General features: G+C 42.6%; 1 protein-coding gene and 1 long non-coding RNA gene across 3 annotated transcripts in view; both read left to right on the forward strand.

Moving 5' to 3' along the window:
• The window catches only part of RNGTT (RNA guanylyltransferase and 5'-phosphatase), a 343,044-nt gene extending 326,465 nt beyond the window's left edge, over positions 1-16,579 (forward strand). For both annotated transcript variants that reach the window (XM_032275278.1, XM_032275279.1), the window contains 2 exons: positions 12,468-12,591; positions 13,972-16,579. In XM_032275278.1, the coding sequence (XP_032131169.1) occupies positions 12,468-12,591; positions 13,972-14,135 (288 nt within the window). In that variant the 3' untranslated portion in view covers positions 14,136-16,579. The remainder of the gene's footprint in view (positions 1-12,467; positions 12,592-13,971) is intronic.
• A 13,791-nt stretch (positions 16,580-30,370) lies between these two features.
• LOC116549603 lies at positions 30,371-44,041 on the forward strand. Its single transcript, XR_004267959.1, has 3 exons — positions 30,371-30,455; positions 39,732-39,736; positions 44,018-44,041. It is a non-coding gene; the product is annotated as an uncharacterized LOC116549603 (long non-coding RNA).
• The last annotated feature ends 28,048 nt before the right edge of the window (positions 44,042-72,089 follow it).

The raw sequence follows: 72,089 nt of genomic DNA on the forward strand, positions 1-72,089 counted from the left end.
AAATAAACAAGGCTATGTCATTTAGTGCTTTGTAATGGGAAGCCACTGACAAGGATGATGTGATTGAAATTACTTTTTTTTAACTGACCTGCTTCTTAAGTTTCTTTTTTTATTTTGATTCACCTTCTACATATAGTAATTCCACTCCTTTTGGTGTATGAGTTTAGACAAGTGCATAGTGGCATAGAGCCACTACTAGTAGTTTTGTCACCACTCACCACCACCACCATTAAAAAGCCCCACATGACACTCCTTTGTAATAAATTGCTTTCTCTACTTCTAAATCCGAATCTCCTTTCTGTTTCTATAATTTTGCCTTTTCCAGTATGTCATGTAAATGGAGTCACATACTTTATAGCTTCTAAAGTCAAGTTTCTTCAGTTCAGCTCAATGCATTTGGAATTAATCCATATTATTCTATTTATCAGTAGTTTACTAATAATTCTTATTCTTGAGTAGTATTTCCTTATATGACAATACTACAGTTTGTTTATCTATTCAGTATTTGAAGGGCATTTAAATTGTTTCCAGTTTGGGATGGTTACAAATAAATATACTATAAACATTTTTATTCAAGTTTCTGTGTGAACAAATGTTTTCATTTCTCTTGGGTAAAATACCTAGGAGTGAAATTGCTGGCTCTTATGGTAAGTGTATGTTTGACTTTATAAAGAAACTGCCAAACTGTTTTCTAACATGGTTATACCATTTTACATTTCCACTAGCAATATACAAGAGTTCAGTTGCCTTACGTTGTTGCCAACACTTTGATATTGTCAATGTATTTTACTTTAGACATTCTAATAGGTATATATAGTATCTAATGTGATTTTAATTTGAATTTTCATAGTTATTAAAATAATTTTGAACATACAGTATTTTTATGTGCTTATTTGTCATCTATATAGCTGCTTTGCTTTGATAAAGTGTTGAAATTGTTTGCCCATTTTTTTAATTGAATTGTTTGTTTTTTATTCAGTTTTAAGGTTTTTTAAAATGTGTTATGGTACAAGTCCTTTGTCAGATATGTGATTTGCAGATATTTTATTCTAATCTATGCCTTGTCTTTTCATTCTCTTAACAATATATTTAGAGAGCATAAGTTTTAAATTTTGATACCTTTTATCAGTTTTTCATTTTATGAATCGTATTTTTGGTGTCATTTCTAAGAAATCTTGCCCAACCCTAGGTCACAAAGATTTTCTTTTATGTTTTCTTTTAGAAGTTTTATAATTTTCAGTTCTATATTTAGGTGTACTTTACAGCTTAATTTTGGTGTAATGTGAATAGCATAGGTTGAGGTACGTATTTTGTGCATGAATATCCAATTGTTCTGGTACCATTTATTGAAAAGACTATCATTTCTTTATTGCATTGCCTTTGTGCCTTGGTCAAATATCAATTGACCTTATATTTGCGGATTTTTTTTTTTGTGAGCTCTCTATTCCATTTCACTGATCTATGTGTCTCTCTGCTTACCAATCAATACCACACTGTCTTGATAACTATAGCTTTATACTAATTCTTGAGATCAAATTAGTATCACTTCTTCAGATTTGTTCTTTTACAAATTTTTTTCTAGTTTTTTTGGCTTTCTGTATAAATCAGGTTGTTGATATCCACTAAAAAATCCTGTTGGGATTTTGCTTGTGATTATGTTAAATCTATAGATCATTTTGGGAAGAACTGACATCTTAACAATGTTGAATCTTTCAATCCATGAACATGGTATATATCTCTCTTTTTTTAGATTTTCCTTGATTTATTTCTTTCATCAGTATTTTGTAGTTGTCAACATATACATCCTACAATATTATTTTTAGGTTTATACCTATTTCATGTTTTTTAGTTGTGTTATTGTAAATTATACTTTTTAAATTTTAAGTTTCCAACTGTTCATTGTTGGTATATAGATATTCAATTGGTTTTAGTATTCTGCATCCATTTACGTATCTATTTAACATCCTTGGATTCTGCAACCTTGTTAAACTTACTTATTAGTTCTAGGAGCCTCTTTGTAGATCCTTCTATGTAAGTAATCATGTTGTCTGTGAATAAAGACAGTCTTATTTCTTCCTTTTCAACCTGTAGGTCTTTTATTTGTTTTACTTCTAAGCAAGAGAATGACTTGATTAACATTTTTCAAAAATAAATGTGGCTTCAGTATAAGGATTTGATAGGATGGGGAAATAAAAAAAGAGAACAGTTTGGAAGCTGTCACAAGAATCTGAGACACTGTGATACGTTGGACTGTGATGATGACAGTAAGAGAAGAAACAAATATACTCAGATTATGTTTTGGATGTAGAATTAATGGGCCTGGATAATGAATTGAATATTAGGGAAAAGAAGAGGAAGAGATCAGGAGGACACCAAGATCTCTGTCACAAGGAATTGGGTGGATAGAGTTGCCATTTATTGCAATGGAGAAGACGAGAGAAGAAACAGATTTAGAAGCAGGTGAAAAGTTGAGTTTTGAAAAAATATAAATAAAATATAAGAAGAAGAGCTTGGGAATGAATTGGATCTATGTGGGACCCCATTCAAAGGCTTGTAGAGACATTATTTTCTTTCCATTGGCTTGTAGCTTTAGCATCCAAGATCATAAGACCTTTTTTACCTCAGGATTTTGAACACGTTGTTAATCACTGCCTTAAGTGTGTGTGTCTCCCCTCCGCTTGACACTCCCACTTACTTCCCTTCTCTTTCTACTGCCTTCCCTCCCTCCTTTCTTTCCGTCTTTAGGCTGGGGTCTTATCATCCTGTAGGTCTTAGCTTAAATATCATCTCCTCAGACCATACCTAAAGCCAAATGTCTTTCTTTGTGCATTAGTCTCTGTTGCACAATATTTTCTTTATAGGCATTATCATTTTGTAAACATTTTGTAATTGTTTTCTTGTTTGTTGTCTGCCTTTGACACTAGACTACATTCCAAAGATCAGAGACTGTGTCTACCTTGTTTACTGTTGTGTCACCAGTCCACAGCACCTTACTGGGCACATGGTTGATCAGTATTTGTCAAGTGAGAGGAATAATGGTTCTAGAGCCCAGGAAACATGGCAAGAAAGAACCTTTGGGAGTTGTTCACATGCAGATGGTATTTAAAACTGTAGAGGTAAATAAGATTGCTAGAGAAAGAAAAGAACCCAGTACTAGCCCCTAGGGACTTCTCACCTTTAAAAGAGAAGAAATTAGCAAAGAAACCTGAGAAAGAATAGCAAAGGATAGAGGGAGGAAAAGCAGATTTTGTTTCCTAGGAGCCTAGAAAAGAGAAGTGTTTTTAAAGAGGAATAATTTAAATGTGTAAGACAATGCTGAGGGGTCAAATAAGATGAGTCCATTTGATTTAGCAACATAGAGGTCATTGATGAACCCAGCAAGAGTTTTGCTGGAGTGGAAAAAGTAGAAGCCACATGGGAGTAGATGAAAGAATGATAGTCATCATATAAATACAAACTAGATGGATACTTGACTGTAAATTTTGTGTATGAATATCCACACAATATTTGCCATCCATCAAAGCTATCTTTTGGGTTAGTTCTGTATATCAGCTAACACTCATATGCCTGTGTAGGTGTGTTTAATAATTGAGTATATTTTATAAACTTGGTGTTTAACTGAAATATTTACTTTCATTTTGATTTGTCAAGACAAAATTACAACAAATTTAAAGATCTTAATTCACTTTAATTTGCAATTCTAGAATCGGACAACATTGTATTCCACAAAATAGAATAAGTGTTCTGATGAGCTGAGCAAGGGAGGTTGGTTTTATAAACAGGAACAGGCTGTAGAAAGCAGAAACAAATGACAAAAAGTAGATTGGTCATTTAAAGTCACTTTCCTTTTGAGGTGGGAACAGGGAAACACAATAACAGAAAAATAACTGGTTAACATCAGGTTATTTTAGTCTACTTTTTCTGGGATAAGGATTAAAACAGAGGGAACTTTATTGCCATGCTGACAAACTGGCCGGTTTCAGAATGTTGGCTGTTATCTCCTTCTGATTTCTCAGGTCCAGTAACAACTAAGTTTCAGTTTGGTGCTATGGAGCTTCAGTATAGTGACTCCATTTTGCTTTTTAATCTGGTCTGTTGGGGCTTAGTATAGGAGCTTAGTCCAAACTAATGGCCTCATGTACTTTTTAACAGATTGTAGTGATGGAATAGATGCCACCTTAGACACCGAGAAATAAGAATAGATGCCACCTTAGTCACCCAGAAACAGAGTGCAAATGCATAATGTTCATTCATGTGTTAAAGGGAGGATACTTAAGTCTTAAAACCTCTTGTTTTGTTTTGTTTTGTTTGGGGGAAGGAAGAGTAGGAAGGAGAAAGGAAAGCAGAGAAAAACTTAATGATAATACTAGCCTCCTTTACTTAACCAGTTATTAACAGTACCAGCTGGTTGATAAACTGAGGCTCATGATTCTGGAATTTAAGGAAACGTCTTTCCTGAGGATCTCCTCTACTGTAAACTGGTACAACCAATGAAGAGTACATAGTTTATTGATCTAGGTCAGATGAAATTAACTTGATAGAAATTCTGTTCTATACTATGATCTGGTTTCTGCACCTCCAGCAAAGTTCTTCATACTCTGTTTGGTTTCCACTAAGTGCTAGACATAATCTGTGTATAGGTTTTAGAGACTAGGATCAGAAAGGATAAATGAAAAGGACTTAGGCCAGAGGTTAGCAAATGTGCTTAGTTAATGTTGCCTCATGCACAGCACCTCTAAGCCAAAAGAAATAAACAATTCCATTTATTAAGCAGACAGATCCAAACAACTAAGTGTTTTTGTTTAAACAACTTAGCATGTGTTAAAGGCCATACAACTTCTCATATCTTAGAATCAGATTGGATACCACCAACCACATGTCCTGTTCCACATTAATTTTTTTTGCACAATATATGGCTTTAATCAAAATGACTAACCAAGACTCAGCTTTGCAAAGACATAATGTCATCTAAAGGAATTCTGTATTAAACTGTGAACTCACTTCAACTAGTAATTTTCATGGTGTCCAACCCCTGTCACTGTCTTTCCCTAAAAATGTAAAATAATCCATAATGCCCTTGTGAACTGCTATAGCTCTCTGGGTGCCTCGTTGCAGTTTGCAAGCTGTGGACTCAGAGCATTATTCCCAGACTTTTTGTTTCCCATTTAAATATTTATTTCTTATATTTTGTGCCTCTACATTAAAATCAAACCTGATGTTTATAATCATTGGTGAAACATAGTTTATTTTAGGATTTTTTTGTTTCAAAAAAGTATGAAAGTTAAACATATGTAATGTTGAAAGTTTGGAAAATACAGCAACACACAGACAAGAAAATAAAAGTCACTTCTAATTCCACCATCCACCAACCACTACTAACATGTTTTTGTATATCTGTCAAGTTATTTTCTATGAAATAATAACTGACTAACTGATTTTATGGGATGGTAGAAATCTGTAGTTTAGTGTAAATTTCATGCCCTTTAGTTGTGACTTGTCTATAATGATTTGGGATAAGTAAATAAGGTAAGAGTTATAGCTGTTCCTTTCCTAAGTAACTGCTTTCATTAGTTGCGTATCTGACTGAAGGGCATGAAAACCCCACCATGCTTGAGGGAGAAACTTCCTGCTGCTGTGTTTCTGACCTAGCAAATGCAACACATGCTATTTACTCAGTGGTTCCTCATTAGGGAGGCACAAACACCAACAGATTTTAGTACAGGAACTTTTCTTGAAGTACTAGTCTAACGTATGTTTGAAAAAGGTAACATGACAAGTATTTTACTTCTTTTAATAGGCAGATGCACTTTCTTAAAGTAATAATAGGTCACAGCCCTGCTAAAGGTAGTAGTTCTAGAAGCCTGTTTATCTAATAATTCAGACTTAAGCTATTCATATTGTTACGACACCACATAGAAAACTTTTATAATTCCATCTTATTTCTGATGTATTTGTTTTTTCTCTGCCTTCATAAAACCTGAAGTTATTTACATGAAAATGAGATTTTTGTTTGAGTTCATTTATTCAAGATATGTTTTAAAAATCCACCTTCTGTCACACTATAGAAGGAGATTTTGAATCATCAAAAAGTAGAATTATAACTTCAGAAAAGAAAAAAATGGCCAATTTAGTTTAACTCTATGTACACAATTTTAGAGTCTCATATATTCATCCCCTACCTTTCTTTCCTTCTTTCTCCCTCTGTTCTTTTTCTCTGACTTTAAATTCTGACCAAAATAAGTTGTGGCTGGACTTTCTTAGCATAGCCTGGACTGTTTATGTGTAACTATGTTATTTAAAAAAATCCCCCATAGACTGGGTGCAGTGGCTCACCCATGTAATCTCAGCACTTTGAGAGGCCAAGGCAGGAAGATTGCTTGAGCCCAGGAGTTTGAGACCAGCCTAAACAACATAGGGATACCTCATCTCTACAAAAAAAAATTAAAATATTAGCCAGGCAAGGTAGTGCACAGCTGTGGTCTGAAATACTTGGGAGCCTTAGGTGGGATGGCTTGAGCCCAGGAAGTCGAGCCTGCAGTGAGCTGTGATTGCACCACTGTGCTCCAGCCTGGTTGACAGAGTGAGACCTTGTCTCAGAAAAAAATGTATATATTTGGTAGGGGGCCCCATGGAGAAAAAGTGGAAGCAAGGTAAAAAGACATGGGAGCCACCTGAGAGTTCCCAGTGGCCAAAACTAGAACAATTTGAGCAACAAAATGAGTGATGAGTATTTTATTATAAACCAAAGAATAAAGTAAATATCCATGAGTCCATACTGATACAGATAAGCAATTAAATGAATAAATAGGGGAGAAGGGACAAATATTTCTTACAGAAGAACTCTAGATAATAGATGTAGAGGGAATGGAGAATACAAAAAATTCCCTTAGAACACCACAGGAATAATTGCTCAGGCAAGATTTACAGGTGAATGCCAAAATTAGTAAGTGAAACTTTGTGAAACAGGATATTTGTATAGTGTCAGAGTATTTCCCCCAATAAATTTATAATTTCTGTTGTGTTTGTAATAAATGTCCATAAATTTTTTGCTACCCTTCCTTCCAGAAAGTAGAGCTTAATTTTCTTCTTCTTGAGCAGGATTGAGCATAGTGATTCCCAACTAATTAATAGAGTAGGAAAAGAAAGAAAAAATTGTAACTTTACAGTAAAGAAACCTGGTGCATATCATCCTAATCAGCTGATCAGGGTTAACACCACCAGTAATAAATCGTGCTGAAATCATATGCCCCCAAATGTGATGCAGTGAGAAGGGCATTTCTCCATTATAGCATTCTTTCCCCAAATCCACAACCTCAGTCCAACCAAAAGCAAACATCAGAAAATCCCAAATTGAGGAACCAGAATATCTGACTTGTACCCTTCAAAAGTATCAAAGAAAATGTAAGAAACTGTCACAGGTTGAAAGAGAGTATGGACAAGTGGCAACTAAATGCAGCGTGCTTTCTTGGGCTGGATCTTGGAGTCTGAATAAAGACTATAGTTTAGCTAATTGTGGTGTACCAATGTTACTTTCTAATAGTGTTGATAAATGTTCCATGATAGGCAGAATATAAACATTAGAGGAAGCTGGGTGAAGACAGTACTGGTTGAGCATTGCAAATTCAAAGATCCAAAATCTGAAATACTCCAAAATTCGAAACTGCTTGAGTACCAGCATGATACTCAGAGGAAGTTCTCATTTCAGATTTCAGATTTTTGGATCTGAGGTGCTCAGCCAGGAAGTATAATGCAAATATTCCAGAAATCACCTGCTCTCCCTTCCCACCCTCCCCCACACAAAAAACCTGAAATTCAAAACATTTCTGGTCCCAAGCACTTTGGATAAGGGATATTCAACTCGTATGTAAATGCTGTACTATCTTTACAACTCTTCTGTCAACCTAAAATTATATCAAAATTAAAAGTTAAGAATGAAAAAAGACTCCCGGGTGTCTTTGTCAGTCTAAGTATATTTGGTATTTTAAAGTGTCTTCAGAGAGAATTAGTTCAGAGAAATCACCCTTCCCCAAGCCTTTGTGCAGTTTCTCTCTCAAAGGAAGATGAGTTCTCGATAATAAAACTGAACTCTACAGAGCAGGGGACAGTACATTTTAGAGGCTTAGCCCCACTACTAGAAATATAGATGCATCTTTGCCTACTTGTAGAGGTCGGTTCAGCCACCTACTACTAATTGTGTGCCTTTTGTTACTTAAATTACAAAAAATGTATTGTGTAAAAAAGTGGCAGAGTAGATCAACTGTGATTCTACCACCCCTGTTTTGTGCCCTTCATTCCAGATACTATCTTTGAGCTGCTAATTTAAAATCTTCAGAAGTACTAGATCCAGTTTCATCTGATAGTTTCTTAACCCCAGATCATTGATAGATTCAAATAGTATAAAAGTGTGGTGTGCAATAAGATGGATACATGTAACAATTTTTTTCAACATAAAATATACTGTGTGTTGCTCTATTTTTTTTTTTTTTCAGAAACCTCATTAATTCAATGTAATTTGGGGTATAGATGTGAAATCCTGATTTATAAATATTTTATTCTTTTTTACTTTCAAGGTCTCGTTAACTCAAATTAGAGTAGCAGTTGATTAAAAGACCTAATGGGATTCTGTTTTAGTAAATAATAATATGTAATTGGTTGAGGAGGATTATTGTCATAGTAACAAATTAGATACTAGAATTAAACTCCTCTCCTGTATACCGGTCATTCTTTTGATCTGACCATTAGTGGAAACTGTTTTTGGTTTGTGTAGATGTGGGAGATATTACTTTTATTAGTTAAATGTATTTTACCACCTAACCAAATGAGTAGCTTGTAGTGTGTCTGTCTTGGGACTAAAAGTTGTGTGATCAGTGAAGAATGATGTATTGTTCTGAAATATGGAAATACATTGAAACATGGAAATATAGAAATACATTTAGGTTAGTGGTGGTGGGTATGTGCATTTTCTGGAAAGCGTGCATTTTCTGGAAAGCTGTTTTCCAGATTTTTAATGGCCGAGGAGATACAGGTAGTTAATAATACTTCTTAATTGCTGTAGTCAGATTGAGCAACATATAGTTTATAGCAATTCTGAAACTGAGAACACAAAAATGGTAAGCTATATGATAAAGACCACAATTACTAGTCAGCAAAAATACAGACTACACATTGTTGACTAGCAAGCCATTCTTGTAAAATGCATATGATAAATTTTTCTTGACAGCTGCAAAGCGAACCTTTCTATGTCATCATGGTTGCTTTAGTAAGTTTACTTGTAAGGTTTTTTTTTTTTTTTTTTAATAGTGTTTCTTGCTAAAAGAAATAAAAAAGATACAAATAAATGGAAAGACATTTTGTGCTTGTGGAAAACTTAATGTTATTAAAATATCTATACTACCAAAATGCATTCAGCCCCTATCAAAATCCCAATGGTATTTTTTTGCAAAAATAATAAAAACTATCTTAAAATTTATACAGAATCTTAATAGACCCGAAAGAGCCGAAACAATCTTGAGAAAGAACAAAGTTGGAGGCCTCACACTTCCTGATTCCAAAACATACTTCAAGGCAACTAATTTAGATGGCATACCTAATTACTGGCATAAAGATAGAGATACAGACCAATGAGCACAATAGAGAGCCCAGAAATAAATCATTGCATATATGGCCAAATGATTTGCCACAAGGGTGCCAAGACTACACAATGGGAAGGGATGATATCTTCAACTAATAGTGTTGGGAAAACGATATCCACATGCAAAAGAATGAAGTTGAACCCCTACCTTACACCATATATAAAAGTTAACACAAAAATAGATGAAGGATCTAAACATAAGACCTAAAACTATTAAACTTGTAGAAGATAACATAGGAGAAATCTTAGGACATTGGATTAGGCAACAGTTTCTTGTGTGCAACACCAAAATCACAGGCAACAAAGTTAAAAAATAGACAAAGAGGACTACATCAAACTTAAAAACTTAAGAACATCAAAGGAATCAATCAACTGTGAAAAGGCAGCCTACGGAATGGGAGAAAATAATTGCAAATCATACATCTGATAAGAGGTTAATGTCCAGAATATATAAGGAACTCCTACGGTTCAACGACAGTAAACAACCTAATTAAAAAAAGGGCAAAGGTCTTGAATAGAAATTTCTCTGAAGAAAGTATACAACAAATAAGCACATGGAAAGATACTCAGTCATTAGGGAAATACAAATCAAAACCACAGTGAGATAGCACCTGACACCATCAGGATGGCCACTATGAAAAGAACAAAAAATTAAATTACAGCACAGTAAACAATGGGAGTAAAAATTTTTTTAAAAACAAAAACAAAGAAGTGTCAAGGATGCAAAGTTGGAACCCTTGCATACTGTTAGTGAGAATGTAAATTGATGTAGCCATTCTGGAAAACAAAGTTGTCCTTAAAAGATTAAAAATAAAATTATGATATGATCCAGTCATGCTACCTCTGGATATATATCCAAAAGAATTTAAAACCGGATCTTGAAGAGATATTTTCACACCCACATTTATTGCAGCATTATCCAAAATAGCCAAGAGGTGGAAGCAGCCCACATGTCCATTGACAGATGAATGACTAAAGAAAATGTGTATGCATACAGTGGAATATTATTCTGCCTTTAAAAAGAAAGAATTTCTGTCACATGCTACAGCATGAATGAACTTTAAGGACATTATGCTAAGTGAAATAAGCCAGTCACAAAAGGACAGATAGTGTGTGATTTTGTTAACACTCATATGAAGTATCTAAAGCAGTCAAAATCACAGAAACAGAAAGTATAAAGGCAGTTATCAGGGTCTGAGTGGAGGGAAGGAGTGGGTAATTAGTGTTTAGGGAGTATAGTATTTCAGTGTTGCAAGAAGGAAAAGTTCTAGACATCTGTTGCAAAATATGTGGATACACTTAGCACTGCTGAATACTTAAAAATGGTTAAGATGGAAATTTTAACTTTTTAACCACAAATTTTAAAAAGCAATGTTTCGTTGCCTAATTTTATATTCAGTTAACAATTTTACTGATTGTGTCCTATGTCCCAGGCACTTTCAGTTATTATTCTTGCAGTGATCCAGTAAATTAGGAACTCGTTCCCCATTTTAAAAAGTAGAAAATAGAGACTGAAAGGTTTAGAAACTTACTTCTGTTAGACCCTACATGTGGTATAGCAAAATTGGTTACCTAACTGAATGAGTTGTCCAGTACTTGTGTATAGACAGTGTTTCCAAAACAAAAGAAAGTAGGTCCCTAGAAAGCAAGGCAAGAGAATTGAGACTAAAATAATGAATATTTGAGAATAAATTTAGCAAATTTGCTACTTCGAATATCACTTTTTTGGGCATATCTAGTTCTAAAACCACTGAATGTATTGGACCTGTTGGAATTGTTGAAAATGCAGATGGTACAATCAAATGTAATACTCATTAAGGGAAGGGAATACAGTTTGAAAGTTTTTATGAAGACATGTACTGCCTAATCTGTGAATTGAAAGCATCTTTTAAAAATTTACTTCCCTTCATATTCCTAGGTGGTAGTGAATATGTGGGTAGAAGAATGAGAATGTTTCAGATAATGCTAATGAAGTTAAATGATTGCAATCTACCATATTGTGAGGAAAAGTTGTTAGCTGTGAAAGATGAGGACAGAATTAAAATATTACCATGACTGGCATTTGATTTGAAAACTGCAAAGATAAGCTTAGGTTCCTATTTATGAAAACCATTCTCACAGCCCAGTGAAATATCTTTTAAAAGGTTCTATAGTTACCATGGATACTTGTTAGCTTTGATAGAGTATCCATATTCAGTCATCTGAGGTGAAGAAGCCAGAAAACCCATGAACTAATGTCACAAGTAGCTTCATCCCTAAATTTGTACTAGTTTGGGGATGGAAAGGGTAAATTGCCTGAAGATTAGGTTTTTGGTTAATTGTCACTGCTCGAAAAGCAAAATATTTAGGATGCACATTGCCTGAATTTGGATATACTGGTATTCACTTTTTATATGTAATTTTTTCACTTAACTAATACAGGGCATTTCTTCGATTTTAACATAGGAGTTTAGATGGTTAGACCTTCCTGAAAGTTGATGAAACCTAGGCAGTATACTCAATTTCTGAAAACCATAGAGACATAGCCAATATTGAAGACATTAGTCCCCATAGTAACATATTTGCATTTGGCCCAGAGTGGCTGGTTTCTGCCTAGCTTCTTTTAATTGCTATATATTGACAGCCATTTTCACAACTATTTATACAATGTCGGATAAGTGAGCATGTGTACAAGGGAGTGCACACCGTATCTTAAGCTTGATTAGATGCTTCAGATGACAAAGAGCTCTGCATGAAGAGTTACTGAGGTATTTTTATCATTCCTAATGTGTCTGTCACATAGTAGAAGTAAAAAGCCTTTCATTTAAATATTTTCCTCAATTCTCTTTCAAAACAGGTGACGAAAGAGCTGAAACAGTATGATAACAAAATTATAGAATGCAAATTTGAGAACAACAGCTGGGTTTTCATGAGACAGAGAACAGACAAAAGTTTTCCCAACGCATACAACACTGCCATGGGTGAGTATGACAGCTTACCAGTGCTTATTGCATTAAAAAAAAATTAAGATGTTAGACCCAAAGTGTGCTGCCGTTGTTGTTTTGCTTAATGGGGCACAGTCATCTGGACTTCGTCTTTGTTTGATGGGAAGGATATGTCAAGCCTGTATTCTGTTTGGCTCCAGTTGGAAGGTTCTCCTCTCTAAACTGGGAGTCTTATGCCCATGCACCCAAAAGAGAAGTTTAAAGGGCAGGATAGTGGGCTGTATACAACTTGAATTTATTGAACAACAACAACAGAAACCATGATCATTTCAGATCTATTCAAAACTATAAAAACCATTGTTTGCCAGATGGTAAAAGACAAAATTAGCAGGGGAAAATGTAATTCCAGTTCTTAAAATAGCTTTATAAACAATGGAGAACAAAGTAAATGAAAACCATTTAAAAAGACAAAATCTGCTGTGCTGTTCTTCAGAGTGTTCTTAGGGTACACTATGAATGCTTGGGGAATTCAGAATAGTAAGTTTCTTTCATGGGGAACAACACAAATTCATTGGAGTTTATAAGGTGGACCACCGCCAGTAGCAGTTGTTGCTCTGGAGTGCATTCTCAGTGGAGCTGAAAAAAGGTAAAAACCAACGAAACAGATTAATCAAACTGTACTTTTAGAACGTGCGGTTGATGAGGGGGGAGGAGGACGATGAGGATGTAAGCTAATGAGAAAATACAGAAATGGCCAGTTTCAGCTTTGCAGTTTTGAAGTTACTGTTGTACATTTAGTTCCCATTGGAACAAGTATCCATGTTCAGACAAGATGAGTTAATTTCAAGAGTAGGGATGATTAAGCCAGTGTCTTTTCTTCCAAGACCAAATAGGTAAATAAAATTAAAAGGACTGGCACTAAATTTTGATAACAGAAGATAAAATAATACGGTCGCCAGCTACAATGAAGCCACCTGTTCAATAGGAATGGTAGCTGATGCCATGTTTTATGTTTTGCAGAGTGAACTTCTTTCTGAAAGAAAGATTGAAGGACTGTAGTGCACGTTTTCTGTAGAAGTTTTAGTTGACTGCAGACTATGGTGCAGTGTGTTGTGTTAGATTCATATCCCATAAAAACTGGTTTGGGAGGGATAGAAAACATGGGGAAGACATGCTTACAGCCCACATATTTAAAATTTTGGTTTAAAATTAATACTGCAGTAAAGAACAGCCACTAGACAAGTGCATATTTTGGGTGCAGGGAGGGAGGAGATCATTTAATCTGAAGCCTGTCACTCAAATCGGTAAAATGGAAGTATTTAGCATATTGGGATGAAAACCTTTCTCATGAGCTTGTGGTGAGTCAGCTGCCTTAATTAACCCTCATGTGAGACACGTGTCTCCCTTTGTCCACAGCTGTGTGCAATAGCATCTCAAACCCTGTCACCAAGGAGATGCTGTTTGAGTTCATCGACAGATGTGCTGCAGCTTCTCAAGGACAGAAGCGAAAGCATCATCTGGACCCTGACACGGAGCTCATGCCACCACCACCGCCCAAAAGGCCACGCCCTTCACCCTAAGACCTGCCTGTGACTTCAGGGTTAAGAGGAAAGATGAATGAGGAAAGTTGTTGTTAACCATTTTTGTAGCCAGAGAAATTGAAAAACGAGTGTGGCTTGATGTATATACATTTGAATTTTTTTTTAAGAAAAGAGAAAGGTATTGTAGCCAGCCTGTAAATACTTGATGCATTCGTTTCCTCAGTGCTGCAATACATCATAGACTTAAACATTTTATTTATCTGACAAACTCAGCCTTACCTTGTGGAATCTGAAGATTGAAATATCCAAAGGTTTAAACAAGATTGAAATCAATGAAAAAGAGGCCTTGTTTATATATGGGCAACTTCACATTTAATTTATAAAGTTAACAATCTGGAAACTGTGGGCCCATAAAACAGTATTTTTTAGAAGTTGTGTTACAACTATAGCAGATTTTCCTTTTAAAAAATGTAGGCAATGGCATTAAACATTCTTGCTATCATTTACCATGGATTTCCTGCATTTCTGAGATTCCTGTATTCAAAAACAAATGACAAGGTTGTTAAGCATTGTACTATATTAAACAACTTGGTCTGGTTTATATCATTTTAATACGTTTTTTGGAAATGTAAAAGTAAAAAAGTAAAGCTCCATTTTTGTGAATTGCATTGTTTCTGAAGGAAGTATTTTGAGTGTTTTCATCTGTTTTTATTGTTTCGACTATGATATCAGATACCCAGTGTGTCCGTTCCGGCAGTGGTTTTGAGTTACTTCATGGAACTTGGACATATACCACCAGGTCCCTTATGTGTTGTTCTCCTGGGAGACTTTTCTTGTTTAAAATGCCAGGGCTACTTCCACTTTACTGCGGTGGTATCAGCACATTGTAAATTACATAAAAACACACAACTCACTGTGATCTATGGGAGTGACATCAAATACAAACGGTGTTGTGTTACCTCCCTCGAACAAAACAGCAAAGGGAATGCCAGCTGACTCCTTTGATTAGAAGGTAATGTCATGGAATAGAATGCTGTCACTAGAAAATGCTCTCTCACTGCTACATAAATGCAGAGGCAAAGTGTAGACATCTGTAGGAACTAAATATCAAGGAAATCAAGACATTTATTTTCAAAACCAGAATTCTATCTACATTCTATTCTGCGGATGTTATTTCTGTTATACATCTGAATTTTAAAATGTTTACTGATAGATAATGGATTTAAAGGACGGCTGATTGATCGTCTGCCTTTGTTGAGAAAGTGTGTTCTAATTGGTTTGTGAAAGAACTCTGAGAATTAGCTAAATGGAGGCTAATGTATTTATTTTTAGAGGTACAGGTTTTAAGTAAATGTATTTAAAACAATTTTCATGATCTGAATTGTATATGTATGCATATATGTGTAAGTATATGCAAGTGTATATTCTTTTACTAATTCAGTCAGACATGAAATCCAACTGAATTACCTGGTAGACTGAATATCTGACAGGATTTCTATATGGACATAGCACAGATTAACCAAAAATGTATTTATATTCACCTGAGTTTTAATGTTTTTAAACAAAGTTTTCTCCTGCAGTGCTTTTCTATATGAAATAGTTGAATCATGCTTGGGCTTTTTCTTCGTTGTTCCCAAGTCATGTAATGTACAGTGAATTTATCCGAAACGCCATTGTAATGTTTTTTACTAGAGTGCTTTTGCACATTTGGGCGCTAAAGGAATTAAAACAACTGATGCCACAATGACTATTGAAAGAGGGAAAGTTCTCAAGGTTCCATAGTGTCTTTTAAAAAATGGATTTTAAAAAATGCCTATGCAACTCCAAATAGTCTGATGCCTGCTGCCCCAGGACAAGTTACTCTCCCCACGGTATGCTGCTTTCCTCCGAGCCTGTGGAAAGGCAGAGCCCTTTTGCAGATATGAAAGCAAGCTTTTGCCAATGATCTTTAATGGAGTTAAAATGTTTATGGTAATTGTAACCTTTCAAATGAGTACACGAAAAGAGCATCTCACTTTTAATACACCCAGATATTTTCTTCATGTCTTTGTGTATTTTAGCAGGACTTAATTTTCTTAATTTATTCTTTCCTTCCAATTATAGTGACATATAGTAGTTGGCCTTATAAGTAGATCCCATTTAGCCCCTGAACATAATACCATCTGCAGTATTATAAAAAGTCATTTAGAAGGTCGGGGGGATACTTTAGAGGCAGGATTTTGGACATTGTAACGAAACGTGTTTCTTCTCAGCTCACTTCAATAACTTTTTTCTGAGAAGTTTTTCAGACAAGAATAAGACAACTTTGCTTTCTTCAGTTATCACATGTAAAAGCTTTTGCTTTTTGTTAGGAAAAGGTGTGGATGACTCTACTGTGTGGATGGTTACATTTGCTTTCCGTGAAATGCTCAGAAAATGTCAGGACATTCCTTCTCCAGTTGTGTGTCAGTGCATAATGTAATAAAACTACTGATTTAAATTAGCATAAGTGTATCTACTTTGTTTTACTGGTGATACTCTTGTGTCCCTTCCATTGCTGGCATCACATCCCACTGCTGTCAGCCACACCCAGTGTAATCCATCTGGCTTTGTAGAGATTAGCATAAAGACTTGGAAAGCCTCTATTTTTCTTTCTGTGAAACAGAAATGTGATTGACACGGGGGAGTGTAGTTTGAACCTTTTCTTGTTGAAGTGGAGAGGAATGGGGGAAAGCACATCTTTATATGATGTTTATATTATTTCTGTTCATCTAATCTTAGCAGTCTACTGTATGAGTAGATATTCTGTTATTTTTAATGCATTTAATTTTTTTTTAGAATACTCAGCAATAGCAATAATTATTCTGAAATGATGAAGTCATGAACTGCCACATTTTTTTAGTTGACTCTGCATTTTAGTAGTATGGAATTTGCCATCTTTAAATGTTTAAATGATACCACCATTTTGAACTCTGCATATAGTTCTTCCTGGCCCAAAAAAAAAAAACGTTGGAAGCTAAGAAGAAAATACTCCCAAGTGGGAGAACTCATGTGGTGGAGAAAACTCTGGACTAGACTCACGCAAGTCCAGGCTCTGCCTCCTGTTGGCTCTGATGTGTCTAGATCCTCCCACACACACACCCCCATCCACCCCTGCCACTTTTTCCATCCATAAAGTGGCAAATCCCATCTGTCACACTGGGCCAGATGAAGAAGAGCCTTTCCAGGTCTATCCATGATTCCTGTGTTGAAGCCAGTACTTTGTAAATCTCCCGTATTCACCAGAATAGCAGTACCATTATTGAATATTCACCAAGTGCCAAGACTGTCCTAAATGTAACCACTCTATGCAGGTAGGTACTGTTACCAACCCCACTTTCAGATAAGGAACTTGAGACTAAGTTGTGAGCTGAGATCCGGACACAGGTCTTTTTACTTCAGTACCTCAATTTTTGCACAGTACTCTCCCAAAGGCTTAGTTATGTACAGTCCCTTTGTGTAAGACTGATTTCATGCCAGGGGTCCCAAACTATTTAAGACATTTTTTGGGTGCTAACGGGGTAACAGGCTTCAAGCACTTCTTTCTAATAAAAAAGGAGGTGAAGTTGGGAGCAGAAAAGTAAATACATTTTAAGGCCTTATTTAATTATTTATTTAACAATATTTAAATGTGAGTGACTAAGCAGCCGTGAAGGGGAAGTTTAATGTTCTCATTAAGATGCTAAATTCTAAAGAGGTAATTAGGAAGAAATAAGTGATTAAATTACACACTGTTCTAACATTTTCCTGATTGTCGCATAGTTAACTGTCAACTCTGCGGCTTTGGCAGGTCATTGTCAGCCTTGGTTAATGCAGCTTGCCCCTCCCCTCACCTGACTGATGTCACATGTGTCAGCAAGGTGGTAGTGGAGCGGACTCCCAGCAGGGGCCACCCAGTCTCCAGATTTCACATTTCCAAAATTCAGTGTATGGATCTGGTGTTGCCAAATACTTTGCCATGTCAGGGTAGTAAAAAATTATCAGCTGGGCTCGGTGGCTCACGCCTGTAATCCCAACACTTTCGGAAGCTGAGGCAGGCAGATCACGAGGTCAGAAGTTCGAGGCCAGCCTGGCCAATATGGTGAAACCCTGTCTCTATTTAAAACACAAAAATCAGCCGGACGTAGTGGCACGCACCTGTAGTCCCAGCTATTCGGGAGGGTGAGGCAGGAGAATCGCTGGAACCCGGGAGGCGGAGGTTGTGGTGAGCCGAGATAGCGTCATGCACTCCAGCCTGGACGAAAGAGCGAGACTCCATCTCAAAAAAATATATGTATCTTTTATCTATCCTATCTTTTCAGTATCAGTGTTTTGCTAACTTCTTAAAATGTAGCACTTAGCTTCCCACAGAAAAGAACTGCTTTGATTAAATTCTTAAAAACAGACTGAAGGTAAAAAAAATAATAATTAAAAAAAATCTTGCCATCATTTAATAAAACTAAGGAACTCTTAACACAGAAAAGGAGGTAGGACATATTTTAGAAGACAAGCCTTTATATAGAACAAAATTGTTTTATGAAAGAGTCACTCCATTGTACTTTGCTTAAGACTTGGAAACATTTCCTCCTATATTTCCTCCCAAACTGGTGAAAACTTTTCCATGAACTGGTGTTGGGAATCAGTGCATATGTGGGATTCCAGCTGGGGCTTGGAAGTAGGAAGGGGACATGGAAAGCAGCAGCAGCTCTTGGTTTCAAAACTAAAGATCATTTGCATAACCAGAGCTGTCCATAGTAAATTACTTCACGGTGGTTGATTCTGGGGGTCGATTACATTCTGAGATAAGGTAAGATAAGGTGTCCAGATGAAAAGTGCAATTACCTGAATGCTTATACATACTCAAATAGAATGAAACCTTCACTAGCTTGAGGTGCAGAAGTAAGCAAAGCAAAACACGACAGAAAATCAGCACTTGCCTTTGACAACAAATCAGATCAACAGGAAGTCACTAGTTTCCACAGCTTCGAACTGCTGCACAGTCTGGTTTTCCTTTAGATCGCTGCCACCAGAGTGATCAAACTCCAACCTGCTCCTGTCATCTCCGCCCAGGAAGACTCCCTGGCACATGACAGAAAAGGCCCTTTGTGGCCTGGCCTCAGCCTGCCTGTCCGGGTCTGTGCTGCCTGTGGGACAGGGGTGTGACTCCTTGCTTCTCTCAGAACTCCATGCCCCTAAGCCCAGGAACCTTTGCACAGGGTGCTGCTGCTGCTGCTGCCAGAAAGCCCAGCCTCCCCTCATCTCAGGATCAAGGAAGCTTGTTCTCATAGCCTCCTAAATCTCACTATCATGGTAGCCTTCCTTGGTGTCCTCTCAAGACAAGGAGCTGTTGACATAGCAGGGGGACTGTGTCATCTGAGTCCCATAGCACAGAGCTTGGCAGTAGTCGGCACCCGGAGGTAATTAGGGCAGGAGGTGCTAATGCTCTTTTGCGCAATTTTCCCCCTCAGTTTAGCCATGTATGGACATAATTTCTTGTCACTCTAGACCTCTCACCATAACAGAAGCACTGATAACATTTGTTTCTTAAGAATTTCTTCCAGAAGCCATCTCTGATGTACCTTGTATTTAATTCTGATTAGAAGTATCTTTTCTGTTCCTGCCTTTTGCACTGACAATGAGCGCTTCTGACAGAGCCTTCTCAGCAGGAAAGATCTTTAAAAAGTGCCCTGGTCTCCTTGCTGTGATACCCTCTGAGGGAAGTGTGAGGGGAAGAACGTTTTTAATCGTCTTATTTTTCTAGTGGTTTCACTGAACTTGCAGTATCTTAAACTAGAAGGCTCCATCTCCCTACCTACTCCTTCTTACCTAATTTCTGAGATATCCAAAGAGAAGAGAAATCTTTTGGTAACTGCTGAGTCTTTTCAGTTAGTTTTAAAAATAATTTTCAGTCCGTGATCCCTTAGTATGAATTCGTGCTTCTAGCCTTGTCTTTGAAGTGGGAAAGGTAAGTGAAGGATACTCTTGTTGCTACTACTGAATGCTATTTTCCAGGATCTAAAGGAATAAGAAACTTTATAGTTTCTGTAGTTCTGCTTTCCTTCTGAAAGCCATCAGGGGAACATTGTGTAGGTTTGACCTGGAGTATAAACACATAGTGTGCTCTGATATATTTTAAAGATAAGGCCTACAGAGACTCCGATAGAACACCACCACAACAAAAGCTCTCCTATAAAAAAAGATTCTCGAAAATGTGACATGCAGATAAAAACTGCACACCAAGAGACATCACCTACAATGGGGATGACGGAAGAGGTGGAAGGGATGGCTGCGTGGGTGCCTGGGGCAGGGGAGATGTGGACAGTGACTGGGGCAGAGTTACGTGGAGGGGTTTGTCTAGAGCTGCGTGAAGGAGAGTAGAAGGAAACAGCTGTATTCACTCTGTCCTAAATACCAAACCAACCACCTGCCCTTGCCCCTTGGTATCCCTCCAGATGCTGACCCGTTTCTCTCTTCCCGTTTTCTGCAAAATTCTCTGAAGGAATTGATTGCACTTGGTCACTCCCTCTGCTTCCCTCCCAGGCTCTCTGGAACCCACGGCCCATAGGAGATCTTGTCCCTCCCACCAGCACAAGGTCGGATCCACTCTCCTAATGCTCCTAATGAACCTCTCAGCAATATTTTTCTCTCCCTCTTTTTTTTTTTTCTCTTTATAATGGAAAATTTCAAACATACACAAAAGTAAACAGTAAAATAAACTCCCATTTACAGACTCAGCAATGTTCAACCTATGACACAGTTCTTTCTCTATACACTGGGCAGTCTATGCACATATACACACGATTGTTTTAAAATAAGTCATAAACTACTTTGGTGAGCCCTGTTTGCACTTGGCTTGCAGACCACTGTAGTCTCTCAGTTTTCTTTCCTTCAATCTACAGGCTGTTTGAGTCTCCCTTGCTGAACCCTCGCCACCTTCCCCATCTCTATGAGCAGTGGCCCAGGTTCCATCCATTGACCTTGCACTAAGTGAACTCTGCTAATCTCTGAACACAAATACTGTCCAGACGCAGACAATTTCCAAATATATTTCTAGCCTGGATCTCTCTCTTCAATGCTAGACTCAAATTCCGACTGACAACTTGACGTCTTCACTTGCATGTCTGATAGTCATCTTAAACTCAACACACCAAAAACGGAACTTCCCTCCTCCAACAGACTTCCTTCTCTTCCCACAGTCTCCTTATAAAGCTTAGTTAATGGCAGTTGTATTTTTCCAGTTGCTTCTGAATCATCCTTGACTCTTTTCTTGACATTCAATCCATCAGCAAGCGTTGTCAGCACTACCTTCAAAATATAACCAGAATTTGACAGCTCCTCCATCTCTCCGGCGCCTCTCATCTCATCCCTTCCCTAGACCGTTGCACTAGCCTCCTAACTGGTATCCCAGCTTCCACTCTTGTCTCTCCATCCCCCCATCTATTCTCCACACAGCCGTCACTGTGATATGTTTCAGAACTTTTCACTCTACTATGCAGAACGATGTCAGGGCAGTAAAAAACAAATTAGCAGCTGTGCACGGTGGCTCACGCCTGTAATCCCAGCACTTTGGGAAGCCCAGGTAGGTGGATCATGAGGTCAGGAGTTCGAGACCAGCCTGGCCAATACAGTGAAACCCCGTCTCTACTTAAAATACAAAAATTAGCCAGGCATGGTGGCATGTGCCTGTAGTCCCAGCTACTTGGTAGGCTGAGGCAGGAGAATAGCTGGAACCCGGGAGGTGGAGGTCATAGTGAGCCAAAATCGCGTCACTGCACTCCAGCCTGGGTGAAAGAGCATGACTCCGTCTCAAAAAAAAAAAAAATATTGCCATCATTAATAAAACTAAGAAACTCAACACACAAAAAGGAGGTAGGACATATTTTAGAAGACAAGCCTTTATATAGAACAAATTTTGTTTTATGAAAGAGTCACTCCATTGTACTTTGCTTAAGACTTGGAAATATTTCCTCCTATATTTCCTCCCAAACTGGTGAAAACTTTTCCATGAACTGGTGTTGGGAATCAGTGCATATGTGGGATTCCAGCTGGGGCTTGGAAGTAGGAAGGGGACATGGAAAGCAGCAGCAGCTCTTGGTTTCAAAACTAAAGATCATTTGCATAACCAGAGCTGTCCATAGTAAATTACTTCACGGTGGTTGATTCTGGGGGTTGATTACATTCTGAGATAAGGTGAGATAAGGTGTCCAGATGAAAAGTGCAATTACCTGAATGCTTATACATACCCAAATAGAATGAAACCTTCACTAGCTTGAGGTGCTTTCCACCCCATTCACAATAAAATCCTCAATGCATGCCACAGCCCGCAAGCCTGACCCCCGTGCTGCTTTTTGATCTCATTATCTTATTCTCCTCGTTCACTCTGCTCATCCCCACTGGCTCCTTTGCTGCTTCTCCAGCTTGCCAAGCTAGTTCCAACTGAATTTTCTTTTTCCTCTACCTAGAATGCTCTTCCCTCAGGTATCTGTAAAGCTTACTGTCTTAATTAAAGTCTCTGGACAAATACCACTTCATGTAAAAGAACTTCCTACCATCCTGTCTAAAATTACCACTCCCATTACCATCTATCCTCTTAATCCTATTTCATTTTTCTACAAGCATTTATGATCTGACATACATGTTTACTTGTTTGCCCATTGTCTGACTTTCTAGAATGTAAGTTTCATGTGAACTGAGAATTTGATTTCACTCATTGCCGTATTTCCAGCACCTAGGTCAGTCTGGCGTAAAGCATAGGGATTCAATAAATATTTCTACAGCCTATGAAGTAGACCTACATAGACAGACTGGGAATAGATTATGAAGGCCTTTGACATCTGGCAAAGAAGTTACGTTAAACATCATCAATAGGGAGCCATCGAAAGCTTTTAAACAAAGGAGTTTTCTTTATGAGAGTAATCTAGTAATAATCTGTCTGAGGTGGGAGAAGGAAGAAAAGCACAGGTGATGAGACACTTAGGAGGCTGTTGTCATCAGATGAGAGGTAGAAAACCTAGAATAGGGGGGCATCTACAGAAATGGAAGAGATGGATGTGATAGGCATTCAGGAGGGAGGCTTATCAAGATTCAGCAATCAAAGCTACCTTCCAGAGTTTGAGCCCAGGGAGGGAACTGGTAGTGCTCTTAACATAAATGGGAGTACGAAGGAAGAGCTGATTTGGGGCTGGAAGGAATAAAGGGCTTCGGAGCGTGATGAACTAGAGATGCCGTCAGGAGCGTCAGCTGGAACTGTCAAGGGGAGAATTTAGAACTGGAGCTTAGGCAGTCAGACTGCTGGCGAGATTTCAAATCTGTCCACACAACAACAATGGTAAAAGCAGTCAGTAGGCGGTATGAAGTAAAAAGAGGGCCAGGGACCCCCACATCTGTGGGTATAAGAAAAAAATAGCCAGCAAAGAAAGTAAGGCGTCCGGAAAGTAAGGAAAATAAAGTCAAGAAGTAAGAAGACATTCAGGAAGATGCAGGCCCACAGAGCTAAAAGACAAAAGCTTTTTGATTGTGGAGGCAGAAAATCGTTCTGACTACTCCAGGGAAGTCCTAGAGAGCCAAGGAGTGAGAAAAGGGCCTCAAATTTGGTTTCTAGGTGACCTGCAGAAGCTTGATGGGGATGGCCAAAGTCGAGTGTTGATGAAAAGAGTCAAACTCTGTAAAATATCTGTAGAGCTCTATTCTGAGCCTAACATGAGTGGCTACGGCCCGTGACACAGCCCTCAGGAGGTCCTGAGAACATGGGCCCGAGGTGGTCTGGCTACAGCTTGGTTTTATATATTTTAGGGAGGCATGAGACATCAATCAAATACATTTAAGAAATACATTGGTTTGGTTCAGAAAGGTGGGACAACTCAAAGCGGGGGGCTTCCAGGCTATAGGTCAAGTTAAACGTTTTCTGTTTGACGATTGAGTTTATCTGAAGACCTGGGATCAGTAGAAAGGAAACGTTCAGTTTAAGATAGAGGATTGTGGAGACCAAGTTTTATTGTGCAGAGGCAGCTCTCAGCAGGCTTCAGAGAAGGAGCAGGTAATAAAATGTTTCTTTTCAGACCTAAAAGGGTGCCTGGTTCTTAGTTATCTCTTAGATCTGGAAGGGAAGGAAGGAAAATGGGGGAAAAGCGATTCTCTATAGAATGTGGATTTTTCCCGCAAGAGACATTGCAGGGCAATTTCAAAGTATAGCAAGGAAGTGAATTTTGGGGTTAAATATTTTGATTTTTTTTCCCATGTCCCATAATGTTATGCCAGAGTCAGACTGGAAAGTAAGTATATAGAGTCAAATAAAACCCATCTGATGAGAATGTACGGTTTGAAGGGCATGACTCCCTAGATCCCTTAGATAGGAATTTGGGCAAGATAAAAAAAAAAAAATCAGAGGTTAGTCCTCACAAGAACAATGAGAAAACAGGAGGAAATAGAGGTGATGGGGTTTGGAGTTAAATCTATGTCAACAGATGAATTAATACTCCCAAGGGTAGTGGTTCCACACCTGGAGTTTCCCAACCACTGTCTCCAGACACCCTGCCATGTTGCCAGGGAGTTGTAGATGTTGATTCTCTCAATCCACAGGGGTGGCCAGGGTTTCTTTGCCTACAGCCAAGGGATGCCTCTGGCCTCCCTAAGGGGAGTACCCCTGGGACCCTGGAGGCAAAAGCACAATGACCAACATCAGATACACAAGGCATACACTCGTTCTCCACCATGGAGACAGGGCGAGGCCAGCCTCAAGCAAGGCATGACACTGCCCATTCTGGACAAGGGACTCGGAGCTGGTGGGCACATGGCCTAGGATGTGGCTGACCAGAAGAGGGCCTCTGGGAGTCTGCTAAGGGCCCTAGAGGGTGGCCTTCACCTGTGACTGACCATTTTGGCCTCATTCATTTGGGGGACTGGGAGCCTGAACAATGTGCGCACATGCTGCACATCCGGGCCTCATCATTATTTGGAAATAACTGATGTAAAATAATCTCATTGGATTGGAATTCCATTTGTGTTATCATGAGACATGTCAATGAGAAATCACAAGAAATTTGTAGAAATGAGAAGAAGTTGATTCTTTAAGTATAATTTCAACCATTGACATTTTTGAAAGGTTGCAAAAACTAGTTTTAATTTTTTTGTCAGCAACATGTGCAAAGTTTCTCATTGATAGTAACTATTAAGAATTTGAGACTGCCATTCAAATGTTTTGATGAGGATTTGAGGATGGCCATTTCAAGCATTAAGCCTGATGCTTCCAAAGGCATGTTCATGGACACAAGTTCAGGTTTCTTATTAACATTCTGAAAAGGTTTTGTTTCAGAGTTTCCTACAAAGCCGTAACTTCTCTGGGACTTTGTGTTTTACTTTGTCTTATTACAATTGTATAAAGAAAACGTAATGGACCTTTTCCCCCAACACTAGCATAGACGCCCTAATTCTGTAGTTTACCCCAGGCTGCCATTCATATAGTATTGTTTTCTATGTTTGCCATAGTATGAAAAGGACTAAGCCGCATTGTTCTGATGGCTCAGGATTGAAGAATGGCAAAGTGGGAAGAGAAGAAGGTTGAGAAGGAACTTTACCCCAGACTGGGTAAGAAATCAAGTCAGAAAGGGCTGATAGCAGGGTTCGTGGGAAGGAGAAAGAGAACCAGATCCTGAGATCAGAAAGTAGAGCTGGCCCCAAAAAGGTAAGAGAGAGTGGGGGCTGAGAATGGCAGGGCGCTTGTCTTAGTCCATTTTCTGTTGCTTATGGCAGAACACTGGAAACTGGGTAATTTGTGAGGAAAAGGAATTTGTTTCTTATCGTTCTAGAGGCTGAGAAATCCAAGGTCAGGGGGCTGCATCGAATGCGTGCCTTCTCGCCGGTAGGACTCTTTGAAGTCTATCACGTGGTGAGGGGGCTGAGTGTGCCAATGTGCTGGCTCAGGTCTCTCTTCCTTTTTCATAAAGCCACCAGTCTCCTTCTCATAACCCATTAATCCATTAACACATTCATCCTTGGATGAATTGATCCATTCATAAAGGCAGAGCCCTCATGATTCAGCTGCATCTTAAAGGCCCCACCTCTCAATACTGCCGCACTGGGGATTAAATTTCAACATGAATTTTGGAGAGGACGAACAACCAAACCATGGCAGCACCATTTTCCATCCCTCTTTAGCTTGACTTTCCTTTGCGGCCTTACCCTAGATATCAGGACTTTTTTGTTACACGTGCCAGAAAAACAAGCTCACCTACTCTAGGTAACTGAATAGTTTGGAAGGCAGGCATAGCTTCAGGCATGACTTGATTCAGGAAGTGTCCACCTCTTAACTCCTAGTGTTACTGGTTTTCTTCTTGGGCTTTGTAGGCTATTCATGGGACAGGGGAAAACTAACAAACAGGAGGCTAGATGGATGGATGGAGGAAGTATGGGGAGGAGGAAACTACTCCTTTGACTCTGATCACCTCCTGGGATCGGAATGAAGAAAAGCATGAGATTGGGTTTAAACTGGAAATAGCCTTCAAGAGCATCTGGTCTCCTTTACAAGTGAGCAGAGTGAAACCTGGAAATGGCAGGTAACTGTGGCAAGGTCACACAGCTGGTCTTCAAACTTTCTGATTTCCAGTTCATTTGGCATTACTCTCTTTGGAAATAAGGATGAGGATGAAAACAAGTGTCTTCAATTAGGCAGTCAGTCTGCCCTTCGAGAAAGCCCATGTGTAGTCTGGAAACGACTGCCCTTTACCTTTTTCTCATCCTGGAGTTTGGGCAACCAGGGACACTCCAATCCCTGCGGGAATGCTGGCACACAGTCACATCTCCAGGGCTTAGGAGTTTATCCCAGGTGAAGCAAAGACCCCAGGAAGCACTGATGTGTGCTCAAGAGTTGTGTAACCCAAAAGTGCACATCTACTTAGAAAAGTTTGATTTTGATTGCCAAAGAAGGCAAAACATCTTAAAATGAAGTTGAGCTATCTTTGGGTAGGATGCAAATCCGCCCATGAGTATATCACATCAGAAACGATGTGTGATTTCTTCCAGTCCCTCAACCCAAAAAAGACGAACAGATTTAACTGATGTGTTCTAAAAATAAATAAATAAATAAAATCTGCTTTGAGCTCAAAACCAAGTATAGAAGTTTCTGGGTTTTGAGAGGAGGGGTGTGGGGAGGAGTGGTGGAGGGATAGTGAGGTAAAGGATGATGGGGAAAATTGTTTTTTCAGTGTAAAAACCAAGTTATAACAGTGCTACTGCTTTAGCTATGAACATTTCTGCTTGGGAATAACAAGATGACTAAAGGTCACAGAAACAAGGTTGGCTTGGAAAAAACTTATGAATGGTGGTTATAAATTTAAATCATCACCCATATGGCTGAGATTTCTTCCTCAGAGTTGAAAACCATGGTGAAAGTCTCAACACTCCTTTATACTTGCGTTTTCCATAACAAAACAAGTTAAACCCACCCGTGACCCAACCCCACAGGACTCAGATTTGGAGGCCTAGCATCTGCCTTCGTGAGGAACCGTATCCAGATGCAAACCTAGTTGGCTTGGCCCCAGTTGTTCCCAAGCTCCTCCCCAGCCTGCCTCCCGCCTCCCAGTGCCTTGGGTGGAGGAGGTGTCCCTGTGGTCCACCCCACACAGTCATGTACTCTGCTGGCTGGAAATGGCATCAGCTCCCTTCTTTTCTGAGGCACGTCTGAGCTTGCATTTATTATATAACAGCATTTTCTGGATTGATGCAAAATGTCCTTCACAGGTCACCCAGTATTAAAATAGGCAACTTATTAAATTTATTTTGTTGTGTAAGTACCCCTCTACCCTCCACCACTACGCTTTGGAGTGAATGTTGATTCTTTTAGTTCTCTTTGTCTTTTTCAGAAAAAAAGAATGTGCTACTGTGGTGCAGAAAATCAATGGTAATTTTTCAGGCTATTTAGGATTATTCACATGACCAGCTAAGCCTGATGCTGATAGAAAAAGACAATTTTGTTGCAGAGGAAATCTTCAAGTTTGAAACATCACCACTGGTGTGTCTCTGTGACTTCTCTTCATAGAACTTGAATATTTATCCCACAACACGAAATGGGTCAATCCTGGTAGTGTTCATTTGATCCTAATACTTGCTGGGGATTGTGATGTGTGTAAGCCGAATTCCCTATCAATGGGGCCCTCAGAAGCTTATAAATGTGAATGTGCATCGGGGCCAAGGGGAGGGCAATGGGGATGGATAGCAAAATATATTGCATAGATGAGTAATAACTGATACAAGGCAGAAAAGTCGTGGGATGTGAAGGCTATACATTGCTATGGGGTTTCAAAAGAAACGGAGATGGTCTTTGGTTGGCTTTAGGAAATCTCTTTTGGAAGAAGGGCCATCATCATGGGAGGTTTATAGTAAACAAACCACATCCAAGCCCACATGGCCCCTCTGGGAAGTAGGCATCACAATTCCTATGGCACAAGGGAGTCGTCTGGAGTGCAGAGAGTTTAAGTGATTGGCCCAAGGTCACATGACCAGGAAAGGGGGTGCTTAAAGGCATGGGCCCAGAGACAATTCTACAAGTCCAGGGCCAGGTGTAGCACTCAGCAGGCCTTACACAGATAGAAGACCCAGCTCTTCTAGAACTTACTGCAAGGTTGAGAAGATGAGAGGCCCAGTGTGAAAACCCTGATGAATGATTTGCAGCAACTTGTAAGCAGAAAAAATGTTGATTCTTGTCTGCTAGCAGCTCTAGTGTTCCGTCCTCTGAGAGGCCTGAGTGCTTCTCATGCTAAGCCAATGCCTTATCCCAAATACCAATGCTAAACAGATGGGTGAGTCCTGTCCTATCTGTTTGTACCATAAAGTCTCAGGGCTGGGTAGCTATCAGACAGGGACTCACTCCCAGGACCCTTCTCTTCCACCCCTGACCTGCCCATCATTACACCTGTGGGTAGCGGGTGTTCTTAGGGCCTTGCTAACCCAGATAGTGCCTTTGTGAGCATTAGTGAAAACCACCTTCTCTAGGCAGATGCAACAGCAAGATTGCAGAGCTTGCTAAGCCAAGAGTGAGCTGGCTCTCACCCCCTCCTCCATCCTCAGCAGGGCACAAACTGCACATCACTGGGGTATGCCTGGTCGTCCCTTTCAGCTCTTCCTGGAGAGAACCAGTACGCTGCCAAGCAGCTTGCTCTGCCTCTAGAGAAATGTTCCCCCAAAACTCAGTGCTTACATGATCCCAGCTGAAAATGTGGATTGGATAGTGAATGCTAAAACATCTAGGTCTAGTGACCACTCCTGACAGTGCATTTGGAGTACTGGGGAGGAAAAGGTGGCAACCAAATAGATGGAAAATGAGCCTCACTCCTGGAGTCTTATTTCAACTGCAAGGTAACATATGCTTCAGCAGCACAAAATTATAGCCCAGCTAGTCGGCAATAAATCACACCAGCTGAGAGAACATACGCAAAACTCGTTACTAACATTGTCACTAAACACACCTTGGACAAACGCGCTGGGATAAAAGATCAGGAGCAGACGAGACACTCAAGAATATATCAGTGATGTACTCCAACTCAGACAATCTCTTGAAGCAGTCCAGATTGCAATTGACACACATTCTCCAGTTTCTTCCAGCCTTCCCCAACAGAGACCATCTTGCTCCTTCATACCACAGGTATATCTTGCTTAATAAAGCAGAGATGTTCCTGCTAAGTTGTTGTAAATAACTTGAATTTTGGTTAAAACTGATCATTTACAAGGTATTTGGGGATAACAACAATAATTTGCACATCACAGTGCAGAATCTTCTCCTTGGAGGAAGTTCTTTGTCATCGCCTAACACAGGATGCTAAACTGGAGGTTATAAGCGAGCTCCAAAGCTCCTTGCTTTTAAGGGAAATTGTAGACAAAACTTCTTTGTCTGGAATGAGGGTCCAGAACTTCTGCCTAATGAATACTCAAAAGGTTCTACAATCCAAAAAGTTTCAGAACCCAGAAGCAAATTTTGTGGACAAGTTTGGAGTTAGAATGTTGGTGCACACGTTTTCCTGGAAGGACAGGACTATTTCTTACATTGACAATGGCTGTCAACTAAGTTTTTGGTCAGGAGATTTCTTATTCTTGGCACCTGGCAAGTTACCAAATCTTTCTGGGTGTGTTTGTAAAGACAACAGAGAAAGAATGCCAGACACAAAGCCACCCTGGCCTCCTGTTTCCAAATGGAATGGCCAACCTACATTCATGACATGTGGGGGTTCAGTCAGGATGATGGGAGAGATTGCATAATTGTAATAGTCACAAACCTTCTTGGAAGGCTGGAAGATTTTTGCAAAAGCCTTGGGAAGGAGGTTATGGTTGAAGGCAGCCTAATCCCCTTTCCTTGTGAAAATAACATAGAGTAGAGTTTATCTAAATAAGTTGTTTACTCACATGGTCCTAAAACTAACCTTTAACCATTTGCAGGACAGATGGGTCTCTTAGCGGAAGGGCGACCGGGTTTATTACCCACAAATGGTGTTTGCTTTAGGCCTCAGAACCTGGCCTTTAATCATTATCTATAAGTGTGTTGACTCAGAGCCTTTGTTATTAAATCTATACTGAATAAATGCCCTGAGTGCCAGCTGGTGAAGGCTGGTGGCTGCTAACTGTCTCTGCAGCATCTGTGGCCATGGACCCCTAGCCCTCTCTTTCACTGTATTTGGTATTTGAGTGCATTTGTTCATCCGTCACTGGGTCAGGGCCTGTGGGTTGAATCCAAACGAGGACATAAGGCTGCACCACTCAGAGCCTGCACTTCTGTCAGTATGAAGTCACATGTAGCTTTCCTGGTTTGGGTGCCTCCTGTCCGTGTTATGTCCTGGGTTTCCTAGAACGGCACGGTCCAGGGTTGGGCTGTGCTGAGGACTCTGTTTCAGGCTCTGGCTGCACTGTCCACTTCAGCCCATTCTCTGAATTTGGAGTCACAAGGCCCAGGCCCTTTTTCTCCTTCCTTTTTGCTTTTTCCATGCAAAGAATAGCATCTTCAAGAATGCTGAAGGTTTCCCCTGTTGTCAGCATCTGTGCTGGGATTTGTCATTAAGTGCTGGTGGGCTGCTGGATTTTGACATCACATTGGATCCTAAAAGACAATTAACTGAGTAAAAATTGTTGAGGCTAATAGTGTTAGAAAATGTCAACTGGAGAGTGGGGAAAGATGATTATTGTTTCTCTGCCTTCTGGGCCAAGTGCTTGTTCATGAGGTTTGCCCAACAAGTCGCTATTCCAGGGGCCAGGAAGCATGAGGGAGGGGGTCAAGGCTCCAGGACCTTCCAAGGATTACTGAGCTCCAATCCTAGCCCCTCTGAAATGAGAAGCTGAGGCTCATATGTTTTTCTAGATTCTTAGAGGTGAGTCAGGGGTCTAGGACTGGGCTGTAAGATCCAGCTGTGAAGGCTGGTTTAATTCATGAATGGTGATCACACAGCATATCGCTCTGTCATGCACTTTGAGTATTTTCATTGCAGGTCCTTCCTCTCCTTTCCAAAAGAGACAGGGTGTGGCCCTGACATGCTGGCCATGTCTGCAGAGTGATCTGTAGGTAAGTGATTCGTCCTCTCCACCCTGGCTTCTGCATGAAGTAAATGCTGCCCAGGAAACATAACTAATGTTTCAATTATCCAAAAACTCAGAGAGCAAACTTGCCTAAGCCAACCAGGCTCTACTGGTGTCTTTTAAACAACCCCACGACATAAAGCATTTTCCTTGCCAACACACATGGGACACTGGTTTATTTTTGATGATTTTAGAGATTTAAAAATGTCAAATAGATTCTGGCTGTAAATGTCCCCACAGTGATTTTGTCATTTTGTAGAGAAAAGAAAGCAAGCTTCAACACCACCCCTTTCAGAATCGTCCAAGCTGTGCGCCCCAGCCCCTCCTTTCACAACCCCTTCCTACCACACCCCCATCCTATTCATATTCTGATCTTCGACACACTTGAAAAGATGTTATTTCAAATGTTCCTACCAAAGAGAAAATTTTTCTCGTGTTTTTAGAGTCTGCCGTCAAAGGACTTAATCTGCATTGGGGGCCGGCGGCTGCAGATGTGGGTGCTGGAGGCGAGAGAATCATACACAATGCGGTGGAGCTGGAGGGGCCTCGGCTTCCTGGGTCTGGCCCCCTGCCCACACTGCAGAAACCACTGAGTTTTGGTCAGAAGATTCCTTATTCTTGGCACCTGGCAAGTTGCCAAACCTTTTTGGGTGTATTTGTTGGGAGCCAGTTGGTTCAAGGTGACATAGAGATGGGAAGGTCCCAGACCTCCTGACTCCCAGTGCAGGGCGGCTACCTCGTCCTTCAGAGTGCTTTTTGCTTAGCTGGGGGCAACAATAAAACTAGACACAGCAATGGATTCAGGCTTCCTGATTTGGAATTCACAGTCAATTGATCAAGATTAGGACAAAAGGTTACCCTTGCATGCAGTCGGTAAGAGTCGGTTTGCCCAGCAAATTAATCAAATAAGAATTGATGGAGAAGTTTTAAAAATAATCTGAGAAGGCTAACTCTGGTATTCTCTTGACAAATATTTGTTGATGGTCTATTGTGTGTCTGTTGAAGAGGTAGCAATGCACATCCCTGCTCTTAAGCAGTGAAACAGACACGTCAACAGGCCCACTCTGAATGAGTGCTTAAATGCTACACGAGGAGAAGCACAGGTGCTAAGTGAGTGGGCTGGAAGGGTCCTCATGGCAGACTTGGGCCATCGTGGATCTTGGACTTTTTCCCAGTGGAAGCCATGTTGAAACTGAGAGCTGAAAGATTTAAAGTGAAGACGTGGTTTGGAAAAACCACACTAGCTGCAACCTAGGAAATGGATGGGACTGCCAAGAGAGAAGGTGGAGAGACCATGGGAAGGCCACCACAGCTCTCCTGGGAAGAGTGCTATGACCTGATTTAGGGAGGTGACAGTGGGTGGAAGAAACCCCAACAGCCTCAGAAATGGATGGGATTTGGGAGGAGAGGGAGAGAGTGAGAGCAAGGTATGTGAGGAGGGGCAGGCTTCTGTGTGAGGTGACTGCACAGAGGGGGTATACTCACTGACGAGGGGACCCTGCTAGAGAGGGTGGCACAAGAGGGAAAGACAGGTCACGGCTGAGGATTGGGTTTCTTAGAAGAGGCTCCAAGTATAGGGAGGGAACAGAACTTGAGTTCAGTTGTAGATATGTTCTAGGTGCATCTGGAACACAGAGGGGAGAGGCCCAACAGGCAGGCAGATGGGTACCTGGGTGAGAGCGCAGAGGAGAATGCAGGCTGGAGGTGAGGTCTGGGGGTCCTCGGGTGGCTGCAGACTTGAGTGGGGATTACAGGCTTTCCCAAGCACTTGAGCAGCATCCTTAGCAATCAAGAATTTGGTGCTAATTACAGATAACAGCAGGCCTCATTTGCATATTAACAACTAAAGGGACTAATTACAAATTAGCTTTATCTATTCATTAAAATAAGCCCAGGAGGCCTTTTTACTTGGAAAGGCTTTGATAGCATTTAGTTAAATTACTGTGTGTGCACCTGGAAGTAATAACAGCTGCATTTCCTGTATGCCATTGTATAAATCAGACAGGCAAAAGAGAGGCTTTAGTGGATTTAAAACCAAGAGGATTTGATTTTGCAACCTCAGAAAACCGATGCATGCATGTGGGTAAGAGTAGTTTTCAGGGTAATTAAAAGGAAAGTCTAAAATTGTTCTAGTTTTGTTTTAAGTTTTGTATAGCTCCTTCTACCTGAGGAAGCAGGGTTCCCAAATGTTCTCCTCAAGGGTCTTTGAAGGCAGAGGGCTTCCAGGCTCAGAGCAGAGGCTTGCAGTGCTTGATGGCATAGAAGGAGATTTGGAGCTCAGATGGAGAGGTCAGAAATGAAGCAGTGATAGTTACATGGAAAAACCGAACAAAGCGACAATTACAAACTCCCAGAAAAACAAAAAGTTAACAAGAAGAAAGCCCTGTTCCAGTATGTGAGGGGGCGTGGCTGTGCTGCACACACTAAGCTAACCACTGATGTCGCTGAAAGTGGTGACATAAGTATTTCAAAAATAAACGGCATGGTTTTCCACAATAAATCTAAAACTGAAAAAGCGCAAAAGCACCCCAAATACACTGTTCACAGATATAAAGGTGAATAACTGAAGATGTTGTCTTTGAGGAAGAATTAGGAGGCAGACAGGTGGGGCAAGAATGGCAGTCTTCTATTATATGCCTTCTGGTTATGTTTGACTTCTTAAACCAATGCACACACGCTATTTAATTTAAAAAAATACAGCCTCTGAAGACATGTTCTTTTGGCTTCAATTGTTAAGTAAAAGCATGAACAAATAATGGTGCCTCGAGTCTACTAACTCACCAAAGCAGAAAGGAATCAGCTGCATGTGTGACCTTCCAAGACCACACATCCCCCAGGCATGTGTTGCCAGGACAAGGGAAGTGTTGGCTGATCTAAGTTACAGTCCTGCTGTGGCACTTCCCATGACCTACCTGAGGAAATGCACATCCTTCAGGGCCTCTGAGATACAGCCCCAGCCAACCTCTCCACTTCTTTTTTTAAACTACTGTCACCCAGTGACACTCTGTTACCCAGGCTGGAATGCAGTCATGCAATCATGGCTCATTGCAGACTTGACCTCCAGGTCTCAAGCAATTCTTCTGCCTCAACCCTCTAAAGCGCTGGGATGACAGATGTGAACCACTGTGCTCAACCACCTCTCTACTTCATAACGTCCCCTCCTCACACTTGCAGCTCCTGCCACCCTAAGCAGATTGCAGCACTGAAGTACACACACACACACACACACACACACACACACACACACACACACACACAGAGTATTAGTCTGTTCTCATGGTGCTATAAAGAACTGCTCAAGACTGGGTAATTTATAAAGAAAAGAGGTTTAGTTGACTCACAGTTCTGCAGGGCTGGGGAGGCCTCAGGAAACTTACAATCATGGCAGAAGGGGAAGCAAACACTTCCTTCTTCACATGGCAGCAGGAAGGAGAAGTGCAGAGTGAAGTGGGGAGAAGCCCCTTTTAAAACCATCAGATCTCATGAGAACTCACTATTATGAGAGCAGCATAGCGGGATCCACCTCATGACTCAGTCATCCCCTCCTGGTTCCTCCCAGGACACATGGGGAATATGGGAACCACAACTCAAGATGAGATTAGGGTGGGGACACAGCCAAACCAAATCACACACACACCCCATGGCAGTCATGGACTCCTCCCACCACCCCCATGACCTGGCTGACTCCTGGCTTCTGGTCACTTCCCCTCTGTGTCCTAGTCCAGACCCTTCCTTCTCCAGAGAGCCTTTCCTGGCCCCTCGAGTGGCGTGCCTGTGGGCTCCCAGCGAGCCCTGTGCTTACCCGCTGCATTATCTGTGGTCCTTCTCTCTCCCTCATGAGACCCTTAGAACGGGAACTGTGCCCACTACAGATTGCACAGTTGAGTACGATTACTCTGGAAAGTGGCTGAAGATCCTTCTTGCTTCTTCCCGCCTTTCCTCCTTCCAGTCCCCATTCACTAACAAGACCCTTGTCTTTACCAACACCACACTCAGCCTCTGTCTCTTCCTTGCCCTACAGAAAAGAGACAAAATCCAACTCTTATGATGGAAGGAGGGAGGCTCAGACAAGTCTCGAAAAGGATAGGGAGAAAGGACTGGAATGTTGGGTTTTTCATGTTTGTTCAAGCCCAGATGCCAACCTCCAGCGCAGAGAGGAGCGTGCATTCCCAGTGCTGTGTGGCCCCTCATTAAGGACTCCCTGTGGGCTCCCCGAGCCAAAGGCACTCAATCCTTCCAGGAAGCCCAAGGCTTACATCTCCCTGATCCGGTGTCTCCAGACCCCCTAGCTCGGATTTTGCTTCCTGAGGGATAAGGCCCAGAGATGAGCTCTGTCCTGCCTTCTCCCAGACCTCAGCTGGACCCAGCCCTGCTGTGCTTCAGAAAAGCTTTGTTCTCCTTGCCTCCTGGCCACACTGACCAAGCAAGCACGCACTGTAGAGTCTCATACCTCTTAGGCACCAAGAACACCCGGCCAGCCCAACATCCCAACAGGAATCCAGCAGAGAGAGGAAAGGGAAAACTCGGCATCAGTTAGAGGCTCCAGGAGAAGGGCCTCAGGCAGCATGAGCCCTGTAGTGGTGGCAATAAGCATCAGAATGACCGCACAGAATTTCTGTTTGTTTTGGTTTTTGGTTTATTTTTTATTTATTTTTTTGAGAGAGTCTGTCACCCAGGCTGGAGTGCAGTGCCATCTCAGCTCAGTGCAACCTCTACCTCTCAGGCTTAAGGGATCCTCCCACCCCAGCCTCCTGAGTAGCTGAGACTACAGACACATGCCACCACACCTGGCTAATTTTTATATTTCTAAAGACAAGTTTTCACCATGTTGACCAGGCTGGTATGAACTCCTGAGCTCAAGTGATCCTCCTGCCTCGGTCTCCCAAAGTGCTGGGATTACAGGCGTGAGCACCGTGCCTGGCCGGCAAACAGCTTTCCAACCCTGATTGTCAGGCAGGTACTGTGTGTTTTACACACATGACCCACCAGCTCCATCAGCAATCCTGGCAGGCGGATCTGTCTTCGCTGGCGCTTAGTGGAGGTGGAACCCGAGCCTTGGAGTGGGGAACTCGCTTTCCCGGTTACCCCAAAATGGCTGAGTGAGAGGAGGTCCCACCCTAGGTCTGCCTGTCCTCAGAGAGTCTGAACTTTTAACTTTATTATTATGCTGTTATGAACCAGGTTGGCAAAGGAGGGAAGATGTGGAGAAAAGAGGTGAGAGAATTTCTTTTTAAGTTTAAGGGAAGCTGAGCACATTTTGAGAACCAAGTTGTAAGGAAAATCTAGCTCTTGAGTGGGATGTGGCCTCCACCCCCCATTCCTCCCAAACCCACAACCAGTGGCCCAGATACTTCAGGGGTTCTGAGATCACTTTTTCTTCCTCAGTACCAAAAGTTGAGCCAAGTGTAAACAAGCAAACACTTTAAATAATGCTCCTTGAGGTGAGTCCTTAATCAGCATCTCACCCAGACTTTCTAAAGCCTCTGCAGGAGCACATAGATCTTCTCAGTGTCTGCGGCTCTGACAAGCAATAAGCTCACACCATCCAGGCTGATGGCTCCGGGTGCCTTTGGCAGTTAGTAATTTCAGATGCGGTGGGAGGGAGTTCTCAGTGAAAGAATCACACTTTCAATCCAAAATTAAAGCTCAATTTGGTCTAATTGTCCTTGATTTTATCAGTAGCATGAAATGGCTGATTCCATATGCAAAAATAAATAAATAGTTGTGCAGCTTTGAAATCCCTTCTTATCCCTGGGGACAGAGCCCGTCAAGTTCTGTGTTATTTTCAGCCACCAAACAGTGCTGATCTTTCTCTACCCTTTTCTATTTTCTCTCCCTTCTCTGCACTTCCCCCAGCCCTTTCCAAAAAAAGAAAAGCATAGTGTGTCTCTGTGTGTCTATCTCCTCTGTCTGTGGCTTGTATAATTTTAGAATGGAAGTTCCTTAAGAGCAAGAATAGTTCCTTCATGAGGCGATGACGCCCAGAAATCTGGAAATGCCTGCTTAAATGGTAAATCAGAATAAAGAAAATAATACAAGTGGCTGTTTATTTCTCTCACAGCAATTTCTTTGCAAAACCCCGCAATAGAGACCACACTTAGGCCTAGAATGAAGAGGCTGAGAGGCTGTCCTGGGGCTCTGGTGGGAGCCTCCTTTCCAAGAATAACCATAAATTTACCCTCAAGCAGCGAGGAAGCTGCCCATCTCTAGTCACCAGAAGACCTGAGTCCTGGCTTGCCTGTGCCTTCAGTTAGCTGTGTCGTTTGGAGCAACTCCCTTCACCTCTCTGGCACTCAGGCTCCCGATCAGGAAAGTGAAGAGCTGTGGTACAGTCTGAGGTGCCTTCCAGTGGTGGCTGTAGTAACCTCTGGGAGGGAGGAAGGGTGACAGTGACCCAGAGGAGACGGTGGAAGAGGCACAATGTGGGCAGTGGCGGGGGATGGAGAAGCTGCAGAATTTGAGCTCAATTTGGGGGGTGGAGTCAACAGGGCCTGTGACCCAGTGAGTTTGGGACGAGGAGACAGGAGTCCATAAGAGATGTTGGATTCTGCCTGGAGGACCCAAGAGTGTGTGTGTGGGTGACATAGATCAGGATGGCCGTCAGAGAAGGTGTCAGAAATTTTCCATCTGTGCTAGTTGTAAAATATGTTCACAAATTCTGTAACGCTGTTCCCATTAAGCGGTGGACTCTAATTCTCTTCTTGACTATACATGGCCTTGATTTGGTCTTGAGCTTCTGACGAGTACAGAGCCACAGAAATAACGCTGTGTGACTTTATAAAGACTAGCTTGTGAAGACAATACAGCTTCTGCGTGGCTCCTTCTTGGGAGCTTGCCCTCGGAACCCAGCTGCCATGCTGTGAGGAAGCCATAGCCACAGGTGGGTGCCCCAGTTGAGGTGCCATCACACAGCCACAGACGCCAGGGAGAAAGCCCGTGGGGCAGCTCCGGCCACAGCCACTGTCTGACTGCAGCATCTTGAGCAATGTTGAGCCAGAGCTACCTAGTTGGGCTGAGTCAACAGCCAGGACCACGAGAAACGGCAGCAGTGCCTGGCTGCTTGTTTGGTGGTTTCCCAAATGCTTACAGACCATGGGACATGTGGGTAGGGGCCCCATCCTTCTGGCTCCTGGCCAGAAGCACACAGTACATTCAGAAGTGTTGAGAGCAGAAAGTTTGAAGAAGTGAGTGTTTACAGGGGCAGGGGCAGGGTTAAGAGAACCAAAGAGGAATGGTAAATGCCTGGAAATCAATAGGAGGGGCCATTCCTGCCCCTAGGCCTGAAGGGACAATGCAGGGGGCAGGCAGGACAGTGTGACTGGGAGCCTGGCTGAGGGATCTGGGGAAAATGAGGGCCTGCCAGAATCAGCAGAATCCCTCAGACCGTGAGGGAGTGAGAAGGAAGGACCATAACCCCCACCCTGTCTCCTCTCCGCCACCCAGCCCCTCTGACGTCTCCCATTGGCTGACCCCAGCGGGATGCCAGAAGGCAAGGGAGGCCGTAATGCAGTCTGTAGAGACCAGCCTCCCAGAGCAGCATGAATACACTTGGCAACAGCTATAGAAGACAGCACAAATGAATAGAGTGAAAAGAGAGTGAAAGGTGGAAAGGTGGGAAATGAAGCCTTTCAGGGCAAGTGAAGCAGAGGTGCCCCCAGGTGAGCAGGAGCAGGTAAGATTGCACAGGCGGGAGAAGAACCAGATAGGAAAGGCCTGCAGCGTGTAGAGCCAGCAAGGGAAGAATTTCAAATGGAAGCAAGCCAGTACTGCCACATTGACTTGGGAGGCGCTGACATTTGCAGGCAGCTCGGCCTCTCCTGGGCTTTGCAAGACAGAAACCTGGGGAGGAGACCAGGTGGAAAGATGCCGCAGCAGGCGGGTCCGTCCCTCACAGTGACTGCCCCTCACAGTGACTGCCGTGTAAACCGGCCTTGCCCAGCCTCGATGCTCAGCTCCTCCAGGTCCGGGACAGTACGTGCTTCTTGTGTCCTTGCATCCTGCACGCAGGGGCTCGGGTGCCACCCGAGGACTGCTAGGACCGTGGCCCTGTGGGAAGTGTGAAATGGAGGTGACAGACCCCCAATGAAGCCACGGTGGGTAAGTTGGGAAGCAGGGGCAGCCCCTGGTCCCAGCCCACGTTGGCTGGAAGAATCCTGACAGCATGCATCTTGCTCCCACTGGTATCCTGGAGGGCAGAACCAGCCGGCTCCTGGCAGGCAGCACTGTGTTCCTGTGAGCCCTGACCTGGAGCCCTTGAGTCCTGGTGCACAGAGCAAGCTGGGGAAGTGGCCATTGGATGAAGCCCTGTGACATGGACAGGGGTGACCGTAGGGAGGGTGGCTGCTGAAAAGTTCAATATGGGGCTCACGCTTGGGGACCTGGGAGGTCTTTCTCTGACTTACGGTGTGTTAACATCTTCTCAGAAAGAGATGAAAGAGGATGCTATGGACATGCGGGTGCAGATCAGATCGTGGGGAGAGTGTCTGCCTCTCCGCACATAAGGGCATTAGGCGGCCCCAGGACTCAGACCCTGAGGGGAGCAGGAGGGTCGGGGAGGACTTTCTGCAATGGCAGCAATGTTTTCCTGTGTGTCGAATGTTGTAGCCACTAGCCACAGGCAGCCGTGGAGCAGCTGAGAAGTGGCTAGTGCGGCTGAAATACTGAATTTAAAGTACTGTGTCATTTTAATGACTTCCCACTTAAATGTATAGAACCACTTGTGGCTGAGGCTATTGTGGTACTAGACAGTGCAGGCAGAGGCTGAGCTGCTTAGAAGGGCGCGGAGAAGGACCCTGCTCTGGACATTGAGGAAGATAGTAACTCACCACCCTTTAAATAAAATGCCTGGACTGTTAGGAAGCTTGGGCAGCATCTGGCTGCAGCGCTTTACTTAACAGAGGAGGACGCAGGGGCTCCGCATGCCCCCGGGATGTGCTTGGGAAGATGGGGGTCGGGGGCAGCAGCAGAAGCTAGGGAGGCTTTTCCTGTTCCCCAAGATCTAGCAGACATAGTGTGAAGCAGAGCAACATCACAGCATAAAGTTGGGGACGGATGAGAAGAGGAAGGAAGAGGACACAGACTTGTGGGATCTCCCCAAGAGATCCCGGCTAGACTCAGTGGTTTAGTCCTCAAGGGGACGCCTGCCCACCTCACCTGCCAGCTCAGAGCTGGGACATGTGACAGGGATGGAGCATTCCCTGGAGGGAGTCTGGGGAGGAGCTGGTCCACCTCTGCAGAATCCTTGGTGTGCTAGGAGGGTCGCCCGACGATGCCTGCAGCCCTGCGGTCCAGCCCTTTCCCTGCGTGGCTCCCTCGGGGCTCTTGCTGCTCATGCCTCGAGAACCAAGGACCTCAAGTTTAGGGCCTTGAAGCAGGTCCCAGACCTCAGCGAGACTGGTGCTTTTGGACAGGCAGCTGGGAAGGGCGGGTGCTCTGCCTGGCACACTGTTTTGACACTGGTGTTCCCATTCCTTCTGGGACCGAGAGATAGTAATGCGCCAGCAAACACAGATTTTTTTTTCTTTCTATCCTGATGAATCACTTTTTAAATAAGAATAGGACCTTGGTAGCTGGTTGATCCTGTCCTTAAAACTGAATCGCTCCAGGTCTTGGTGCTCGATGAGGGCCTCTTCCTATTCCTGTTGACCGTTCTTGGGAGAGACGGTGTGCTTTCATTAGCCAAGCCAGAGACACAGATGTCAGTGTGGACGACAGCACTCCAAGTCCTGCTCCAAGTCCTCACTTCTGCACTTGTCAGTCAGGGCCAGATCCAGGAAGAAGCTGGGCTCTCCTATGGGACACTAAGGACAGCAAGGCTGAGGTCTGGGACCTGCTTCAAGGCCCTAAACTTGAGGTCCTTGGTTCCCCACCGCCACTCAGGCCACTCAGCAGACAAGGGCTTCAAGAAGCCCCGGAGCAGCCTACTTCTGCTCCCTTGCAGTCACCCACCCACCCACCCATTCAGTCTCTTTTTAGGAAGCTTTTGTGGGCACGTGGTTGAGAGGGAGAAGCCTAGCTTCCGCGTAAGTGATGGCATTGCTATGCGGTAGGTGTGTGGATGAAGGAAAACCCAATGCTGCAGAGTGGTGTCGAGGAGGTGAGTGATGGAGGGGGGCTCTGAGCCAGCATCCCCAGGAGGGATCTAGGGCCGGGGCAGCTTCCCTTTGAGGTGGGCCGGTCATTACTGTCGGAAAAACCTCAGCTGCACTTTAAGAGGGAATCTGATTTCACGGAGGGTGCCACCGGGAACATGGACAGCAAGAACCACAGGGATATCTACTGAACTTGGGGTTGATTTTGAGTAGTAATTCTCCAGAGTTCCACGTTAATGCCTTCACCTTCAGTGATGTGACCAGCAAACGCCACGCAGGTGCATGCAGTCCTTCTGTACGCAGCTGCACTTCCTTCACTGATGAGGGTGCTGTCCTTTACACAGCATGCCAGTTCCGACCGTCTTTTTCAGGGAATCAGGCCATGAAGAGATCATGAGAATGAAGAGGGGATGGGAAGAGGCATCAGGAATGCACATGAGGAGCAGGAACACCTCCTCAGTGACTGAAAGAAAAAAGTGCCCACGTTTCTTTGCACCGATTTTGCATTCCTCTTGGATTCGGCTCAGCATCGGCCATGTTCTGCCCTTCTACCTAAGTGAGTTTTACTGTCAGTGGCCAGGGTAGGAAGCCCTCTTAGGGAGCAGGCAGAGAGGTGACACAGTCCCCCTGGGTCATACAAACATGGAGCCCGAAGAACGAGTGAAGCTGGTGGATGTTCTCTGCCTGGTGCTCGCCCAGACCTAGCTCTGTCTCTCACCGGGAGCCGAGGCTGGCTTTCACACTCCTGAAAAAGTTCATTGGTTTTCTCACGTTCTGTTCCCTGAGCAGCCAGGCAGTGTGTCGTTTTAAATAACGACACTGTACAAATGGCAGTTCAGTCTCAAAGGAAATGCCTCGCCTAAGAAATAATCTCTCCATGCCAATTGTGGGATAATCGTTTTCCCACCAAAAACACTAGGAAAATGTTGGCTTTTAAGACACATAAACAGCAGAAATGCGAATTCACCGGCTAATGCCAGTGGAGAGGAAAGAAAGCAGCTTTCCTCGGGATGGCAAGCTGAGGACACCCAACTTCTGCCTCACATTTTCCCAGCACCGTTTCCCACAGCTGCTGAGGAAGGGCTCCTTGTGCTTTTCAGAGGTGCTGGCATCGTCAACACCATCTTGCAGGTGATGTTCCTGAGGCTCCCAAAGGCTGGGCGTCTTTACCACACCACCCCAGAGGGTCGCTTTTGGGGCAGTCAGACCCCCCAGTGACAGACTGCAGTTGTTCCCACCATTTTCACGCCCCCCCTTACAAATCTGCAGTGACAAAGGGACTGGCTTCCTCCTCTCATGTTTTCTGCTTTTGCTTGTTTGGTTTTGCTTACTGCCTGTAGCAAGTTGCTGGAGCCAATTTGTATTCAAATTCAAAGCCAAGCTGGCCTTGCTCAGCAGGAGTTAGCAAGTGCATTCAATTTGTGACGCTGCTGCACACGTCCTCTCTCTGGAGAAGGTCTGGACGTGGACTAGAGCCACTGCTCCCCCATCAAGGAAAAATGCCTCCAGTCATCTCTCGGCCCCTTCCCAGTATCACCATTTGTTAAGCGGGAAGTGGCAAATGCCTCATTTATTGTCACCTCTCTCGTGTACCGTCCTCTAAACACGTTTAAGTCTCTGTGGATTGGTTATTGCTTTGTCTAGCTAACTGCGTCACCCCTCAAATCCCACCAAATGCTAGGCTGTACCCTAATGTGGTCTCACAACGAGAATGAACTTTTCTCTTATGTGATGTAAACAAATAAGAACAAAAACAAAACCTAGTGATCCCCTTCTGTGTTTGGTAGAGAAGTAAGAACAGATGCAATCATATCACCAAGATGTAATCCACAAACACCAGGTTATTCTGTGTGAGAGGGAGGGTACTGTAGCCCAGAGTCCATGGATCAAGGCTTACTTCAAGGGAGCTCCTGTTTACAAAGTTAAATTTACCTTGATGCCTGGGCACAGCACTTACCACTAAAACTATTAACACAGGGTTTCTGATTCCAGACAAAACGGAGTAAGTGCCTTCTGCCTATTCCTTCTACTAATTGCAACTGAAAACCCTGGACAAAACACATAAAGCACTAACTACTAGAAAGTTGGAGAAAAGAAGATGGATAGCTAGAGACTCTGTAATTTGAGAATAACCCCAGATGTGTTTTGTGTTGGGATGGGGAGGAGGAATGTTTGCTTCCCATATATCCCATTCTGGGCACTACAAAGCCCCCAGTCTTGGAAATGCCAACTAGCTCAGACAATTAAAGAAAAAAAAGCCCCTGCCGGGCGCGGTGGCTCAAGCCTGTAATCCCAGCACTTTGGGAGGCCGAGGCGGGTGGATCACGAAGTCAAGAGATTGAGACCGTCCTGGTCAACATGGTGAAACCCCGTCTCTACTAAAAATACAAAACATTAGCTGGGCATGGTGGCGCGTGCCTGTAATCCCAGCTACTCAGGAGGCTGAGGCAGGAGAATTGCCTGAACCCAGGAGGTGGAGGTTGTGGTGAGCCAAGATTGCGCCATTGCACTCCAGCCTGGGTAACAAGAGTGAAACTCCGTCTCAAAAAAAAAGGAAAAAAAGCCCCGAGGAAAGCCTGCCGTCTCTAGCTAAAGGACCAGGAAAAGGGTGGTCCTGTATGACAGAACTCTTTTGACTATGCCCACCCTCTGCCAGGCAAAGATAAGAAACAATTCTGCAACCATCTGCCTCCCCATTGGGTGCTGTGGCTGTGGAGACTGTGATTAGAGCCCCATGGACCATTCCTCCCTGCATGAAGGAGGCACCACACCATTCCCTCTCCACCTGTCATGGGGAGAGTGTGCAGTGAGACCCTGCCCACAATCCCCACTTGCATTAAGTGAATGTCAGCAAAGAGGAAACATCCCAGCCCTTCCGTAAGGGGCCATTACAGAGAAGAGGAAGCCAAATGAAAGGGGTCGTGGAGGGAAGTTTATAGGGAAGATTCTGTCAACTTCTCTGAAGAAAGGGATTTTTTAAATTTATGAATAAAGTTGTGGGAAGACCTTCAAGTGGTCTGTGAGTCAAATTGGTTAGAATTAACACAGCAATAGGTTTGAGAGCCAAAATAGTACCTTGACGATTTCAGATTGACCTCTGGGTGGTATACAAGTGGGGCAGCGGAGATAGCACTATAAAGCCTTTGAAAACAAAATTGACATTTAAACCACAAGCCCACAAAAGTAGGCCATGATGTGTGCTCTGAGCCTAAACAGGTTGACTGCTTACTAAAATAGATATTGAATAGGTCTCTATTATATCCCATGATGTAATACATAAAGTGTTCAAGAGCTAATCCAAAATAATACTTCATACCAAATATCAGAAACATGTCAACTCAAATAAGAAAATAAAATCAACAATTACCAACACTGAGATAACACAGATGTTAGGATGATCTCATAAGGATTTTTAAGTAACCATCATAAAACTGCTCCAACAAACGATTATAAATACTCTTGAAACAAATAGAAAATTGTAAACGCTCAGCAAAAATGGAAGCTATAAAGGAGAACTAAATTGAAATTTTAGACTAAAAAATATAAGAACTAAAATATTTTAATTTTTTTCTAGAGGCAGAGTCTTGCTCTGTCATCCAGGCTGAAATGTAGGTATGCAATCATAGCTCACTGCAGCCTCAAACTCCTTGGCTCAAGCAATCCTCCTGCCTCAGCCTCCTGAGTAGCTAGGACAATAGATGTGTGCCACCACACCCAGATAATTAAAACAATTTTTTGTAGACATAAAATCTTGCTTTGTTGCTCAGACTGGTCTTGAACTCCTGGGTTCAAGGGATCCTCTTGACTTGACCTCCTAAAGTGCTGGGATTACAGGCATAAACCATCCTTCCTGGCCCAATAAGCAGAATTTTAAAACTCACAGAATGAGTTCAATAGTAGAATAGAAATGACAAAGGAAAGTGTTATTGAACTCAGAGGTAACTCAATAGAACAATTCCTATTGAGTTATTTTTTTAATAAGTGTAGATAATTATTCTATTGACTTATTCTGGATAATTATTCTGAATAGAATGATTTTCTAGATAATAGAATAGAAATAAAATAGAATAAGTATAAATAAATTAGCTTAGTTCCTAATCTATTTAAAAAGAAAATGGATTTTTAAAAAAAATGATTCTCAAGGACCAGTGGGACAGTGACACAAGAGATAGCATTCATATCATCAGAGTCCTAGAAAGAGATGAAAATAAATAAAAGTGAGCAAATATTTTTTGAAATAATGACAAGAAACTTCCCAGATTTGGTGAGACACATAGACTTATAGATTCAAGAAGCTGAGCAAATCCAAAACAGGGTACAATTAAAGAAATCCATGGACAGACAATCACATTTTTGAAAATTAAACACAAAGAACGTATTTTAAAAGCAGTCATAGAGAATGGTTATAATGACAGTGAATTTCCCATCAGAAACCATGGAGGCCAGAAGGAAGAGTCAGAATGTTTTTCAAGTGCTGAAAGAAAATAACCATCAACCCAGAATTCTATATCTAGCAAACTTCTTCAGGAACAAAAGTGAAATGAAAACATTCCCAAGTGAAGGGAAACAGAGAATTTGTTGTCAGAAAACCTGCTTGAAAAGAATTGCTATAAGAAGTTCTTCAAACAGAAAGGAAATGATAACAGATGGAAACTTGTGGAACATCAGTTATGACGAAAAAGAAATGAAAAGAGCAGATATCTAGATAAATATATATATACTATCCTTCTTTTGGGTTTAAAATATTTTTTATGATTGGAAGCAGAAAATTACAACAGTCTGATGTGGTTCTCAAGAAATGTAATAATATTTAAGACACTTCTGTCATTAAGGGGAGTGGTAAAGAAGCCTGCATGGAGGTAAGGTTTTAATATTCATTCCACTTGAAGTAGTAAGTTGTTAATATTGGTAGGATGTAATGTGTTATATGTGTATATATGTCATAATCACTACAGCAAACACTTGAAAATACCAAAAAACATTACAGATAAATTAAAATAGAATACTAAAAATTGTTCTGGTAACCCAAAGGAAAGCAGGCAGAGGGAAACAAAGGAACAATAAAAGTGGGGAGGGAGAAACAAACTGAAAACAAATAATAAAGCAGCGACTTAAATCCTAAAATAACAACAGTGGGAGGCTGAGGCGGGAGGATCACCTGAGGTCAGGAGTTCAAGTCCAGCCTGGCCAACATGGCAAAACCCATCTCTACTAAAAATAGAAAAGTTAGCTGGGTGTGGGAGTGGGCACCTATAATCCCAGCTACTCAGGAGGCTGAGGCATGAGAATCCTTGAACCAGGTGGGGGAACGGGGGCAGAGGTTGCAGTGAGCTGAGCTCACACCACTTCACTCCAGCCTGGGTGAGTGAGCAAAATTCTATCTCAAAAAAATAAAAAAACTGAACCAATTATATGTGTTCTACAGGAAACTTCAGATACTGTGATACAAGTTGCTGAAATGTAAAAGTATGAAAATATATATTCTGTAAAGCTGATCAAAAGACAGATGGAGTGCGTTCATATCAGATGATGTAGACTTGTGCAAAGGAAAAGGAAGAACATTGCACAATAAGAGAGTGAATTCACCAAGAAGATGTAACAATGTTATGCATCAAATAAGAGTTTCAAATATCTGAGATGAAAGCTGACACAGCTGAAGAAAAATATAGTCAGAGACTTCAATACTGCTCTTTCAGTAATTGAGAGACTACTAGACAGGATATCAAAAGCATATGGAAGAATTTAACACCATCAACCAACATGATCTAATTAGCATTATAGTACACTCCAACCAACAATGGCAGGATACACAATTTTTGTCAAGTGCACATGGAATAGTCAGCAAAATAGACCATATTTTGGATCATAAAACAAATCTTGACATTTAATGAATTGAAGTCAATACAGTATGCTGTCTGACTCTTAGGTCAATAACAAAAAATAAGAATATCTCAAAACACATAAAATTACACACTTTTAAATAATCCAGACATCAAAGGGTAAGTCTCAAGAGAAAATTAAAATATATTGAATTTAATGAAATGAAAATAAATACAACGTAGCAAAAATATATAGGGTACAGTGAAAGCGGTGCTTAGAAGGAAGTTTGTAGCACTAAATGCTTATATTGGAAAAGAAGAAAGCATTCAAGTCAATCATCTGAGCTTCTGTTTCAAGATATTAGAAAAAGAAGTGGGGAAAAAAACCCAAAGTAAGAAGAAGATAAGAAGTAAAGCAGAAATTGATAAAACTGAAAACAGAAAATAGAGAACATTAATAAAACTAAAAGCTAATTCTTTGAAAGATCAATAAAACTGATGAACTTCTAAGAAATCTGAAAGAAAAATGGTAGAAGACACAAATTACCAATGTCACGAATGAAAGAGAGGGCCAGGCACATTTTCTCATACCTGTAATCTCAGCACTTTGGGAGGCTGATATTGGCGGATCCTAGAAGTCAGGAGTTTGAAACCAGCCCGGCCAATGTGGTGAAACCCCATCTCTACTAAAAAAAAAAAAAAAAAAAAAAAAAATTAGCCAGTATGGTCGTGCTCATCTGTTTTCCTAGCTACTTGGGAGGCTGTGGTGGGAGGATCACTTGAACCTGGGAAGTGGAGGTTGCAGTGAGCCGAGATCTTGCCACTGCACTCCAGCCTGGGTGACAGAGTGAGACTCCATCTCAAAAAACAAAAAAGAATGTTACTGCAGATTGCATAGATACTTAAAGGATAATAACAAACAACTCTATACATGTACATTTGAAAATTTTGATGAAACAAACCAATTTCTCAAAAACCACAAGCTACTAAAACTCATCCAATATAAAACAGATAATCTAAATAGTCCAACAACTACTGAGGAAATAGAATTCATGGTTTAAAATTTTCTGAAAAAGAAATCTCCAGGCTTACTGGCAATTTCTATCAACCATTTTGGGAAGAAATAACACCACTTTTAACATAATCTTTTACACATAGTAGAAGAAAAAGGATTACTTCATAGTTCATTTTACGAGGCCAGTATTAGCCTGATACCAAATCCAGATAAGGACAGAAGGAGAGAGAGAGAAACTATTGACCAGTGCTCTACATGACTATAGACACAGAGTCCTTAATGAAATGCTAACAAATTGAATCTGGAAATATATGAAAGTGGTGATGTACTATAAACAATAAAAATAATATTTTCCCTATTTGTAGATGACATAATTGTGTATGTAGAAAATCCCATAATCTACACAAGAACTTCTAGAACTAAAATGCGAGTTTACTAAGGTGCAAGATTCAAGGTCAATGCACAAAAATCAATTATGTTTATTTAAATATACTAGCAAAGAACACGTGGAAACCAAAATTTAAAACAAAATGCCATGCATGACAGCTTCCGAAATTGAAGTACTTAGGATACAGAATCTGTATGCTGAAAATTGAAAAACGCTAATGAAATAAATCAAGGAACTCAATAAATGGAGAACATAAACATTCAGGAATCGAAAGACTCAACACAGTGAAGGCATCAGTTCTCTCAAAATTGATCTATAGGATTTTTGTAGAGATATACAAATTGACTCTAAAATGTGCATGTACACATGGACACAGAGAGGGGAGCACTACACACTGGGGTCAGTTGGGGGGAAAGAGGGGAGGGGCGGGGGGGGGGTGGGGAGCTGGGAAGAGATAACAAGGGGAGAGATGCCAGATGTAGGTGATGGGGGGGATGGCAGCAAATCACACTGCCACATGTGTACCTATGCAACAATCTTGCATGTTCTTCACATGTACCCCAAAACCTAAAATGCAATAAAATAAATAAATGGGAAAAAAATGTGCATGTAAAAGCAGTAGAGTGAGAATAGTTGAAACCTCTTGAAGAAGAAAAATAAAGTTGGAGTAATCACATTATCTGATTTTAAGACTAACTATATGGCAGCAGTAACAGTGTAGATGATCACATAGATCAATGGAATAGAACAGAGTCCAAAAATAGGCCCACAAAAGTATAACCAACTGATTTTTGATAAAGGTACAAAAGCGCTTCAAAGAGAAAGATGGTCATTTCAACATGGTTATTGGAAAATTGGTGGGTATTCAGAGGCAGAGGAAAAAAAGGAACACTTAACCTATACCTCACGCTTTGTATAAAAATTAACTCAAAATGGACCATAGATCTAAATGTAAACTGTAAAACTATAATTTCTCAATAAATACAGGAGAAAATCTTTGCAACTTCAGCTTAGGTGAGGATTTCTTTAGATAAGATGCCAAAAGCACAATTCATAGAAGAAAATTGTCAAATTGGACTTCATCAAAATTAAAAACGTTTTCTATGTAAAAGAGACTGTTAGTAGAATAAAAAGACAAGTCACAGACTAGGAGAAAATATTTGCAAATCATGTATCTGACAAAGAATTTGCAACCAGAATGAAAAGAGAATTCTTTAATCTTGACAGTACGAAAATAATGAGATCAATAAATGGGGAAGATATTTCAATGACACTTCATCAACTAGAATGAGCGGGTGAGAGGTAAGCATGTAAAATATATTCAACATCTCTGGTCATTAGAAAAATACAAATTAAAGCCACGATGAGATACTACTGTATACCTATTATGAGGACTAAAATAAAAAGCATTGACCATACCAGTTGCTAGCAAGAATGTGAAGCATCTGGAACTCTCACATGTTGCTGGTGGGTAAAGAAATGGTATGGCCACTCTGGAAAACAATTTGGCAATTTCTTAAAATGTTATGCATACACTTACCACATGACCCAGCAATCACACTCCTGGTTATTTATCCTAGATAAAGGAAAGCTTATGTTCATACAAACACCCATACACAAATGTTTATAGCAGTACACACGCACTTATAGTGGCGCGTTCATAACATAGAGATAGGAGACAACTCAGATGCCACGCAGTGCTTAAACTGTGGCACATTCACACCCCAGAATCCTGCTTAGCAGCCACAGAGAACAAGCTATTGATACAAGAACCAATATGGATCTCAAGGACATTTTGGATCTTGGATGGGTCTTAAGGGTATTTTGTGGAGTGAAAAAAAGAACTATAAAAGGGTCCGTGTGACTTAATTTACATAACACTTAAAACATGACAAAATTATAGTAACATGAAACTGATCAGTGACTGGCAAAGTGACTACAAAAGGTGGCACAAGGGATTTCACAGTGGGGATGGAATTCTCCATCCTGATTCTAATGGTGCAGGCATGAGTAGGACAGTGTACTAAAACAGGAGATCTAAATATGGCCTATAGTTTGGGTATTGGTATTATATGAATATCATTTTCCTGGTCTTGATAATGTGCTATGGTTATTTATGTAAGATGTTATAATTTGTGGAGTTTGAATGAAGAGTACATGGGAACTCTCTACTATTTTTACAACTTTGCAAGTCCAATGTTATTTCAAAATAAAAAGTGAAAAACAAAGCATAACAAAAAACGGAACGGGAGCAATTTCTGACCATTACTCTGCATAGAGACCTTCAGTATTCCTGCCTCTCTTACATTTATCACATTTATCCAATTCCTCTGAGAACATCTTGAGAGCAATGCAAGCAAACACTGTTGTGTCCAAAACACCTGTATGAGAAGGCTGAGCCTCTCTTTTCCAGGTGCTGAAGAATCTTTAACTCTACCTCATTCATCTGCTCTTCTCATTTACTTCACTGAAAACCAGTGTTATGGAACTCTGTGGCTAATTTTGACCAATCATCCCATGTTTACTAAGCACAGACAATGTGTGTGCAAAAAATGTAATTTATTTATTATTTTGGTATCCCCAAATGCATAGATGCTCATAGATGTCAGGGCTATCCTTAGGAGACTTGGGGGTCCAGGCTAACTCCCAGGGTCAGAATCGAGGATAAATCTGTACCCTCTTTGTTGCCCTAAAAACCCTCCCCTTGAGGTGGAGGTTGCAATGAGCTGAGATCACCCCACTGTACTCCAGCCTGGGTGACAGAGTGAGACTCCGTCTCAAAAAACCAAACCAAAACAAACCAAAAAACAAAAAAACTCTCCCATCAGGGCTCCCACAGATGCTATCACATTGTGGTGTATTTGCTTGCTTTTTTTTTTTTTTTTTTTTTCTATGTGTCCCTTCTCACTGGGGTAAAGATCCTGTCTTCTAGGAAATCTTCATCAAATTCTGGAGCTGCCGTTTGCTGGGTAAGCCTCATATTCTTCATCTTGAAAGTGGTGATAAAGTAATCCCAGCACTTTGGGGGCCAGGGAGCATGGATCACTTGAGGTCAGGAGTTCGAGACCAGCCTAGTCAACATAGCGAAACCCCGTCTCTACTAAAAATACAAAAAGTAGTTGAGCGTGGTGGTATGCACCTGTAATCTCAGCTACTCAAGAAGCTGAGGCAGAAGAATTGCTTGAGCTCGAGAGGTGGAGGTTGTAGTAAGCCAAGATCGTGTCACTGCACTCCAGCCTGGGCGACAGAGTGAGCCTCCAACTCAAAAAAAAAAAAGAAAGAAAATGGTGATAAAGGCTGGGTGCAGTAGGTCACACCTGTAATCCCATCACTTTGGGAGGCTGAGACAGGCAGATTGCTTGAGCTCAGAAGTTCAAGACCAGCCTGAGTAACATAAGGAGACCCCCATCTCCACAAAAGATTTAAAAATTAGCTGTATGTGGTGTCACATGCCTGTGGTCTCAGCTACTTGAGAGGCTAAGGTGGGAGGATCACTTGAGCTCAGGAGGTTGGATTGCTTGAGCCCAGGAGGTCAAGGCTGCAATGAGCCATCATCACGCCACTGCACTCCAGCCTGGGCAACAGAATGAGAGCCTGTCTTTTTAAAAAGCAGAAACACATAAGTGCCTTTGGTCATCATGGTTGTCGCCCCTCCCTTCCCTCTACCTCCTGCCTGAAATGTGGATGTGATAGCTGGTGTTTGCATCAGCCTTTGCTCGTGGGGCCACCTTCAGGCTGAAAGCCAGCAGCTAAAGATATAGAGCCCAAAGATCGAAGGCACCTCGTCCTGGATGCCTGTTGCTGTGCCAGCCCAGGACTCCCACTGGGAAACTTTCATGCAAGAGGAAAAGAAACTTCTATCTCCTCTTCATTTTACCCAGCAGTTGAACACAATTCCCAAAAGATACACTGAGGATTAGGTATTGCCTTAGCCTGTCAGCCTCAAAACCTACTTCAAAAAGGCGCAAGACAGCTTTGGCAGGTCTTGTTCCTCATGAACATATGCTGATTTCAAGGGAACCTTTGAAGAAGGACAAAGCTGGAATGCCTGCCTGAGAGGAATGTGTAGATGGGAAGGACACACTTGGCCTTGGGATGGATAAGGGGGTGGTATTTGATTGAATGCATTTGAACTTGAAGTCATACTCTTGGCATCCGGTGGTACAGGGGTCACCTTCTTCCAGGACTGCTCTCAGAGCCATTTTCCCTGCCCAGTGGGTCCTGGGAACTGAGCTGCCTGCTACACTCCCGAGACCCTGCCCACACGGAAGCCATGCCTAGCCCTAGTGAAACAGAACCCAAGAGGAGGGCAACTTGACTAACCTAGCCCCCTCGAAGGGTGTATCTGTGGTGTCTCGTGACTCAGCTCCCGTACCTCCTTTTTCCAGACACACACTGCAGTGAGAATAGGTTAAGCAACGGTCAGCTTCTTGCCTGATGTCAGTCCAGGGCCCTGATTTTAAAAGAAACGGGATGTGTGGGGAGGGGAGAATCAAGTCCATTGAGGCCTGATATTTGCCTCGGGAAATGCAAGGCTGTGCACAGCTCACAGTTCACAGCGGGAGGAGAACTTTCTTGAAACTCTTGGCTTGTCTATAGGTTGCAAAGTCTGTGTGTAGCTCTTCGTGTGAGGAAGCCATGAGAAAGAAGCAGTTCTTGCTTTCCTGGGGGGCATCATGGCTCTAATGGTGACATTTCCACAGGACACGTCCTTCTCCCCGCCAGGCTCAGCCGAGCTCTTGCGCATGCGCTCCTCGCCTCTGCGGTCATGGGGACGGCCACTCGGGAGGCGCTGGCGGCCATTCCCAGTGTTAGGCTTCCAAACAAACTCTTTGGTTTTATTTTATTTCTGTGAGCGTAGGAATGACATTTAATCTCATTCCTTTCTTCCTCTACCTTCCCCCCAGCACTTTGGCTTGATTTTACAGCTCGCTCCTGTGGGGGCCATCACCCCCCAACAGGCGGCCCCGGACTGAGCTCCGGCCCATGCCAAACTGGCCTAGGCCTTGCTGGTATGAACACAACTGGAGGGCACAATGAGGCTCTTCTCCCGGCTCCAGATACGAATGTAAATTAAACCTCATTTAGCCAGGCGATCCCTTTTGATTTATCGGCAGATGCCTCTTGCTGTTCAAGCCTTGTTAAATTGCTCACAAACACTTCACTGACCAGCTGTTCCTATTAAGCCTAAAGAGCGCTGCGGAGCAGGGGTCAATCCCCTTGCACTTTGGATGGTTCTTATGTGTCATCCCTGCGGAGCGGCCACAGGGAGGGCATTGTCCCCTGCTCCCTGGGGGATGGCTGGTTAATGGGAATGAGGAATTCTTGTGCCTGTGGGTGTGAATGGGCGGGGGAAAGCTGCCCTGGTCAGACCTGGCTCTGTTCTGCATGTGGGGTTCCTGCCACGTCAGGCTTTGGATGAAGGCAAAGGTCTGACTCCCAGCCCTTGGGCTGTCAGGTAAGTACCTGCCCCATGGATGAACAAGCGCAGCACCTGTGTAATGTTCTCCCCACTTGCCAGCCAAGGATGTGGTATCACTGAGCAGAGCTGGCCTCCCAAGCCCAGGCACAGGCACACATCACTGCAGGTAACCTGTGTGCTCTGGAGGAGGGAAACTCATGCTTATCTGTTGTCTCCCAGTTGTACTGGTGATATGTATTGAGTGATATGTACTGGTGATATGTATTGATATGTTCCCCCTTTGTGAAGCTCAGGGCCGTTCACTCTTGCATGCTGCAGCTCCGATTGAATAAGAAAGAGTCCCCATCTTGGTGGGGGTGGGCACAGCCCTGCACTAGGCCGCAAGCAACCTCCACTTGCAGCTTCTCCCTCTGTTGGCAGCTTTGTGTAGTGCAGGAGCTGCACAACTGCGCTGGGACCAAGGGAGCATGACTGGCTGCCTAGCATTTTTCTCCATAATTTGTTTTCCACACTCCCCAGTGTGTCCTTGTGCCTTCCTGTCTCATGCACTTATTTCCTTCTATTTCCTCAAACTGGAACTCCACCAGGTCACAAGTGGTCTTTTGCCAGGGGACTGAGCACAGAGTGTGAGGCTGTCTATAGCAGAGCTCAGGGTGTGGCCCTGTACCAGGGCTATGGGGGGCTCATGTGCCAGACCCAGGGGCCAGGGAAAGCCTTGCTTCTGAGTGGTCAGTGACAGGGACAGTGGTGGTATTGACACGTGGACTCGGGTAGGGGGAGTCCAGAAAGTCATGGCCTCTACTCCTGACCCTTTTGAGAACCTAAGAACTCTTCTGAGAATCCACATCTGAGGCTCTTGTTCCAGCTGTAGAGGAATCTTTGGATTTAGAAGTTTCAGCAAAATGTCTCAAGGGCAAGATCCTGAGAATGGACACATTACGCCCCAAGCTCAGCCTAGGACCACTCTTCCTACAGCCGTGAACCCATGATCTAGAGCCAGGTCTGCTGTGGACGGCTTGGGGGAGTGGTGGTTAACATGTCCTGGGTGACAGGCCACATCCTGGGCCGAGTCTGTCTCAGAGAGAAACTCCACAAGGATTCTTCAAGACTGAATATTAGTGTGTGGGAGTATCCACGTTAATCCCCTCCTCTTCCTGTCCCCTCAAACACAAGGATAAACAACATAAAATAAACCGCAGGCCAGAGGAGGGGCTCCTGGATGTAATTTGTCCAGGGCCACGCTGTCTTCTCCGAACTCAGACCCTCAAGGTGGGCATTGTGCTGTGAAAATCCCAGGCTCTTGAACTCATTCTTAGGGTTCAACCTGGGCCTCTGTGGCCAAACCTCCTTTCCCACACCCCTGTCACATTCATGCTGCTTTCCCGAGATGCCAGGGGCAGGTTCAAGGTGGGCTGGGGTTCTCCGTTGCTCACGGAGCCCTCTCTGAGGATGCTCAGCATCTTTCTAACCTTTTTGGTGCCAGCAATGGGCAGCACGATATTTTCGGAAAAAGAAACAAACAAAAACCATGATTCTCCTTTATGTCCCACACTAATATGCGTTCATTCTTCTTCTTTTTTTTTTTTATAAATCCTTTTTTTAATTTTAAAATATGCATTCGCTATAAACCAACATTTAAAAACCAGTAACATTTATAAAATATTTATATTTTACTATACAAGTAATTGAAATAAGTATCCATAGACTCTCTAGTAAAAAGAATTATCATTGTCCCACACACCCACATATAAAGTCAGATATTAGTATGTGGAAATTATATTGGTTTACTGATTTGGGTATGAGGTATTATGTAAATTCTACACGTAGGATTTTAATTTTATTAATCTCTTTAGTTATCACTCATACATGGTATTTGTGGAGTTTAAACTTTTCTGCATAAATTCAAAACTTGTTATTATTTTCTGTAGGAGCTTTGCCTTCATGTGGCAAAGGAGAGCGAAGTCTCAGATGAAATTGTGTGTGTGTATTTATAATAGTTCTGATTTTAATCATTGTAAAGATCTTTGTTATATATGCATATATGCACACATATCTAAATTATAGATATATGGCTTCCGAGTGAGATTTTATTTAAAGAAAGACTTCCTCAGTTTTAATAAAGAAAAATTAAAAAAAAATTATCACCATTTCCTGATAATTTTACTTTTTGCTATTCTTCCATTATTTATTCCTCTAAATGTCTCAAAACTATTTTAAGGGAAACTTTTAAAAAGGGAGAAATAAAAAGGGAAGTATGACTCAATCTTCAGTGATTCGATTTAAAAAGGAGACAAAAAGATCTGTTTCTGAACTGAATGACAAATTCCAACAATTGTAGTCAAACTAGGAACAATTTGTAGAATTGTAACATGTCTTTAGCCTTATTTTAGTTTAAAAATGTTAAATGGTATTTGTTACATTTAAAGTTTTGATCAGTTTTGTTTTTCTCATATGAAAGTACAAGCTCATTTGGCTTCCTGGTGAAAAGTTCAAAAAAAAAAAAGCTGTGAATGTAGACACACTGATAAAACAGTTTTGGTAGAATTACTGATAATTGATATACAACTTGATCAACAAGTAGTTTTTTCTTGAATTATGCAGTCCTAAGTATTTCGTGAATGTTTTGGTCTGGATTTTAATTGGACTTTGGAATTCCACCTATAATTTTATCTCACTGATGCCCTCTTTTCACAAATTTAAATGACAAATTTTTGCCTATATCTACTGGTATTGCTATTTCATTATACTGTTCTCTCCATAAAAATTAAAAACTAGATCTAGTAATTATATGTAACATACTGTTGATTGTGGACATTTTGAAAACACAGCAATATCCATATCAACTATAAGTGAAGTTTGTTACTACATCTGATTTGTCTGCTTCCTTTTTAAAAAAATTTTTTACGGACTAATATGTTATTTCAGGAGCTACTGTATCATGCAGGGACTAGCATTCCAACTATTTGAAACCATCTGTTTGAGATGATGTTACTGGAATCTTTTTTCTTTTGTTAGTGTTTAGTCAAAATTGTTTCTTTAATAATTTTACAAAATGGCTGAAATATCTTGCTTCTTTGAGAATGACCCTTAAGGAACTTAGTTCCTGATTATCAGGAAGAAAATTATTTTGGTGTCACTTGAAATACACAGCAGTGGCTGAGAAAATATCTTTTTGATTGTCTGGGAAGAAGTTTATTTGATATAAGAAAATGAGTAGATTAAAATTCTAGAAAACCTTATGATTGAAGTATGAATCTTTGTTTTTAATAACACAGTGATCAGTCTTTCTACCTCAGTAAGAATTTTGAGTTGTATGTGATTTTGCTTTTTTTTTTCCATTTATTTATTTTATTGCATTTTAGGTTTTGGGGTACATGTGAAGAACATGCAAGATTATTGCATAGGTACACACGTGGCAGTGTGATTTGCTGCCTTCCTCCCCATCACCTACATCTGGCATCTCTCCCCCTGCTATCTCTCCCCAGCTCTCCACCCCTCACCGTCCCTCCCCTATTTCCCCCCAACTGACCCCACAGCTTCTGCACAGCAAAAGAAACAGTCATTAGAGCAAATCGGCAACCAACAGAATGGGAAAAAATTTTTGCAGTCTACCCATCTGACAAAGGGCTGATATCCAGAATTTACAAAGAACTAAAACAGATTTACAAGAAAAAAAACTAACAAGCCCATTCAAAAGTGGGCAAAGGATATGAACAGACACTTTACAAAAGAAGACATACGTGAGGCCAACAAACATATGAAAAAATGCTCATCATCACTGGTCATCAGAGAAATGCAAATCAAAACTACATTGAGATACCATTTCACGCCAGTTAGAATGGCGATCATTAAAAAATCTAGAGACAACAGATGCTGGAGAGGATGTGGAGAAATAGGAACACTTTTGCACTGTTGGTGGGAGTGTAAATTAGTTCAACCATTGTGGAAGACAGTGAGGCGATTCCCAAGGACCTAGAAATAGAAATTCCATTTGACCCAGCAATCCCATTACTGGGTGTATATCCAAAGGATTACAAATCGTTCTACTATAAGGACACGTGCACACGAATGTTCATTGCAGCACTGTTTACAATCGCAAAGACCTGGAACCAACCCAAATGCCCATTGACGATAGACTGGATAGGGAAAATGTGGCACATATACACCATGGAATATTATGCAGCCATCAAAAACGATGAGTTTGTGTCCTTTGCAGGGACATGGATCAACCTGAAAACCATCATTCTCAGCAAACTGACAGAAGAGCAGACGATCAAACACCGCATGTTCTCACTCATAGGTGAGTGTTGAACAATGAGAACACATGGACACAGGGAGTGGAGCGTTCATTCTTCTAATGAAAACCTTATTTTTAACCTTGGCAAGAGTTTCGTTGTTGTCTTACTTTTGTTTTCTACTTTGTGATCAATGCCTTTCCCAGTGATGCCCAGTAGCTTTTGCGTCCTTTTCTTTAGAGGGGCCGTGGGCAGCTCTGTGTCCTCTGGCACAGCCCACACTCACCCAGGTTCCTTGCTGGAGCAATGCTACTGGTTCAGAACAAGCCTCCTATTAAGACCAATTTGGGTGATTTTCTCCAAGTGCAGCCTTGCATTTTCCCCTTGTTAAAACTCATTCGCCATTTTGCTATCCACTCACCAGCTTGAAAAATTCTTGGTTCGTTGTTCCCTTTAGCTTAGAATTTCCTTGCAGACTTTGAAATTTCTTCCTCCCTTTCAGCATGGTTTTAAGTAGTTAAATGTGTTCTGCTCTGAGTCAGACTTCATCTCTGGATCCTTTAGGCTCAATTTTCTATACTTTTTTCTCCACTGACCTCTCAAAAAATGATGATTGTCCATTAGGCACAAGGGAGGGAGAGAGAGAAGAGTTCAGCCTCCTGCCTTCCTTCATCTTCATTACATCAGTTCCAGTCTGGACCTCACTTTGAGGAGGCAGCCAAAAGGTCTTGGGCTGCAGAGTCAGACCTGCATTGAATCTCAGCCTCTTTCTAGCTGGGTTACCTTGGGCAGCTTATTTAATTTCTCTGAGCCTCAATTTCCCAGCCATGAAATGGGGATGCTAATCCCTGCGTCAGAGAGCACCCACATAGAATACAAAGGGTGGAGCCATTTGATGGCCAGGGATGACAGAGTGTGGTATGGTTTAGCTCTGTGTCCCCACCCAAATCTCATGTTGAATTGTGATTCCCAATGTTGGAAGAGGGGTCTGGTGGGAGGTGAATGAATCATGGGGGCAGATTTCCCCCTTTCTTTTCTCATTTTTTTTTTTTTTTTTTTTAGCTGGGAAATGAGCTGCCTCAAAGGGTTGAGGGGAGGATCAAAAACAGACCATTTCCAGGCAGATCTCAGAACCAAAGATGTGAAGATGTCATTGAAGCATCAGAGGCCAGGCCAGGCTCCAGAACAAAGCTGAGCTGCAGAAGAACAGACTCAACTGACAGGCAGGCAAGGCGGGGGCGGGGTGGGGGACCTAGCTGGGCTCCTCTAGCTTATTCTCTGTTCCCAGTTATGTGAGCTCACGGAAACCCTCCGCTTTGCCTAAACTAAAAGAAACAGAAAATGCAGAGGTGTGCTGGTAAGAAATAATACCAAAAATGGCACCAGTGGGTGGGCTTAGAGGTAAAAAGTACATTTGTGAAAAGTTGGGGTGGCTCATGATCCTTGCAAACCAGCAGGGCCCTTCCTGTGCATGAGGCATTGCTCTGAGCACTCTGTGTGTGTCACCCCACTGCGTCCTCACATGGCCCTGTCAGGAGGGTGCCCCTGTTGCCCCACTTTACAGATGTGGGAGTTGAGGCAGAGAGATGGGTGAGCAGCTTAAGATTACACAGTTGGGTGTAACACAGCTGGGTTCAAATGCAGGCTGCCCAGCTCTAGAGTACATAGTCTGGGCCACTACCCCAGGGGGAAGAAAAGGAGAGAGAGCAAAGGCAGAGCCCTGGGGCGCCTTGCAGGAAGGGCTACACACAGTCACTAAAAGAGCCCAGTTCCTGGAGGACTGGCATATGAGGACCTGGGGAGGGGGCTGAATGCTTCTGCAGGGCTCCAGCAGCGTGTGGGCTAGGCCAAATGGCTATTTAAAGGGACTCTGACGGAGCACGGCTCCAGGGAAGAAAAGGAGATACCTTCAGAGGAGACATCCAGGGGAAGAACAGGAAGCTGAGAGCTATGGGAGATTCAAGGCTGCGTTTTCTACACCAAACATTGAGAAGGGCTGGACTAAGTGTCACAGGCAGGCTCAGGAACCTGAGAAAAGGCTCTGAACTGGAGCCACAGAGACTGTGAGGATAGTAACTCCCTTCCTCCCCTCCCCCTCCCCTCCCCTTTCCCTCCCCCTCCCCTCCCCTTTCCCTCCCCCTTCCCTCCCCTTTCCCTCCCCTTCCCCTTCCCCTTCCCCTCCTCCTCCTCTCCCTTTCCCCCTCCCCTCACCTCTGCTTCTCCCTCCCCTCCCCTCCCCTTCCCTTCTCTCCTCCTTCCTTCCTTCCTTCCTTCCTTCCTTCCTTCCTTCCTTCCCTCCTTCCTTCCTTCCATCAGTCCTTTTATTCACCCATCCCTCTGTCTTTTCTTCCATCCTTCTTGCATTCATCCATCCATTCTTCATTCATTCATTAACTTATTTAGCAAATATTTGATTGCCTACAGTGGGTCAGGGACCCAGTACAAAGGTCAAAGATGTCCCCTGACAATGGAGAAACAGTTACAAGCTGGCAGGGAAAGGGGTGGGATGGAGGTGTGCACACTGAGATGGAAAAGGACACAAAAGGGGCATCCTGACTGAAATAGGGGTGAGATGGTAGGATGGGGGTGATGAGAAAGTCTACCAGAAGACATGGTACTTAGCTAGGTATTAAGCGGGAGTTAAACTGGCACAGGTGGTGAAGGGAAGGGGGAAGGGTACTCCAGACTCAGGGAACAGTGCATGCGAAGACACAGATTTGGAAGAGAAGGAGGCCCAGTCTGGGACCCGCAACAAGTCCATACTGCCTGAAAGGTGGAGTGCATGTGGCAAGCACCAAGCTGGAGGAGTGACAGGAAAAAGCAGTCTATGCCTGGACATAGGGCTTGAGTTTTATCCTAGAGGCAGGAGGGGTTTTGAGCAAGTGCGGAAGTCTCTCCTCACATACCCTGAGCAGTAGGCGTCTTATTTATCTTGCTTATTGTCTGCCATGCCGTGTAAACTGTAAGCCTCCCTGGGCAGGGAGCTTTGTCTGCTTCGTTCGTTGCTGTATTCCCAGCTCCTAGAGCATTCCTGGCACAGTAGAAGCTCTGTGATGTGTGGAGTGAATGACTTGATTTGTGTTTAGGAGGCTCAGTCTGACAGACATTGTTTGGAGCCCATAAGTGAAGCCGGAAGATGTTATGGGAAACCACAGAGGTGTGATGAGCTGAGAGACAACAGAATGTTTGAGCTGGCAGGGAGGGAAATGAGCCTTCTGCAAGTCCAGGCTCTTCAGAGATGCTGCCTGGTGCTCTTGTTCTCCATGTGGCTGACTGCTCCCTTCAGCCTGGCATGTGGTGTGGTGAGGGTCCTCTGCAGCTCCGACTCCTCTGTGGGACTGGGAAGCCCATCCCTGGTCTGATGTGTACATGCTCGTGCAGTCAGCACATATTTATTCAGCACCTACACACTGTTTGAAGTGTTGGAACTACAGAAGCGGATAAAACAAGGCTGGGTACAGTGGCTCATACTTGTAATCCTAGCACTTTGGGAGGCCAAGGAGGGCAGATCACTTGAGGTCAGGAGTTTGAGACTAGCCTTGCCAACATGGTGAAACCCCATCTGTACTGAAAGTACAGAATCAGCCAGGTGTGGTGGCACGTGCTTGTGGTCCCAGCTACTCAGGAGGTGGAGGTGGGAGAATTGCTTGAACAGAGGAGGTGGAGGCTATAGTGAACTTAAATCATGCCGCTGCACTGCAGCCTGGGTAACAGAGTGAGACTCAGCCTCAAAAAAAAAAAAAAAAAAAAAAGTGAATGAAACAAAACAAAATTTCTTCCATGGGGCTTATATTCTCACTGGGGAAGACATTGATTATGAATAAACACAATAACCAAGTAAATTATAGAGTATGTGTGCTGGCCAGGGTTCCCTAGAGAAACAGAACCAATAGGATATATGCCTATCATATTGGAGAAGTGTGTATATATATCCTGGATCGGCCCAGGAGATAACTTATATTTTACATATATTTAAAGAAAGTCATTGTAGAGAATTGGGTCACACCATTATGGCGGCTGAGAAGTCCCACAATCTGCCATTTACAAACTGGAGAGCCAGGGCACCAGTGGTGTAATTCCAGTTTGAGTCCAAAGGCTTGAAAACCAGAAGCGCCAATGAGGTAAGCTCCAGGCTAACTATAGGAGGAGACTGATAGCCCAGCTCAAAAACAGGCAAAGAACAAGTTGTTTCCTACCCGCCTTTTGTTCTATTCAGGCCTTCACTGGATTGGGTGAGGTCCACCCACGCTGGAGAGAACAGTCGCTGAGGAGGGGCAAAAGAGAAGCCTGGAGGTGCCGCAGTTGTGTGTGCGTGGGAGGCAGGCTGGGGACTTTTGCTTCTCTTGAGTGTGGAGAACAATTGTGAGGCTTTGTACCGTTGCAAATATACTCCTGTATCTTTGTAAACTCATACACTCTTAAATCTCAGTTTAAGATTTAAATACGAATTCCCAAATGGCAGGCTGGTAGCTGAATGATCTGTATATTACTCAAACGCATGGAGCCATGTCACTGAAGGGTGCTTCCTAAGCACTTGAGGGGGTGCAGGTGGGAAATGGGACAGACTCAGGAGCTTTTTTCCCAGGAGACCTGGCCTCGGCCTTAGCAGAGACTGATGGAGGGCAGGGGTAAGGAAAAGCCACCCATAAGAAAATGGTGTCAACTACTGCGAGACAGAGACCTGTCCTTCGAAACGTTCGCCCAGTGGCTTCTTCCAGGTACTTTTAGTACCGGATAATTAAAAGTATCTGGAAGAAGCCACTGGGCGAACGTTTCGAAGGCCAGCTCTTTCTCGTGACCAGCAAGGACATGGTCCTGCCTGAGCGCACTGGACCAGAGCGATTGTTCTAGCAGTGGCCAGTTCAGAGACCCCGTATAGCCACCTAGTTCCTTTTGTCAAAGTCATTTCCGATGTGGCTGTGACGACAGTGTGAAATTATACTCCAGAGTCACACTGGGCTTTCCGCTCCCCTCCCTGGTTCTCCTTGCTACCCATGGATTAAAGAAAAAATTAACATGGTGGTTTCAAGGCTCTGTCACAGAAATCTCTGTCAAAGAGAGATATTACCAGGGTGAAATGAATGATTCATTCCTCAGGACTAGAGATTTCAGAGCGGCCTTGAAAGTTGGCCTCTCCTGGGCTGCCAGGCCTGCTGGGGTTGAAGGGTGCCGCCGAGGTGCTTTGCGGGGTGACGTTGTTGCCTGGAATGAAAGGAGGGAGACAGGTCGGGGAGCTTCAGGCCTGAAAGCAAATGCACACATGTCTTCCAGCGCCCACTGTGTCCTGCCGCTGTCCGGCGGCCACCATGGGCAAGGTATCCTTGAGTGACGCTCCTGACAATGTGGAGAGTTTCACATTTATCTAATTTTCTAAAAGACAGTTGTATACCAAGAGATTATTATCAACTTTGTCCCCATGGAAGTTATTGATGCACTGACTTGAGGGCTGACAAAGTAATGTGCAGTTCATGACATCCATCAGCAAGACGGAAGAGAAAGCCATTTCCTACCGGTAAGCAGATTGAAAGGAATTTGGGAGATTAGAACCAGCAATATCATCACTCCAGGGTGAAGGGATGTCAGTCAGGGGCCATCGGCTTGTTAAGAAGGGAAAAGAGCATTATAGACCTTGACTGTGAAATTGACTGAGCCTGACTTGTATATGCGTGCGGTACTATTAAGATTTTCCCAGACACCTAGTTGGGAGGCCCATAAGAATGGAAAGAAAACTGATCTTCAGACCAAAAGTAGGCTTTAATTCTGGCCCAAATCTGTCACCTTTCTGGAAATTCTCCCTGTAGACCCCAGTGTGTGGGCTCTATCCATTCTCATTGATGGCGCCCACAAATCAAGGTTTTGAACTTTTAACTGACATCTTAAATAGACACACTTATTATTGGAAACATTACATAAGTTCAGCTCAGGTCTTAAATGTCGTCAGCTGACGTTTATGTTCTAATGCAATTTATAATTCTTCACAGAAAGGTTAACACTTAATTAAAGTGCCGCTGGAAATTACCTTTTTGATAAACCTGGGCTTTATGCTTGCCTTTGCTTGAAGTGGCAAAAAAAAGAATCTTCCGTGATCTGTAGGTCTCTCACTAAACATACTCATTTCAGAACCGGGAAGGAAGCCAAGGACAAAATGGAAACGGGGTTTGTGGCTCAAAATCCCAGTCTCTAGGCCCTCAGGCTCAGAGAGCAGCCGCACTGGTTGAAAACCCTGCTGGATAGGGAGGCAGTTGACTGGGCCATTGCCAAATGTTGGATTCTTCTTTTGTTTTTAGTTGGAAACCAATAAAGGTTAAACTAAAGACAGATTGCTGGTTTCTTCTTGGGTGAATTACTCTGAAGAGAAGCAATATTAGTTATGAGGAGAAAACTTGGAAGGCTACAGGCTAGGGAACCAGAGAGATGTTTACCTATTGTTCACAAGCTTCTTATGTGAAGGAAAGCATTCTGTGGCTGGAAATAATGATTAATCCAACCTATTATTAAAAAAGTAAAAGCCACTATTAATTCAACCCAGAGTAATGCTGTTCTACACTCAGTTAGGGAGCAGGTGATTCTGAGACGGCAGTGGGAGGGCCAGGTATCCGGGAGCAGGGCAGTGGGTTTACCAGCTTCTGGAGCAGGAAAAGGATTAACAATCTGGAAACGCAAATAGGAAAATACGTGGCCACATGTCTGGAAGCCCTGCGCACTTTCCTGGACTTCAGTTGATCAAGTTTGGTATAGACAAAATTGCCTGTGACTTCTTGTTTTACGCAAGGGAAGCATTCCCATGTCAGATAATCTTGTTTGGTATCAGTATCTGTTTTTCAGTTTCTTACCTATGCAGAGCTTGCTGAAAGTGTTAAAAATGAAGGCATGAGAGTTTTACCAGGATACATTTTTAAAAATTTGCTTCTGTTTAAAAAAGTAAAATCTCAGCAATCTAGTGACCATCAAATTATTGCAAGAGCTAATAGCTTCTGAAAACTTAATTTGAAACAGTAAAGATATGTATATACAGAATATATTAGGCTACTCTCACATTGCTATAAGGAAATACCTGAGGCTGGGTAATTTATAAAGAAAACAGGGTTGATTGGCTCGTGGTTCCTCAGGCTTTTACAGGAAGCATGCCAGGCACATCTGCTCCGCTTCTGGAGAGGCCTCAGGAAGTTTTACTCATGGGTGAAGGGGAAGAAGGAGCAGGCATGACATGTGAGGAGACAGGGAGCAAGGCCGGGGGGTGCCACGCACTTTTAAACAGCCAGATCTTGTGAGAACTCACTCGCTCTCATGAGAAAAGCACCAAAGGAATGGTCCTAAATCATTCATGAGAAATCTGCCTCCATGATCTAATCACCTCCCACTAGGCCTCACCTCCAACACTGGGAATCAAAATTCAACATGAGATTTAGAGGGGCAACATCTAAACTATATCATAGACTAGCAAACAAACAAACAAAAGTATTACGTGGTATAAGAAAATGGATCAAATCAAAGGAGACTGAAGATGTGCGCAGCAAAAAAGCCAGTCTCTAACTGCTTTCTTATTTGATAATTTTCCATCCATGGAAAAGTAGCAATGAGCAGTAATGCTGATGCCTGGTGATTATGAAGCTGATGTGACTGGCTTTTGCCTGTTGCTTGTTATTTTTTTAAACACATAATCTGATAGTGAACTTCTCTGTCTAATACATGCGCCATATTGCAAACGTATTCAGAGACTTCTAAGTGAATCTAGAAGAACCAAAAGATTAAAAAAAAAATTTCTTTTTAGCACATCTGATTTGGAAGTCAGAACTTCAGCCAAATCACCAATGAACTAAATGAAAGCAGGCACGTTAGGGGGAGCCCAGTTTTAAGGAAGGGAGTAAAAGCTCGTACTGCCCTTTTCCTCAGACCCCTGTTCCTTGAAACTAATCAGAGGGCACTGGGTCAGCCCACAACCTCTTAAAACTCAAGACAGCAGCAATGCAGAGGCGCATCCCACAGTGGCGTCAGATAGAGAGCAGCGCCTGCAGGGCAGCGCCACTTACCGGCTGTGTGATACTGGGCAGGCTACACAGCATCACTGTGTCTCAGTTTCTACCACTGTAGAATGGGGATACTAACAGCACCAGCCTCACGGGATCATTCTGAAGATTAAATGAGTGAGCGTGTGGAAAGTGCTAGAACAGTGCCAGGCACCTAGCTCAACTAACGTTAGCTCTTCTCATCAGTATATCGTGTCAACTTGGTTTGTATACGAGAGGAGGAGGGGCTCGTCTTCAACTGAACCGTCTAAACAAAAACTTGCCAGACCTTGGCGTTTGGCAGGGCGACTGAGAAGGAGGTTAATTGTTTTCGCCTTTCTAAAAGAGTTCTGCTGGGAAATATCAGCCTTGGCAAATGAACTCGGAACAGACAAATATACTCAGTGTTTTTGGTCACGTTCTCTATTATTAGTAAGAAGCACATTTCCCTTTGGGGTGAATATTAGGGACAAAAATAAGGCTCTTTAGATCACCACCCCTCTTATTAATGCTGTGGAAGCAGTTGGGCTTGCATTGAGCCTGACTGGCAAATGCACCCTCACAAAAGCAAATGTGGCACATTTAGGATCCTATTCACTTTGAGCAGAAAGAAAAAGGGGATTTTGGCACTGGAAATGTAACGCATGATCTCAGCAGTGGCTGTCAACATTCTTAGATGGGGATTCAGGTCACAGTTTTAAGGGGTCATAAAGTAGGGAGCAGCTGAATGTTATTTTGAGACTGCCAGAGAGATCTGCAGGCATGCGGGTGCCCATTTGCTGTTTATGTACAGGCAGGTTTACCTCTAAAAGCAAATGATTTTGCTGAGCCTATTTCTTAGCTTCGGCAGGTAGATGTTATCACTTTCAGTGAGTTTCACTGTGATTTGGTACCAGTGAAAGAGCAAGAAAAAGCATCAAAGGATTGCTTAATGGCTTGCTTTCCCCAGAATCCTTTACATCAGTTTTGTCTTTCCCAGCATTACCAAGCTTTGTGACTTCTTGTACTATGAGAGTTCACAAAGCTCTTGAGTGTTCAGAGTTTTCATCTGAAAAGAATCCTGCAGCACCATGGGTGCCAGGCAAACTTATTTGTTTCAGAGACCCGGCCTTGCTCCAGGAACAGTGGGATGCCCTTCAGTACGAGGAGTTCTCAAGCTGCTTTGCAAATCGGAAAAAAGCAAGTCCCCTCCTTGGCTTCTTCTGTCACTCAGATGCATTTCTGCCACGAGCGGAGGGTCTGGGGTTGCAGGTGAAATGAAGGTGAGTGGATTCTGGCCACATCGCTGCCTCAAAAACCGGTTCATGTAAAACTTTGCATGTAAACCTAAAACAAATGAATTTACCTTTCATGATGGTTTCTGTCCACAAATCTAGGTAAAACAAATTTGGTTCCATCATTTCCAGAGAAAATAACTAACTTACTGCCACCATGACGACCCTTGAAGTCCTGAGTGAGTGTGGGGAAACACCACGCTGGGACCTTTTAAAGTTAGAGGTGTAACCCTGAAATGGAGTTGCCCTGAGAGGCTGGGCAGCATCTTTTCTTGGAGACTTGGAGAAGAGCAACAGATTATAGGGGGGTGCAGATACTGAGAGCTGAGGGGACGCTTCATTCTTTTCTGTGATTCCATAAACGCCAGCCAGAAACTTGCCTTTGTAAATACTCAAGTTACATTTAACACAAACCAAATAACTAGAGGGCTGATTCAGTATTTAAATTGTTCTGAGAAACTTTTAAAAAACTGCGTTTGCATTTATATTTTACAGAGTAAAAAAAGACAATCATGGAAAAGCACAACCAACTGTGACCGACACAAAGTGGAAAAAACCTGAGCATAACAATGACAAGCCTCATGGGCGGAATTGCAAGAAGACAGCCTAAGCTCTTCTTGGCCGCATGTGCAATTATGTATGGATGAAAAATTACAGAGGCTAATAATTACAGTAGCAATTGTCCACTTGCAGCACAATTAGCCCTTTGCTCCTCATTCTGAGAAAGTGACTAATTGTACCCACAGCAAGCCAACTCTCCATGCATTTGTTTGAGAATGAAATGTTACGCTTGCCAGAAAGTGCCACCTACAAGAGCACGGGACACAGGGCACCATGAGGCCCAGTGCTCAGGGACTCAGGGCTTTGAGAAACCCACCTTCTAGCTCAGGACAGGCCCTGCAGTATGTGGGAGAGTGAGTAAAAATATGAATGCTGGAGCTCTCATGGACGACATCATGCCATCTGTATATTAGAAATGAGGAAGGTAAAAATAGGATTCAGGTAATGATAACAATTATACTTAATGAGTACCTTTCATTGGAGATCAGAAATGCCTTCTAGTTAAACTTCACAGCCTCCGATGAGATGTCAGGGGAAAATATTTGTAAGCTAAACCTCACTTTTCAGTCAAAGAATCAGAAGCACTTTAGGCAGCAGTGAATAGGAGTGTGTCTGAAATGGATACAGAATAATGCTCAGAGATTTCTGACTTCTTGCTCCAGAAATTACATTTCTGCTTGTTCTGTTAAGGTAAACATCTTTTCAAAATAAGGCATGTAATGCGTCAAGTGGGTTATAGATGAGCAAAAGAGGTCCTCCCACACTCGCCCTGCAGCCCCCAACACACCCACGGCCACCACGAGGTGACGTGAGGCTCTTGGTTTCATTAGCCAAGAATACAAGGTCTGCTGAGATGTGGGGTGAACACGCAGGGCAGGAAGAGATGGCCTATCTCTGGGTGACTTTTGTGACCCCCCAATTTCCTTATGGGGCACACAGCTGCTGGCAGCACTGTCCGCGCACTCAGGTCTCCACCAGTTCTTGCTGTGCAGAGATCTAAGACCTGAGCTTGCTTCACCGTTCCAGAAGGTCTTTCTTAATCAACCATGCCTTTTCATTTGAGGAATATTCACATATATTTGTGAAGGCCACTGGCTTCAAGAATGCGGAGTCAGGGCCCTGGGGTCCCTGACCAACCTCTGCCTCCAGCCTTCTAGGGTCCTGGTACAGGCCACCCTCTGCTTCGGAGTATGTTTTTGTTTTTTTGTCGGATGTTTTAATGGTTTCGTCAGAGGACTTGATTGCAGATATGTCTGGCTACAGGTCACTTCCTACGCCTGGATGGCTAGTCATATGTTTGTATTTTTTTGCATTTGTTGGTAACAGACACAGGCGAGTCAACATACAGGACCCTCTAAAGTGTGGGGCCCAGGCAGGGGCTCACCTCACCCATGGCTAATAGTAGCACCTTGGAAGCACGCGGCCTTCTCCTCATTCTCTTTTCTTTTGGAAGCTGGTGAGTTCTTTTTCTTCTCCTCCTCCTTTTGGTTAAGCCTCAGTGTACTTTCTTCACTTTTCACTGCTTGGCTCATTTAGACTGGCGAGGTCTGGGCTACCCATGGGCTGCCATGGGGAGGTTTGAGTGGATGTGGGGGCCCGGTTCTCCAGGGGGCAGGGGCTGGGGGGTCCCTCCGTCCCCTCCTCTCCTGCTTGCCCTGTATGTCTGCTTCTGTCCCTTGTACCAGTGTTCCAGGTGACGGTGCACGAGCTCTCCAGCAGGCCTCTGCCAAGTTCCTCCCTCTCAACTCCTTTTGTTTATTCTCTCCATAAGAGACATTTTCTAATGAAGTCCCTGATACTTTTCTCTTCCAATGCTCAGTACTGTACGCTCTGTCCAGTCCTATCAATTTCATCTATAGTGTTCATCTCCCACAGCAATTCCCCTACATTCTACTGAAAAAAAAAATACATAGGCACAGCTGTCTAATCACCCTCTGTGGCATGGAACTGAGATACCAAAGAAATTTTGGTCTCATACCAAGATCCTAAGGTGATCCCAAAGAAAGGAAAAACAGGTATTTTCCCAAGAATTCCAGCTTTGGAGATGCCGGGCACATTGCCAGGCTGGCTCTGACCCAGCAAGATCATCTATGCCCCAAACAAAAGCATGTCTACAACACAGAAGTCAGATACTTAATGCTTTCGCTGTATTGTCTTGAGACCATTTTAATTCACTATTCTTGGGAACCATGAACATCCTGAAAATGGTGCCTTATATACTTTCATTTTTCCTAATTTAGTCCAGACACTCAGTACTCTACTGTGTCAGGTTATATGTGTATACCCATTTCAAGTAGAAGTTTCAGAAACAATTCCTTGCATTTTTACTAATAAAAATGCTGTGTTCTTATTCAAGAAAAATATGAAACTTCAGAACATAAACTTGAACCCAATTACTTCCCAGAATATGTTTCTAAATCTATCTCAAGGTCAGATTTGCATGTCCAGGGAACTATTTTGCATAATTTTAGAAATGGAATTAGTCACAGTTAAGAAATTAAAATTCCATAGTCTTATATGAAGGACTATCTAGTCTGTATTCAGGTATATTTTTACTCATATTTTTCTCCTTTGACCTTTTGACACCCCATTCTAAAGTGAGATCACGGTGGTAGGAGACTTTTTGTGCCACTCCTACTTGGACATGACTGTGATGTTGTCTTTGGGATATGGATTGGTGGGAAAGACCTGGCTTTCATATATGCCTGTTCCCCTGGCAGATTAGCTCACTCTACCTTCAGCTGTCAAGTTCCTCTATTGAATAGACTAAGATACAACATCTTATCGGGACCAATGAGGAAGAACACAGAGCAAATCTGGGCGTTGCTTCTCTTGGCCCCTGAAATCTATAACTGGGGCTTAGAGTTGCCAGCAATACTCTGCAGTTCTGTCTACGTCATGAATTCACAATTCCTGCTAGCCTCCACGCATGTTTAATCTTGAGAATTATATCAGTATTTTAGAAACAGCCACACTAACAGTTTATGTGGTTTCCTTTAAGGAAGTGTTGATAAACATCCCTAGGGTCTCTTTGTTCCTAAGCCAAAGTCAGCATCAACAAGGCCAAGATTTTGGGGGTGGGGCATTACATGCCTCAGTGAATCACCTCTCCACGTCCACCTTTCTAGTGTTCCAGAAAGCCCCTTTCCTCACAATACCATTTCACCTTATTTCTCCAGGTGTGTACAGTGACTCTATTGCCTATTGAATCTAGTGGGGACAGTCAGGTCTGGTTGAAGGCCTGCTGTGTTTTGGAAGTGGCTTGCCTCTCCACTGCTCAGTCACCGTACTATGATGATGTCATGAACTCTGCCTCCTCACATAGCAACCTTATTTATTTCCCTGCCCACATTTGGATCATGTTATTTCCCTCAACCAAAATATTTTCAGTTTTTCCATCCTATTATCTAAATTTTGTATCCCGTATTTTCCTGGCATCTACTTTCCCTTCATCTAGAATTTCCCTCTACGAGCTGTCCCTTTCTCTGCTCTCAGCTGAGACTCAGAGCTGAGTCTCACACAGAGGTGCACTGTGGGCCCTGGGCCTGAGGGAGACCCACTCAGAGCCAGACTTTTGCCGAGAATGCTGGGATAGAGGCAAGCCCGCTTCCTCCACTGGACCCGAATATGACAGG

The sequence above is a fragment of the Sapajus apella genome, unplaced genomic scaffold (assembly GCF_009761245.1).
Source record: "Sapajus apella isolate SASKATOON/1434 unplaced genomic scaffold, GSC_monkey_1.0 scaffold6, whole genome shotgun sequence".
NCBI classification, from domain to species: domain Eukaryota; kingdom Metazoa; phylum Chordata; class Mammalia; order Primates; family Cebidae; genus Sapajus; species Sapajus apella.